Source organism: Sciurus carolinensis, chromosome 9 (assembly GCF_902686445.1).
Source record: "Sciurus carolinensis chromosome 9, mSciCar1.2, whole genome shotgun sequence".
Taxonomy (NCBI): Eukaryota; Metazoa; Chordata; class Mammalia; order Rodentia; family Sciuridae; genus Sciurus; species Sciurus carolinensis.
Genome location: NC_062221.1, coordinates 117,813,005 through 117,885,093, shown reverse-complemented (window position 1 = coordinate 117,885,093; position 72,089 = coordinate 117,813,005).

The following is a 72,089-nucleotide window of genomic DNA, read 5'->3' as shown; positions in this document are numbered from 1 at the left end:
CAATTGGAAAAAAATAGAATAATTTTTTCAAACAACTGTGAAACCACATTCTAATATTAATTTATAATGCTTCTATATTTTCTTCAAATATCAGTAATCTTAAATAAAATTTATTCTCATTTTACTTTAATCTCTCAAATTATTATATTCTGCTTAATTATTTTAATTTCTATTAATAATTGTGTACCGCAATGAGTCTTTATTTTTATATTGAAGAAAGAAACCAACAAAACAATGTACCCCATTTGCGTACAATGAATCAAAAAGCAGTCTGTAAAAAATTTTTTAAAAATAAACAAATAATTAAAAAAAGAAGAAAATGACTAGAAGTAGACTTAAAAAAAGAAAATATGGTATATGATAAAATGATTGTAAAAAGGAGAAAAATAGAACTCATTAAATCCCATGGGAACAATGATCTTACTATCTGGATAGCAATGAATTACATTCATTAATTGGAATTTTATTATGATCAAGAAAAAAAACTTAAAATTTCATAAAGTATAAAATTACAGTAAACAATATGATTATTTTTTCTGTGTAATTAGAATTTATTAGCTTATTCAAGGAAAGCAAAATTCTTAATCCAAAAATTAATAAAAACTATCACACAAAATTTAAAACTCAATGCAGCTTTTCCCTTTAGTTTTACAAAACGACAAAATTTCAAATGCATTAAAAAGAAATGATGGGAAAGGAAGTCTGACAAAACACTGAAGCTTGAATATTTAATATTGTTTTTACATAGAATAAAGCTTCTTTTTTTTCATCACGTAGTAGAAAGCCCTGTGGGACTGGTGAAGTGTTTTAAACTTTCTGATGTCTAGCTTCCTCTCTTACATAGTAAGTCTAATAATGTCATCGCTCTGATTCTTGTGAAGGTTAAGTGAGAGGACATGTGTAAAGTGTTTCATGTACCTTAGTTCTCTCCTTCTGAGAGGAGGAAAGCACAGTAAAGAGATGTTGTAACTTCTGTTTCTAGGTTTCTTGAAACATGGATATACATTTGCTACTCATTTAGGTTCATGTCTACTCTTGAGGTGTCCTGACTTCTAGTAAAAACCCATGTGTGATTTTTTTTCCAGTGTGAAATTGCTTCTAGGTGAAAGCTTCACCTAGCACATTGTAATCTCTAGAGAGAGGTTCAGTCAAGGACTAGGCCCCTGGCAAGCCATGCTTTTATAAGTGTCTACATTCTCAGTCCAGTTCCCTTCATCCCTCTGTCTCCTTATCTGAGGTCAAGGGCGGTCCTCTGCTGGTACCTCCCTGAGACTTCCTTATGGGGCAAGACAGGTGGGAAGAGGGTCCGGGGGGGATGGGAGAAATTCTCAATTACACTTTTCTTTATTGATTCAGTACACAGTGCTTTTTCAATGCTAGTCCTCTCCCCTTAGCTTCCAACGCCCCAAGATCCACAAACTTAGAGGACTTTGGACCTAGTCTCCATGTCTGTGCTGACTTGGTTGATGCTGACTTTCTCCTGGCGCTTCCACTGAAAAGGAGAAATAGGTGCTTTCTCTGCTTTAGATTCTGGCTTATCCCATCATGGAAAAAAATTAAAGGCTTACTCCAGAGTTTTCTCTGTCCTTGTTACTTTTTGGCTCTTGCCTTAGGATTCATAAAGTCATTAAAAGGCTGTTTTACTCTGTTTGTGCACTATACCAAATAATTAAAATGTGCAATTTCCAAACAACATAAATGTACTTAGAGTTCTAAAGGTTTCGAACTCCATATGGTCTGTAATTCCAGTTATTTGTGAAATTGAGGCAGGTGGATCTCAAGTTTGAGGCCAGTCTGGGCAACATAGTGAGACCGTGTCTAAATAAATAAGTTAATTAATTAATATAATGAGGTCTGGTAAATCCAAGATTAAGTGTTTTTAAAAGTTTATCATCTGGTAAGAGGTGCTTTATCTCTTCTTCCAATATAGTACATTGAATAATGCATATTCTTGGGAGATGAAGACATCTGCCCTACCTGACACAAGAGAGGAAAGGGAAAACTAAGTCCCATCAAGCTCTTAAGAAGGCACTAAGCCTCTGACCACCTGGAACTTATCACTACCTCCTGTCCTACCTCTTAGCACTGTTGCATTGGGGATTAAGTATCTACAATTTTGGAGGAGATATAAACATTTTAACCATAGTACACACCCTCCAATTCATCTTTCTGTTATACATCTTAGAATCACATTGTCAAACAGATATGAAAATATACAATATAAATATAATAATAGTAGAAAAGACATCATCCAGGATCAAAAGGAAATTGCTTATCTAACTAACCATTTATCCTCTATGTGTCTATCATCCAACTTTATCTACAAATACTTAATTACACAATTAATTCCTCTAACTTATAAACTTCTCTATACTTTGGGATTTTCTACATTTCAGTTATACTAGTAATCATCTTAAACCTTAAGATTGTTTATAACACTAAAACACAAATATATACCACAAACATTTTATCTGGTTGGAAAAATATCTGTATAACATTTGGAATCACAAAACTTTGGTGTGAATCAAGCTTTATCTGTACCTATAGTTTCCTACTTTCCATAATATTCCATAGCCACTGCTCTTCATCCAAAAAGTTGGGAAAATCATATTTCCTGTCTAATTTAAGAATTAAATGAAAAAAAAAATGCACATAAAGTGCCTCACCATGGAGTTGCAGAGGGTTATTTCCATGTTAGACATAAATCCACACATTTATATACTATGAAGAAAAGAATTACATGTAGTGTCAAGAACATTTTCTCTAACATTTTATTTAGTACACATTATGAACTCCAGATGCTCAGCTGACTAGAACCATGGTGGACCTAATCCTGTGTAAGACTGGAACTTCAGAGAGATGGTGCTACAAGAGTTCAAGAAAAGAAGATATTGGATTGTTCCAAACTGTGGATAATTTATAGATATCTGTAATCACTGGTTTGGAATATTAATTCCAATGAATGAAACAGGGAAACAAACATGGACATGTGATTACTGGATCAGTTAACTGTACATATGTTTCTCAAAATGTGTGCCAAGGCATCATGGAGCTTCAGAGAAAACTCAGAGTGCTACCCTAAGGCAATGAAAATGTGTGAAAGAATCACTACATTTTCCAGAAACCATTCACATTTCTGTGCTTAAATTGTTTGAAACTAATGTATTTATTATAGTTCTAAATTCCTTTTTGCCTAGGGGAAATGTGAAAAAATTTTACCAATATCCTAAGAGTGTTCTGAATCAAGAGCATTTGATGCCAAATGTGTCATAAGAAACCATATTCTTCTAGGAAGACAGTGTTTTGGGGTAGCTGGGCAACGTTAATGTTTCATTCATAGTTCAAATTGTGATTTTCTTTTATTCTCACCTCTTTTTGACTCATATTGTAACTTCCTCAGCTCTTCAAATTTTTCTCCAAGTTAGAACTAAACAGATCACATATCACTTCACTTGTAATAGAGGTCACGCTACTTGTCTGTCGTTTTTCAGATGAAAATGCCAACCTCATGAAGTTTAAGGATATTGCTATAAATTTGTTATAGAATTAAACACTGCTTGGTCAAATTTATCCTGTGATAGTGGCTTTGTTTACTGTCAGTATATTTAAAGTCACAAATCCATTCTATGAAAGTGCTTATTTTCTCTTTTCTCTTTTTGGACTTTTAAAGTCTAACTCTCATCGAAATCTGTATGTTACATTTAATTTCTTTTGAATGCGTTAACTTTTTGCCTGATTCTCTTCTCCTGTATCAGATTCATCTTTCTTCAATTCCAACTCTTATCAATATTTCCTAATAAATTTTTTCACACATTAAAATGTTTTTAAAATTTTGAATATGTAATATGTATTTTCTTAGAGGATGCATATGAAATTAGTTATTTTGTAATAATCCAATCTTTTTTATTGTATTTGTTTCCTCCATATATTATTCACTACTACAGTATGATCATAAAAATAATGAAACCCTTTATAATATTTCTTCATAAATGATTTTCTGAAATTAAAATGATATGATCATTTCTGTATTTTTTTTGTTTTCATTAGTGTATCATACTTGTACATAATATTTGGGTTTATTTTCTCATAATGATAATGCATGAAATATAATTACTTCACTTCAGTCCTCATCACTTCTCTTTGCCTCCCTTTCTCCATCCCTCAGTTCCTTCCTCTATTCTGCTTTTTAGTCAGGCTAAATTGCTGCAAAAAGACATATCAACTTCTGCATATATATTTATCTATTAAAATTATTTCTGTTAACATATTGTCTAGCTATTTCCTTGCCTTGGAAATTTTCTTTCTTCTAGTAGTTATTAGCAATGATTCTATAGTTTCCTAGATGTTAAATCCCAATATTTCCTCTATAAGATAATATTTTACTTATAAATGGATAAGCAGGATTTAGTCATCTGATTCTTGTTTTATATAACTATTATGGTATAAATATTAGGTATTCCCCAAAAGTACATGTAAAAGACATTGCAAACAATGTTCAGAGGTTAAATAATTAGATGATGAGAGTTGCAACATTAGCAGTGAATTATTCTGTTTGAATGGATTGACTGGGTGGGAACTACAGGGAGCTAGGGTATGACTGAAAGAAGTAGGTGACTGGGGTCATGCCTTTGGGTAGTATATTTTGTCCAGGCTGAGAAGAGCTCTCTCTGCTTTTTGGCTTTCATGAACTGAGCAGTTTTACTCAACCACACACTTCTGCCATGTTCTGCTTCACCTTAGATTCAGCTATGGAATTGGCTAAGCATAGACTGACTCTCAGAAACTGTGAACCAAAATAAAGTGTTCATCCTCTAAGTTGCTCTTGTCACCTATGGTGCTCACAGTGATGCAGACCTGACTAAAACAATGACACACTAAAAAAGGGAGAGGTCTAAATTGATTTTGGGTGATTTCAATGCCTTCCTTGAGTCACCACAAATTTACTGTCTGGGGCCATTCTTAGAACTTGTAAGAAAAGAATTGATAGCTCATTTCTTGTCCTCAAACATGACAGCTCACAGTCATTATCTTTTATCAATTTCTCATATCTAGCTATCATCTTGGTTCATCCCTGACTGCTTTTATTTCTCTATCCATCAGTGTTTAATCCTAAGCAATCCAGTAGTAGGCTTATATGTTCACAATAGTTTTCTTGTGAGTTTTATAAAAATGCATCACTAAAATTACTTATTCAGAAAGTGTATTATGGGGCCCAGGAACTCACCCCAAGCTATTTTGGATATATTTGAAAGACAAGCAAATATTCAAAATGTCAAGTTTTGTCAGTAATAAGATTCACAATGTGTTCTATGCTAAATAGTAGTCCAGTTTACTATGTTAATAGGTTGCTTTGTTAGTCCACTGATAAAGAATAAACCAATTACCAAAAGAAGGAAAATCACCCACAACTCTATAAGTGAATATGGTAAAGGTTGGAAACAATTGCTCTTGACTTTAATCCTGCTGCTCCCTATGTATGCTGATATTAATTTCTTGCCCATTAATTCAAGGAGATATATAAAGATAGTTTAATTCCAATTATTGATAAAACTAGCACTGCTTAGTTTTGTAATATAATTCTCAATCACTTTATGATAAAAAAATGTATTAACTAAAACTGAAGGTGGTAGGATTTTTTTGTGGTGTTCTAAAAATATTATAAATATTAGTGTTCTTTGGACATCCATATTACTTTTAATTGTTGTTTCCTTCAGCGAGTTGATCATAAAACAAACATGAATTGCATTTTAATCTTATTTATTTACTAAAATTTTAAACAAATTATATATTGCGATAAAAGTCATTTATTTATTTATTTTTGTTTGTTTGTTTTTGTTTTTGTTTTTTGGTACTGGGAATTGAATTCAGACGCACTCAACCACTGAGCCACATCCCCAGCCCTATTTTGTATTTTATTTAGAGATAAGGTCTCACTAAGTTGCTTAGTACCTAGTTTTTGCTGAGATTGGCTTTGAACTCCTGATCCTTCTGTCTCAGTGTTCCCAACCACTGGGATTACAGGTGTGTGCCACTGCGCCCAGCTCTACTTTGTTTTGACTATATAGTTAAAACTTTATAGTAATTGAGATTCACTCTTAGCTCTGCAAGCTGATATTAACAATATTACAATTAAAGGAAATAATGTAGACTTATAGACATGAACAATATCACTAAAATTATCTAATATTTAAAACCAACCACTAATTGTTGATATCAGAGACAGAGTCCCACTGAGAGTGAGTGACGAACAATGTCAGAGACCAGGCTCTGAAAGCACAGATCTAATTTTACTTAGGATTGTACAAGACACATATAGGCACATTATCTAATCAGGTTAACACGCTTGTTAAAACATAAAAGAACCAAACTATAGGTAAGCTATACATTGAGCTAATGTAAACAAACCAAGCATGCCTAAGCAATTCTGCCCAGCAACAGGTCTGAGACAAAGGACTAGGGGAAGGGCAGACTCCAGCACACAGCATGAGGGAGGCAGCATGGGCGAGCTCACATCATGGCTTGCTGGGATGCTTGATGAGTGAGGCCTTCCCTCAGTTTGTAGCTCAGACTCAGCAACTGCAAAGACCTTCATTCCATGGCAAGTCTTTACCATTACCTCAGTTTTTCTGTCCAGACTGTTTGGCTTATTTAGACCATGGTGTCAGTGACTGCTGTCAGGTAAGCTTGTTCCCTACAACTAATGATCGATGAAATGAGGGTAAAAGAGTGTCATGTCTATATCAAAGAACAAGATAAGTATATCCTTCAGTTTTCTACCACTCCAATGGAAATCCACCAATATTTAAGAGTTGGGCTATGTACTTTTTATACAAATTGATTGAAAACATTTCTAATGGCTAATATAGTTTTAAATTATTCTAATGAAAATTCTAGAAAATATTCTATCTTCAATAAGAATTGATAATGAAGATAACTGTTTTATTATACGGTAGTTTCTTATAACATTCCTCACCCATTTACACAAGAAAATGAGGAGAAAAGGGCAATTATAGTAGTGTTTTTTCTTAAATCTAATAAATTTTTATTACATTTATATGTGAAAAATATGATAGATTGTTTTCTTTGAGGGAAAACAAGGAAACTAAAGTTTGCTTAAGAGAACAAAGTCAACTAAGAGTTTTTGAATAGTAATACACACAACAATCCTTTTGTTGTCTATGAAAATGATTTTTCATGAATCTTACAAATTTTCAAGTCCTGATTTGCTTTAGAAGATATATTCAAATATATTTTCACAGAAAACACATTTTCACCATGGATAATATGAAGACATAATCATTTCACACAAATCACATGCTAAGTCCAGGAGTTTAAAATCAAGTAGTAGTTTTGTCTGAACCTGTGAAAATTTTGAGGATTTCTATGTTTCCTTTATTTTTCAGCAGGGGTGGTAATGAATTCTAGCAGGTTAAAGGAGGACCAGAATCAAATCCCTGGCAGGGTCTTTCAGGTGGTGTGCACTACTTGAAAATTCTTTTCTCTGGACCCCACCAAGTACTCAGAAGAACAATGGGGCAGAAGAACTGAGAGTTGGTTTATGGCAAGGTAGACACTGCAAGCCCAGGTCTGAGAAAGAATATGTGAATTTTAAAACAGCTCTCTCAAATACAAACCCTGCATAAATACCTGGGTTGGAACTTCCCTGCACATTTTCTTAAAAATAGCAGTGAGCTATTCTTTATTTAATAGGATAAAACATGTATGGCATTTCCACTGAGAAAGGATTAGATTTCCCATCCTTAAAGAGAATTTATTAATTTTTTTTCTAGAATTCTTATAAGATAGTGACCTGGACAATCTGATAAATAGTTCTCCAGAGACTATTAATTATCCTAAAAAGGAAGATGAAGGAGAGTGGTATTGAGAAAAAGGAAAAAAAAAAAAAAAAAAAAAAAAACACCTCACTTTCAATTCCAAGCTTATCTTTTAAAAGTAACAAATTTTAACACAAGAAAGGGAAATTTATATCCCTTAACTTATCAATTTTGCTCTCCAGCTATAACTTTTAATCTCACATCTAACAAAAGGAAAAAAGGATACCTTATAAACTCTCTGATGTCACAAGATGATCAGACTTGGGAAACTGCTAAACTTCTATAAGAATTGAATCCTCACAAGTGCAATACAGGTAATGTTGCTTTGGTCCAAGGAACATTAAATATAAATACATGTGTTTCTCAGAGTATAGATTGTGACCTACAGCTGTTACATTTCTTTATGACTGAATGCCCATCACAATTGTCTGCTGGAAATGATTTTCTCAGTTCCAGAAGCCCCACTATTCTTTATTCTGAAATGCTTATTCACTCTTATCTTTATTTCTTCATAAAATTTACCATATGATGGAAGCATTTTGCTCTACATTTAAGAGACCAAGCAACTAAATTACCCATACAGTTTTTGGTAAACTAGATTGTCAAATGACTAGTGAGAAATACACAAAATTAGAAGCCATGGTAGTCATTTTTATGACATGTATTCTAACGAGAGTGTTTTGTTCTGTGGAACCACCCCATGGGGTTGCCCTAAAAGCAGGAGATGAGAAATTCCCACAAGGAGATAGGGCCAATCGAGATTCCAGAGTAAGAAGCACCAATGCCAGGGTAATCAATCTGAAGTACTTACTAGAGGAACTTAGCTCCAGAGTGCTGCAAATTATTCTTAAGAAGAATATTGAGAGAGAAGGGATGCTCTAGTGGGTGTGTCTGGAACAAGAGGCTCAGAGTGTGGAGTTTAAGGACCAGAGCCAGTCTCTTTTGTCTCCTCTCTCAGTTCCTAAGAATATTCAAGACCTTGGCTGAGACTCTCAAGCCAGGGCATCTACTTGGGTCACAAAAGTCCAGGCATTCTATGATTTTTCTGTCACAACCCAGAATAAATGTGGGAGAAACAAGAGGGTCCTATAGAGAGAATCTGATGAAGCTACAAACTTCTCAATAAAAAAAAAAATCTACTTTCTCACACTTATGAATAATTGCCATGTCCTGTATAGCCAAACTTGTGGTTCCAGCCAGGGGTGATGGGGGAATTAGAAAAATAAAGACTCACATGCACAGAATTTGTAGATAAATAGCTGTGATCAGGTGGAATGCTTCTCTCTGAAGGAGAAGCAGATCTAAAGAGTTAGGCCAGCAAACTTTATTTACATATGTCTCATTATCAGGTTAAAGACTATGCAAGCATTATTTTCTATACTCAGAAAGTTATAAACACTTAGAAACATCTGTGCAGCTTTTCTTTGGTTCCAATCCACAGTTGCAAAGTTTTGCGCAACTCTAAAGAAAGTCCATTTTCTAAAGTTACTGTTAAGTAGGTTTAGGATTAGCAGAGTTGGTCAAACATTGTGGTTGTCTAACTTGAGAATTCCTCTATTTACAGGAGCTATGTGCCTGAGATCAAGGTCAGAACTGATAGAACTCTTGCACAGAGCTTCCTCATGCAGGGTATTGCCACAACAGTTAGGCATCCTGTGCCCTTGCACCTACACACTCCCAGGCACCAGGCAGCCACAACCACGAGGTAATCAGAGACCCCACTCTCAGTCACTGCTCTCCCATTCTCTGTCACTTCTCTCCATGGATAATTTATCTTAAAATTCCAATTTCAATATCCCTTCAAAATCCTCCAATAGAAAATATTAGCAAATAATCCTACCACAAAATTGTAGTATACACATATTCTCAAATCTATTATAAGTTCCAATATTAGAATGGAAACCAAGATTAATCTTTCTCCAATTCTTTTAATTGGTCACTTTGAAAGGAGATCCAGTTAATCATGTGCTATGCTCATAGGAGCACCATGAATGTTAATGACCATAAAATGCTTAAAGAACAGGAGGAAATATAATTCTAACCTTTCATAACTAATTAGACTGCAACTTCTCTAGAGTCCACTATGATTCTACATTTGCTCTGATTGAATTATAATTTGGAAACAAACAAAAAATTCCCAAAGCCTATAGTGTATTGATTCAACATAATTTAATAAGGGAATATGCACTTTTGAAATAGAAGTACTCAATTTCACTGCCTATTTTCTTTAATTTCACTTAAATAAGTTTTTAAACACTAGGATAAACTAATCCAACCACTTCCAACTTTCATTTTCTCATATTCTCAATATATCATATTTCTGCTCTTGCTTTCTCAATTGGGAAAATTTTAAAAAATCAAAAGAGACAACAAATTTGAATCCACAGGAAGCACTATTAAGAAGAGTGTATGCAACTAGGAAAACTAAGAACATATTCAAATTATTTTTTCAAAAAAAATTTTTAAAACTCTTCAATCTATGTCTCAAAGAAAAAATATATTTTTGTTAAGAGTTAATTAATTACATTTCTAAATCTCAAAACTGTGCTTTCATGTCTTGGGCTTTAAAAACCCTCTCTGTTTCTTTGTCTTAGGATGGGGAAAGATGGAAATACTAATGTTACTTAATTACTAGAATATAAATAAAAGAAGTAGAAATAAAAAGTTGTGTGTGTGCGTGTAAAGTTATTGCTTAATGACTGATAACTGTTCTTATTGTAAAGATTCACAAAATAGGAAAATTATTATGAAATTTTTAATGACTATTTTGTGCTTCATCATACCCCTGATGCAAACTTACATACTCATAAAACTAAAAGAAACATGATCCAACATATTTAAAACCAATTGGCATTAGATGTGCACATCTTGGATCTGGGAGTAGTGCTTGGTGGGAAATTAATCATGCATGTAGCTGCGAATTTGATCCCAGCATTGGGGAGTAAGGAAGGAGGACATGCACATATTTAGTGGAAAATACAGTTTATTTGAAATGAATAAAATTGAGTGTGTGAATTTTACTCAATAGTATAATTATTACTTATTTTCCTTTACTCCATAGACAGCTGAAAGCTACTGTGTGCTATAGTCTGTTCTAGGTACAGATATTGCACAGTGCAAAGTACTGTCCTTGCTTTCCTGAATTTAGGTAACATGTCACATGTGGCAAAGGTTGTGAGGAAAAATAAGAAGAAAAGTGAGATGGGCTGGTGTGCAGGGCAGTGTTGTTTCATATGGGGAATTCAGAAAAGACACTTTAGTCTGGTATAGACTTGAAGAAACTGGAGGAGGAATAATTTTGTAGAGTATTGCTTGCAGGGAAACAGAATTCAAAAGTCCTGAGCAGGAAGAATTGTGAGGAATGCCAAGAGAACTGTAAGTACAACAAAAAGTGACTAAGGTTCTTCATAGGTACAAAAATATTTTATGGTTTAAAATATTTAGAAGCATATTAACTACAAAAACCCAAAATCTCAAAAGTTCTTGATCAAGGCTGATATTTATACTGGATTTGATTTGGCCCCTTCAATTTTATTGTCAAGTTATTATATAAAGACGAAAAAATTTTTGTTGCTGATACTTTTCATTAAATCTCATGTCTTCTTTCAATATCCTTGAATATGTGAATTCTAACTTATTAGTTTGCAAGTAGTATAAATATATTCAATATTTCAAAGTTCTTAACATCTACTTATATCATCACAAATTCTAATGATAAGGTTCTAATTGATTTTTTCTAAGAAACAATCTTCTCATTCTTTAGTCTATTTGTAGTAAGAGAATTCCATCCAGATAAGCAGAGAATATAAGACAGTTGTAGACATTTAGAATGTTGAATTTTAACATAAAGATTTAGTTAATGATATAATTATGAAATAGCTTGTGCTGCCCAGACTTTTTTTGGAATATTTGCAAGAATAAAATTTTGTACTTTAAATTTCACTAATAGTGGTTATTATGAGGTATTTTTTATTTCCTATGCATCTATTACATTTTTATAAAATTAGTATAAATTAATCTCTAATTGATAAAATCACTCCAAGGATGAAATGAATTGATTTATGTAAATTATGAAGAATAGGTCCTGGCACATTACAAGTACTCAAAGTTTGACTATTACCCTAATTGTACTTTGGAGCATTTAAGCCAAAAGAAGTTGACAACCGCTCTAATACCACTTAAAACTTGATAATGAATCCAGAGTAGAATAGAATTGGAGAAGAATTTGTCTTGGGAGAACTATTTGAATCTCATATTTTATTTTTACTTGAACCTTATGGATTTTGAGTTATGTATACCAATAAACTCTTTTTCAAAGCAATTTTGGTTTAGATTTCTTATCATTTGCAAATTATAAAAATCACTCTATGGTACAAGGTAAAAATAACCACATTTACAATTGAGATTAAACTGGGTAAAGACAAGCTGAATAAAGAACGGTCCCTTTCACAATGGACTGGAACATTGGAAACATGATAGTAATTCTACTGTATAATTGCTCTGACATGTATCTTGAATTTATATTATTATGTACCTTTACTGCGTGGCTAATAACTGCAAAATATGAATGCCTTACAATAGCACTTATATTTTATTTCCATTATAGATTGATAGCTCTTGTGGTTTGGAATGTCCTCCAATGGCTCATGTGATGAAGGCTGTTCCCTACTGCAGCAACGTCCTGAAGTGGGACCATTGAAAAGTGATTGAATCTTGAGGGTTCTTACCCCACCAGAGAATTGGCTCTTTGATGGATTGAAAATGTGAGAATGTTAGTGGGAGGTGGTAGAAAACTATAAGTGTTGGAGCCTTTTTGGAATAAACAGGTTTCTAGGGTTACCTGACCCTTGTTCTTTTCTTTCTCTCTCTTCTGCTTCCTGGCTGCCAGGTGAACAGCTTTGCCCTATCACAACATTCTGTTATGCTGTTCAGACTAACCTTAGGCCCAAAACGATGAGTGGTTCCTGAGCTGAAACTAATGAAACTGTGAGCCAAGGTAGATCTTTTCTCCTCTTAGTCATTTTTCTCAGATATTTGTCATAGTGATGAAAAGCTGACTAACACAGTTGGCTGAAAAGATACATCTCAGTTTATTTCAGATTGTCTCTATTATCACATCTCAGGCTGGAGGAATTCCCTATGAGGAATATGCCTTTGAAGGGGAACAAGGAATGAGAAAAGAATCTGGAACAATCCAATACAACAATGCAATTTCAAATAGTTTCTGTTGTGACCCATACCATAATTTGATATATTTCATAGTGTCTCAAATCTCATGGGCTAAACCAAATCACAGTACAGAGACACTGTCAACGGGCTAGGCAAGTATAATTGTTAATCAAAAGCACAGACAAGACATTGACAATGTTTGTATGCAGCAGGATCTAAAGGATGATAGAGATTGAATAATAACAATAATACAATCTACCTGGACCATCGAGGAACTTGTTAAAAAATAAATACAATTTCAAGGTATATTTGTTTTCTTTCAGTTTTAATGACGTTATTTTTAAATGTTATGTTAGACTTAACATATCTTATTTAATATAATATTGGTTAGACTGAAAACCTTTTAGACCCACTACCTACAATCTAAAATGGATAAAACAATGATTTTCTAGACTGAAATTATTTTGAACTATAGTTGAGAAGTGCCAAGTTGGAGACAAATAAGACCTAGAATTCCCTTGGCGATTCTTTTCCCTTTGTTTCATTTGAGAATTTTGATTGTTTTTTAAACAATTGATTTGCTTTTAATGTAGTTCCTAAGTTGTAAAGGGAACATTTTTCTCTGTTTGGAAGAGGGAACTATGGGTCAAGGCATTGTTATTACATTATATGAATGAAATAATTTACTCAGTATTGTAACCTCATTAAGAAGGCACTACTAGCATCCTTCTTGTGTGAATACAGAAAATCAGTACAAATAGCTTCAGTGACTTGCAGTTACTGTGCACAGCTAGTAAATTCTTGAGCTGGTCATCAAGTCTAGTGGACTGGATTTTAACCTAAGTGATCTAAATTCTTAACTTCTGAACATACTCTGCCTTTTACCATGAACGGAGTAATAGCAACTTGTTAAGATATTTCTGAAATTCTCAGGTGTATTCTAAATTGAAATACCTTTTCTTTATAAGACATTTTGGAATGGCAATGGCAAAAGTTAAGGATGCAAGGACATGCTTTACAAATTCACAAAAGGTTAAATGCATTTTTGGCATATGATGTTTTCAATTTGTAATGGATTTATTGAATTTTCGCTCCTTGAAAATTTAGGGAGAATCTGTACTGTCAATGTAGAATTCAAGTGCAAATATGCTATCATTCAAAAGTGAAGATGAAATAAAAAGACACTCATTAGAAAAAATCATAAAAGTATGAGAAGTAACAGATACTTCCTGAAGGAACTAGAACTTATTTTTCAGAAAAAGAAAAAGAAGACCAAGGAATATTAACCCCCAAAACAAAGGAAATACAGCGCTGTAATACCAAAAAAAGACATTACTTCACATAATTATTCATATGAAGAAGGGTTAAGCATTGAAATCATATATACAAATTTATCTATGTAAACCAACTTAAAGCCATGTAAGACAAAATTGTTAATTTCCCTTGTTTAGAGATGGAAGCATGGCAGAGCTATGAATAAAATCTATTTAAATTGGGTATTTATTTTGACATGGAAATTTGTTTCTTATAAATTGTGTTCAATCTTTTAAGGTTTCAATACAAAATAGAGAAATAAAAATTGAATTATTCACACAGAAAAAAATCACAAACTCATTCACTCTAAAGAAATACAGAAAATGTTAAAAATAAGAAGTAAAGGAAATAATCCCCACATAATTAAAACCTTCAGAACACCCAGAATTAGAGCAGTAAGTTTGCATAAATTGACATAAAATGACCACTAACTGTAACTGTGTAAATACTTACTTTAGTATTTTTTAATTCAGCAAAAATAATTCTTCTAAAACAAAATGATTTTGAAAGTATCAAAGAAGAGAACATGATGTCAAGTAGAAATATCAAACAAAATAAATTGTAAAATGAAAATGTATTACAGCATCTAAATAGTGATATTATTTAATCATAGAAGAAAAAATTGAATAATACCATAGATATTTATATAGTTTATGAAACCTCTACACTATTGTATTAAGAAGGATATGGGGGGAGGAGAAAGAGGGAGAATATGTATCATTTAAACAATAGAATACTGTGCATGCTTTTCCAAAACCCATAACTTGCAAATTAAAAAATGATAATAATGATTTATGAGTATGGTTCTCTTAACATATTAAAATAACACTAGAAAACAAAGACAAAATGATTTAAATAAATCTATATGCTTTCAAGAATTAGAAAACAGAATTCTAACTAATCTATGGTCAGAGGTAATAATATTGTAAAATATAGCTGAATAGCATATAGTGGAGGGAGATTTATAACTTCAACATACAATCTTTAGTTACATATTTTATAAAACACAGAAAATCCACTCCTGTTTAAAATAAGTAGAAAAGCACAAAAAAAAAAAAACATAAAAACATTAAATAGCATGAGAGGGGGTAGTAAAGATAAGAGTAAGAAATAGTGGTAATGATGGAAAAATTTTAAAAATAACTTTTGCAAAAATTAATTCCAAGCAAAAACCTGGTCAAAACAATTTTGAGTAAAATGTGCAAAGTTGGAAACATTTTATTACCTGAGTTCAAAAGAAAATACATAGTTAAGATGATCAACACAGTAGAGGACACAGAACAATGGAAATCAAAACAGACACATTGGCCAATCAAGAGAACAGAAAGAGCAAAAATTATCCCACATATTTGCAGCCAACTGATTTCTTACAGAGGCACCAGGAACATAAAGTAGTAAAAGTGCAGTTTCTTCAAAAAATAGCAATGGGAAAACTGGATGTATGTACACAGAAAAGTGAAAAGAAATTCATATCACTCACCATATATAAAAATCAACTAGAAATGAAATAAAGACTTCAGTCTTTGACCTGAAATTATGAAAGCACTGGAAGACAACTTAGAACTCTTCAAAACATTGATCTGGGAAAAATTTTGGGTATGACTTTAAAAGCTTGAATGAATAGGCAATGAATAAGCAAAAATTGATGATTGAGAAGCATTTCAAACTGAGATGTTTCTGCACAGCAAAGAAAACAATCGTCAGAGTGAAGAGACAACCCACAAAGTGGGAGAACAATTACAAATTATTCCTGTGACTAGTTGACTAGGTGTAAATGTCCAGAATACATAAGAAACTCAAAAAAATGAATACCCTACAAAAATCTAATTAAAAAGGGACAAATGACATTTCTCAAAAGAAGATATACAAGTAGCCAATGAGTTCATGACAAAAATCATCAGGGTGAAGCAAAACAAAATCACAAAGTGACAGTATCATTTCTGCTGTTAGAGTAGCTATTCTTTGCTTTCAAGGTCCCCAGTCAGCTACCCTCAGGTTTCAGTTATAAATAAAGAGTGCAAATCAGTTGGGCTTTACTTTCCCTATCTAACCTCTCTCTTATCCAAGGGATTTTGAAAAGCTCATTCCTACTTTTCAGATGTCTATTTCTGATGTTTATTCATTTTAACTTCTGGAAACAGGAAATGATATCTTTGCTATTTCTGAGAAAGATGGGGCATTAACTTTTATTTATTCTAGTTTAATATAAAACTGTTTATGTGTTCCCTTAGATAAATAGGGTTTACCAACTGTTGACTTTGAATTTTTAAAAATAATGGAACCTGCACAATCTCTATGGTGAAGCTGTTAAAATAACTTGGAGCAGTCAGTAGAGCTATCATCAGTTTTTAGGATCAATGAGATTTAATGGTTAAAAAAAGGAAACTATCAGTGATTTATCAAATGTTAGGGAAACAGACAAGAATGAATTTGGATGAATCAGCAAGTTTCTCACAAACTATTCATGCCCAAACTAAAAATGACCAAAATCAAATAAAAGTAGCCAGGAACACAGTTCAGGGAATTTGACTATAACATCTGACATGATGATTTAGTGAGCAGGTTTTATGCATTTGGGAGAAAAAATGTCAGAATGCCCTAAACCTCATTCCATAAATAATACACAGAGAAAAGGCAAATGTTATATTGCTAAAATAATTTTATTCTCCATTGTTTCTGAAAGCAGCCAAGTTAGAAATTATCTTGTACACATCAGTGTGAGAAATGTGTGAGAGACATGAAGGTATTTGGATAAGTACATTTTAAAACTTGATTTTTCAGGTGATAAAATTTGCATACCCTAAAGTTTGTCACTTTAGCCATATTTAATTACATAGCTCAATGGTGTTAAGTACATTAATTGTGATGTACAATCATCACCATCATTCCTGATAACTTCTCATGTTATGAGAAGTTCTACCCTCATTAAACACTACTCCAATTTCTCTACACCCTCTCTCATTAATTTCTATTTCTATGGTTTTGCCTGTTCTAAGTTCTGCACATAAGTGAAATCACGTATCAGAATTTTCTTCCTTTTTAAGGGTGAATAATAACCCACTATGTGTATATCTAAGGAGATTCTCTTGTAAAAGTAAATGGTTGAACACTATGTTTTTATCCACTCTGGCAAGTTTTGTATTTTGATTGAAGAATTGAGGTCATTTATATTTACATTTACATTTAGAATAATTATTGGTAAGGAGTGCATTAATTTTGTCAGTTTTCTATTTGTTTTCTATATGCCTTGCAGCTTTTTTGTTTGTTTGTTTGGTTGGTTGGTTGACTGGTTTTGGTCTATCATTCCCTGCATTGCTGTTTTCTCTTTTATGTTTAGTTGTGATTTGAAAGGAAATTTTAAGCACCTTTCTAATTTCTTTTGGGGCATATATTGTAACTAATTTCTCTGTGGTAGGCATAGAGATTACATTTAACCTCCTAAGTTATCTTAAAAGCTAACTGTAAAGTTAAAACCTTAAAGTTAACATCCTAAGTACTAATTGCATTTATATTACATTAACTTCAATAACACACAAAAACCCTTCTCCCTCATGTTGACACACTCTCTTTCAGTTATTGATGTCACAAATTCACATTTTTATACCTTGTGTGCTCAAAACCTTATACTAAGACTGTTTTATTGCATTATTTTTGTCACAATAAAGTCAAGCCATAAAATTCATAATCTGAAATTTAAAAGGAAAATTGTTGCTCAAGAATTGTGTATGTGTATGAGCAGACAGACATGTACATACTCTTACTGAAACTAGAAATTACCAATGCAATGGTTCTGTTTTTGCTAATACCTCATACTTTTGAAACTGCATTCAAAATATCTGTTTAATTAAATTTCACTTAACAAAAGTCTACTAATTTTTAAACATTAATATAAATAGGATGTAATATTGGGAGTGTCAGTATATATATAACTATCAAAACTCAAACATTATTTATTCTGGGAATGAACAACTGCTTAAAATAATTTTAAGTCAAGTAATATTTGGGAATATTAAAGTTAATAAATTGGAATCTGTTTTCAACATGAAGAGTACCATTTCTCTTCACTATCTTATGTTGATAAATTTACTGTGAAAAAACTACAATTGGTGCTCTGGCCTACAAGCAGCTTCAGGGACCAGGACAGGGCAGTCAGAGACCTCCCCAAGCAGCCTGGACCCCTGCGGTGGGAGGCACCTTTCAGGGCTAGCTTCTCGGAACAGACCGCCCAGTGAGAGCATTTCTACATAGAGACAGCCACAAGTCCCCGAACCAACGGAGAGCTTCGATACGCCAGCAGCCTCTGGGATCAGGACAGGGCAGCCAGAGACTTCCCCAGGCGGCTCTGCCCACTCCGGCCGCCGGCTCTTACCATGGGGCGATCCAAGATGGTGGCCTAGAGGGTGATTGCATCTCCAGTCGCTTCAGAACCCAGAAATCAAGAAGGGGAGGCATTGAGAGACTTGGACAAAAATAGAGTCACGGGGTGAGTCTCCCCCACTGGGCGAAACTTGGCCTGGGCGGCAGGCACAGATAGGGGTGGCTTATCAGAGCAGGGCAGGGCAGCTAGAGTCTGCCCCAGTAGCCTTTCACACTCTGGCGGTGGGCTCCCCCCACATGGCCAGCTGCACGGTGCAGGCCCCCAGTGAGAGTCTTTCCACACAGAGCCAGCTCCAAGCCCTGGAACCAGTAGGGGGCTAGGGGCAGCTTTCTTCGGAAGCACTGTATTATCAAGTTCCTCCAAGACCTCAGGCTACTGAAGGCTGGGAGGTGATACACTGGAAATCTACCAGGACACTATAAGCCAATAGAGGAAATCTGCAATATCTCAGAGTCCCACTGACATCTGACCAATATGAGAAAACATGGGAAGAAAATGTCCCAAACAAACCTAGATACTACATTAATAAAACCCAATGACAGCACAGCAGAAGGAATGTCAGAAAGGGAGTTCAGAATGTACATAATTAAAACGATCAGAGAAGCAAATGAGGAGATGAAAGAGCAAATGCAGGCATTGAAGGAGGAGATGAAAGAGCAAATGCAGGCATTAAATGATCGCACCAATCAACAGTTAAAAGACCAAATACGGGAAGCAAGAGATCATTTCAATAAAGAGTTAGAGATACTGAAAAAAAAATAAACTGAAATCCTTGAAATGAAGGAAACAATAAACCAAGTTAAAAACTCCATAGAAAGCATAACCAATAGGATAGAACACCTGAAAGACAGAACCTCAGACATTGAAGACAAAATATTTAATCTTGAAAACAAAGTTGGCCAAACAGAGAAGATGGTAAGAAATCATGAACAGAATCTACAAGAATTATGGGATATCATGAAAAGGCCAAATTTAAGAATTATTGGGATTGAGGAAGGCTTAGAGAAACAAACCAAAGGAATGAACAATCTATTCAATGAAATAATATCAGAAAATTTCCCAAATCTGAAGAATGAAATGGAAAACCAAGTACAAGAGGCTTATAGAACTCCAAACATACAAAATTACAACAGACCCACACCAAGGCACATTATTATGAAAATACCTAACATACAAAACAAAGACAGAATTTTAAAGGCTGTGAGAGAAAAGAATCAAATTACATTCAGAGGGAAACCAATAAGAATATCAGCAGATTTTTCAATCCAGACCCTAAAAGCTAGAAGGGCCTGGAACAACATTCACCAAGCCCTGAAAGAAAACGGATGCCAACCAAGAATCTTATACCCAGCAAAACTTACCTTCAGATTTGATGATGAAATAAGATCCTTCCATGATAATCAAAAGCTAAAGGAATTTACAAAAAGAAAGCCAGCATTACAGAACATTCTCAGCAAAATATTCCATGAGGAAGAGATGAAAAACAACGATGCAAATCAGCAACAGGAGGTGCTAGCCTAAAGGAATAGCCAAATAAAGGAGAAAGCAAATCATGTCAAAAAACAAATATGAGTCAAATGACTGGGAATACAAATCATATCACAATAATAACCCTGAATGTTAATGGCCTGAACTCATCAATCAAAAGACATAGACTGGCAGATTGGATTAAAAAGAAAAATCCAACAATATGCTGCCTGCAAGAGACTCATCTCATAGAAAGAGATACCCATAGACTAAAGGTGAAAGGATGGGAAAAACATACCATGCACACAGACACAGCAAAAAAGCAGGAGGATCCATCCTCATTTCAGATAATGTGGACTTCAAGCCAAAACTAGTCAGAAGGGATAAAGAAGGACATTACATGCTGTTTAAGGGAAGCATAAATCAGCAAGACATAACAATCATAAATATCTATGCCCCGAACATTGGCTCATCCACGTACGTCAAACAAATCCTTCTCAATTCCAGAAATCAAATAGACCACAACACAATAATACTAGACATTTTTAACACACCTCTCTCACCACTGGATAGATTGTCCAAACAAAAATTGAATAAAGAAACCATAGATCTCAATAACATAATCAACAATTTAGACTTAATGGACATATATAGAATATACCATCCAACAAAGAACGAATAAACTTTCTTCTCAGCAGCACATGGATCCTTCTCTAAAATAGACCATATTTTATGCCACAAAGATACTGTTAGCAAATAGAAGAAGATAGAGATACTACTTTGTACTCTATCAATTCATAATGGATTGAAATTAGAAATAAATGACAGAATAAAAAACAGAAACTTCTCCAATACCTGGAGATTAAATAATACACTATTATATGATGAATGGATAACAGAACATCAGGAGGGAAATAAAAAAAATTCTTAGAAGTAAACGAGAACAAAGACACATCATATCAAAATCTCTGGGACACTATGAAAGCAGTACTTAGAGGAAGATTTATTTCATGGGACGCATTCAAAAAAAGAAGTAGAAATCAATAAATAAACGACTTAACACTATAGCTCAAAGCGCTAGAAAAAGAAGAGCAGACCAATACAAAAAGTAGTATAAGACAGGAAATAGTTAAAATCAGAGCCGAAATCAACGAAATCGAAACAAAAGAAACAATTGGAAAAATTAACAAAATAAAGAGTTGGTTCTTTGAAAAACTAAACAAAATTGATAAACCCTTAGCCACACTAACAAAGAGAAAGAGGGAGAAAACTCAAATTACTAAAATTCGGAATGTACAAGGAAATATCTCAACAGACACGACTGAAATACAAAACATAATTAGAAGCTATTTTGAAAATCTATACTCCAACAAAACAGAAAACCTCGAAGAAATCAAAAAATTTCTAGAGACCTATGAATTACCTAAACTGAACGAGGAGGACATACACAACTTAAATAAACCAATTTCAAGCAATGAAATAGAAGAGGTCATCAAAAGCCTACCAACAAAGAAAAGTCCAGGACCATATGGGTTCTCAGCCGAGTTCTACAAAACCTTTAAAGAAGAACTCATCCAATAGTCCTCAAAGTATTCCATGAAATAGAAGAGGAGGGAACCCACCCAAACTCGTTCTATGAAACCAATATCACCCTGATAGATAAACTAGACAGAGACACATCGAGGAAAGAAAATTTCAGACCAATATCCTTAATGAACATCGACGCAAAAATTCTCAACAAAATTTTAGCAAATCGCATACAAATATATATTAAAAAGATAGTGCACCACGATCAAGTGGGTTTTATCCCAGGGATGCAAGGTTGGTTCAACATTCGGAAATCAATAAATGTCATTCACCATATCAACAGACTTAAAGTTAAGAATCACATGATTTTTTCAATAGATGCAGAAAAAGCATTCGATAAAATACAGCATCCCTTCATGCTCAAAACACTAGAAAAAATTGGGGTAGTGGGAACATTCCTTAACATTATAAAGGCCATCTATGCTAAGCCCATGGCTAATATCATTCTAAATGGTGAAAAACTGAAAGTGTTCCCCCTAAAAACTGGAACAAGGCAGGGATGCCCTCTTTCACCACTTCTATTCAACATCGTCCTTGAGACTCTAGACAGAGCAATCAGACAAACCAAAGAAATTAAAGGGATACGAATAGGAAAAGAAGAACTCAAACTATCCCTGTTCGCTGATGACATGATTATATATTTAGAGGAACCTGGAAATTCCACCAGAAAACTTTTAGAACTCATAAGTGAATTCAGTAAAGTAGCAGGTTACAAGATCAATGCTCATAAATCCAATGCATTTTTATACATAAGTGATGAATCTTCAGAAAGAGAAATTAGGAAAACTACCCCATTCACAATAGCATCGAAAAAAATAAAATACTTGGGAATCAATCTCACAAAAGAGGTGAAAGACCTCTACAATGAGAACTACAGAACACTAAAGAAAGAAATTCAAGAAAACCTTAGAAGATGGAAAGATCTCCCATGTTCCTGGATAGGCAGAATTAATATTGTCAAAATGGCCATAGTACCTAAAGTGCTATACAGATTCAATGCAATTCCAATTAAAATCCCAATGATGTACCTTGCAGAAATAGAGCAAGCAATTATGAAATTCATCTGGAAGAATAAAAAACCTAGAATAGCTAAAGCAATCCTCAGTAGCAAGAGCGAAGCAGGGGGTATTGCAATACCAGATCTTCAACTCTACTACAAAGCAATAGTAACAAAAACGGCATGGTATTGGTACCAAAATAGACAGGTAGATCAATGGTACAGAATAGAGGACATGGACACAAACCCAAATAAATACAATTTTCTCATACTAGACAAAGGTGCCAAAAATATGCAATGGAGAAAAGATAGCCTCTTCAACAAATGGTGCTGGGAAAACTGGAAAACCATATTCAACAGAATGAAATTAAACCCCTATCTCTCACCCTACACAAAACTCAACTCAAAATGGATCAAGGACCTCGGAATCAGACCAGAGACCCTGCATCTTATAGAAGAAAAAGTAGGTCCAAACCTTCAACTTGTTGGCTTAGGATCAGACTTCCTTAACAGGACTCCCATAGCACAAGAAATAAAAGCAAGAATCAACAACTGGGATAGATTCAAACTAAAAAGCTTTCTCTCAGCAAAGGAAACTATGAGAAATGTGAAGAGAGAGCCTACAGAGTGGGAGAATATCTTTGCCAACCATACTTCAGATAGAGCGCTAATTTCCAGAATCTATAAAGAACTCAAAAAACTCTACACGAAGAATACAAATAATCCAATCAACAAATGGGCTAAGGAAATGAACAGACACTTCACAGAAGAAGATGTACAAGCAATCAACAGAAATATGAAAAAATGTTCAACATCCCTAGTAATAAGGAAAATGCAAATCAAAACTACCCTAAGATTTCATCTCACCCCAATTAGAATGGCGATTATCAAGAACACAAGCAACAATAGGTGTTGGCGAGGATGTGGTGAAAAAGGAACACTCATACATTGCTGGTGGGGTTGCAAATTAGTGCAGCCACTCTGGAAAGCAGTATGCAGATTCCTCAGAAAGCTTGGAATGGAACCACCTTTGACCCAGCTATCCCACTCCTTGGCCTATACTCAAAGGACTTAAAATCAGCATACTACAGAGATACAGCCACATCAATGTTCATTGCTGCTCAATTCACCATAGCCAGATTTTGGAACCAACCTAGATGCCCTTCAGTTGATGAATGGATAAAGAAACTGTGGCATATATATACAATGGAATATTACTCCACAATTAAGAATGATAAAATTATGGCATTTGCAGGCAAATGGATGAAATTGGAGAATATCATGCTAAGTGAGATAAGCCAATCTCAAAAAACTAAAGGACGAATGATCTCGCTGATAATCGGATGAGGACATATAATGGGGGGTGGGAGGGGTCAGCATCAGTTTAGTGTTAGGTTTAGGGTTAGGGATAAGGAGTGTGATAAGAATGAAGGAACGAAGGACTGTATAGAGGGAAAAAAGGGATGGGAGGGGTGGGGGGAAGGGAAAAAATAGTGAATCAAATATCATAGCCCTATGTAAACGTATGATTACACAAATTGTATGCCTTGACTCCATGTACAAATAGAGAAACAACATGTATCCCATTTGTATACAATAATAAAAAAAACAAAACTACAATTGTATCATAACTTCTACTATTTTTATTCTTTATTAGATAGTTATCAATATTTTCTGTGATTGTTATTTACTTTAAACATCAAAACTCATGAAAGGAAATGTCTGCAAATATTCTACACTCTTGACAAAATGGTGCTGCATTTCTCATAACCTCCAGTGCCTAGAGGCATGGAGAAGAACAATTTCACTGACATTTTTCATGAAAAACAACATCTTAAATCAAAAGAAGAAGAAGGAAGGAAAATCTGGCAAAGTTCCTTACAATTGCAGAATTAAAGTGAAAATCTCAGTGCACTTCTTCAATATGAGCATTTAATTTGAACATCATGTGAAAGAAGCTACAGAGTATGTTTGCTATTTCAATTCCATTTGCAATCTTGACAAGTTTTAGACTGACAGATATGTAGAATTAGCAAGAGGCACCTAGCAACAAAGACCAAGGTATTTACTGTTGTATAGGTTTTCTAAATAACATACAGGAGCCAAATACTTTTCTTTGCAACACATGTCTTATAATACTTTAAAAAAAGAAAAGAAACTAGAGCACTTACTACTCATTTAATGGAGATAAAAGATTCTCAACATATCTAACTTAATAATTCTTGAAACATTTTTAATTTCCTGGGCCTACCTATTAATATATAGTATAAAATAATTGGTGACCATTAACTTCAGAAATAAATGTCTCCAGTAGAAATAATTATTACTTTTCTTCCACTCAATCACCAAACAAATGGCTGCTATGGATCATGAAGAAAGATAATTTCCTGTTTGAAAAGAGTCTTAGAATTTCTTTCACTTTGTATCACTGTCCATAATGCTACTAGGACCTTTTTCTTTCATGTCCACAATTGAATTATCAGATTTTGGTACTATTTTAAATATATTATCTTGATGTGATACTCCTCCTGGGGCAACTGACAGAGATAAAATTCAGCCTACAAGTGATATCTTTTTAAAATGTTGCACAATTTTTTTAACAGATATGAACACATACTGTTGCTAAGAACATTAATATTGCTATTGCTGGTCCTGTTCCTCCTTCTCTGCCACCATTACTGCTATTATGACTATTGTTAATGTTATTTAATTTCTTGAGTGAAGGCTGGTGATTGATGGAACAAACATTATTTTGTTTGCTTTGCCTTTGATTTTGTGTTTGTCTCTTTTTTCTTTTGTTTTTACTGTTTTATAGGTAACAATGTAAATGTATCTAGCAACATTTATTTTTAATTTCCTCCTTCTCCCTCAGAATAACCAGTGGTTGGGAAACAGTGTATGTCTTTGTTAGTATGTTTCAGCAAATATCTAAAGCAAATGAAATCTCTCTGCCATGAACAAATAATGACAAAAGAAAAAAAATATTAAGAGAAACAATGCATTCCCTTCTCACATATTTGCCTTTTGCAAAATCTTCCAACATCCTCAATCCTCCCCTGACCTTATCTCCCTCCCTTCTTCTATCTTTCTGTCTCTGACTCACTCAGTGGCTAGATAAATATTTTTTCAAAACCAACTGAAAGTTACATGCACGTGTCTTATAAACTGATTTAATTAATGCCCTAACTTAAATAAACACTCTGGAGGCTATATGGATATTAACTATCTACCAGTTAGTGCCTCCCTTAATATAGTTAATTGAAAACTTTTCCACATCTAGGGTCTGTCTTGAAATATCTGTGAGATAATGTGTGTTATTTTCCTCAATCCCTCCCTCTCGCTCCTTCTCTCTTCCTCTTTCCCTGTCTCTTAGTTTACAATCTCTATGTCACTTCCAGTAGCTAGGTTTCCCAGAACTTTATACTGTTCTCTTCTGTGCCACATATATACCAATTACACTTAGGAGACTTCTGTAAAATTCACTCATGTCAAAGAATGAAAAATAAATGCAAAATAATATGGTACCTCCCCAAAGAGAGAATTACCATTTCAATTGGGATACAATTCTCAAGTTATACATGTCTCTGGTTTTTATATTTCAGAAACATAGCCCCTTAAAATATGTATAAGCTCTTCAGAGAATTATTAAGCCCCTTTCTTGTTATTTCATTTCTTTTATTTTTTGACAGGATTTATCAAACTAAGCAAATAATAAATATTGGATAAAGATTAAATCATGCATGAAAAACAATGAAGTTCTATGTTTTTACTGCACATTTTTTATAATCGACAACAAGATCAATAAAATTATATTTGCTGAATGTTGTCCTGAGGAAGGGTCCACTATGTCATAGAGGCACAAATGAGATGCAGGTGACAAAATTTTGATTTGCAAAAAATATTTTAGGATATTATATCTAGGAAAAGTTATGAAAAGCATAAGACTAGTTGTCAGCAATTATAAATGTAAAGGGATTTTTTAAGACAAAGGAAGCAGAATGCTTCCTTGGAAGTCTTGGAGTCAATGATGGAGGAGAAAAGTCTGAGGCATTCTGAGTTTATTATGAATAATGGAGAGATACACATGCCCTGCATATACCAGACCAGCCCAATCATTAGTATTCAAAATATTGATTTTAAATTGTAATGTTACAGAAAGTACAGTTGAATGCAAAATAAATATAGCAAAGTTTTGCCCCAATTAACTAAGAAAGAAAAATCATAGGCCAAAATAAAGGATTTTGATATGGTTCTTTGATAGAGGATGATTAAAATTATTGTATATTGAATGGGGCAATAGCTTAGTGGTAGAGTGTTTTCCTAGCACACACAACATCCTGGGTTTAATCCTTGCTACTACTACTATACAAACACACAGACTCACACAATTGTCAGGTATTCCCTATATTCCCCAGTGCAGATAGTTTGAGGTAAAAGTTCAAGTGCAACCACTGAATGAGGGTACAATATTATGGGGTGCTTCGATTTCACAATGGAGTTTTTTATTTTCTCTGGCATCATGTCAAAATGGATTTGCTTAAGCACACATCAAAATGGACAGCTCTAGTCATACAACCACTTGGTGTGCCCTGGCCAGGGACATTTTCATTACTATAACCTTGCAACTCTCATCAATGCCGTCCTTATTGCTCTATTGAAGGAAATACTATCTAGGCTATTCTGGGATGATATACTTGTGGTGCATTTTTTTGTCATCAAGTATTAAATTCATTTTACCTCCTCATACTCTCTGAATCATCTGATTTTATCCTCACTACTATGTCAAGAAACAAGAGTCTTTATTTCTAATTAATTGTGATTAAGTGTGAGATTCAAATAAATATTTATGTTATCAATATATTTTAGGAATCCTTATCATATATCCAAGTGTCCAAAAGTAATTTATTGTATTATTAAGCCATATTTTCTACCTCTTAGATAAATATAATGTTGTTTTCTCTTAACCATGGTGAATGTTTCCCAAGACCGTAACAGGTGCCTGAAACAACTATTTATATTGAATCTTTAATACTATGCTTGTTCCTACACATAAATGCATATATACATGTAATAATCATGTTTAAATTAGTCATAGTAAGAGATTACAACTGTTCTGGATTGGATATAAGTTGTACCCAGAAAGCTCATGTTAGACAATATACAAATGCTCAGAGAAAAAATGATTACATTATGAATGCTTCAACCTAATTAGTGGATTAATCTGTTTGATTGATTAGTAATTTGAAAGGATCACTGTCCTGGATGGAAACTAGACTGGTGGTGTATGGCTAGCGGAAGGAAGTCACTAGGGTCACGGCCTTTGGGATTATACATATTGTCACTGACTCTCCTTGTTCTCTCTCTCCTTTTCTTCTTCCTGGAGACCATGAATGGAGCTCCTCTGCTATGCCCTTCCATTATGTTGTGCTTGGGTCTAAAGCAATAGAGTAGGCTGATTATGAACTGAGACCTCTGAAACCAGGGGACCAAAATAAACTTTTCCTCCTACAAGTTGTTGTTGTCGGGTATTTTGGTCACAGTAATGAAAAGCTTAATAACACAACTAATGATAAAAAAATAATTAATCTCTGGGCAAATGGTACATGCCTGTAATTCCAGTAACTCTGGAGGTTAAGGAAGGAAGTTCACAAGAGCAAGGCTAGTCTCTGATATTTAGAGAGACCATAAGCATCTTAGCAAGATGCTATCTCAAAACAAAAATAAATAAATAAATAAATAAATAAATAAATAAATAAATAGGACTGGGAATGTGACTCAGTGGTAAAGTACTCCCAGATTCAATCCCTCTAATCAGTAAATAAAATAAAATAAAATAATTAGAGAATAATCTGTAATAAAAATTACATGAATGGGATCTGTCAAAATTCTCTAATTGTACTTTCAGCTTTTCACTTTAAGCAAAGAGTTAATGACTTCATTTTTGCATATTAGAGTTGCTAATGTCACTTGTAAGTTTTACACATTTATAAGAAGGGCAGGCTCTGAGATTATGGTCTCTGAAAAATTTTTTATCAGCTACTCATGAGAGACTGAGATGACCTTTGATCCACAGGTATGGGAGAAAGTGACTGATCTGTTTATTGTCCTAGCCCTGCTCCTCTTAATACCACAACTATGGTATTGAACCTGTACTTAATACAAATCAACATCAATAGTTTTGGTGAGATTTTGTGCCATGAATTTTAATTTCATTCTACCTTCAGTGTTGGGATCTCTGTTACAGTCAGAACTATAATTCAGCTCCATGAATTTATCACTTGGATTGGCTTGTCAAGGTCATACAGAAAATCAATTATCTAAGCACAAATTCCTCAGAAACCAGTGTCTAAGTAAAGAAATGTGTGCTAGCACTTTTCAGCATAATGCAATCCTGGCATGATTGAAGAAAACGTCAGAAGATAAGAAAGAAAAAAAATGTCCAATATATTCGTACTGTGTTTTTAACTGGCCATGCATGGTATGAAATCAAATAGATTAATTTTAGGATTATTTTACAAGAAGTTGTATGAATAATTGTTGCTGAAAAAATCTACTCAAGGAAGGAAGACAGGAAATTTATTTGTCTACCCATTTTCCCTTTAGCCAAAGATTTGCCTCATAGTGAATTAATTCCTTGGTCCTGTTCAGTTGTGAATGCATGGTGCTTAGTGTTTCCCATAATGTGTAACACTCTAGTCTCATCAGGGACATCCCACAGAGGATGGCAAGGAACCTGTACAGTATGAGCTGGAAAAATGATATGCTTTCAAACTAAACCTATAAAACAGGAAAGAAAGTCCATCTCTGACTACTAGCTGCAGTATTGTGTGGGGTTGGAGACATGCTCAAAGGCTCCCAAAACAGGGCATTCTAAGAGGATAAAGATACATAAGATGTGTGTGATACATTCCCCCAAAACTCTCTAATAACTAATTTTCTTTAGCAACTAAATCTATTTTTCTTATAATCAAATAATTTGAACTCAAATACAAATGTAGGCATATATAATGAAAGAGATCAATAGATTATATTTTGTTATAAGATATATATGTGTCTGTATATATATGTGTATACATAGATGAGCTATATTGTTAAAATATAAAACAAAGTAAAATTAAAGTAAGTTGAGATATCTCTTGATATTTCTGCCTTTATTATAGGTAATTTTTTAAATAAAATATCAAGAAAAAAAGATTTTGTTGGTTAATTCTATTTAATAATAGCACTAGCTGTGTTTTACCAACACCAAATGTTTGCCTTGTGTTGTCCATAAATACTCTCAGATTATACTATCCTAGGTATAAACATAGACCTCCTTCCCCCAGCCTCCAGCTTCAAATTCTACCATTGGTCTTTGCTGAAGTTCTTGTATTCTGTATCATTTTTTATTTATGTTTGTCAGATAGTAAAAATTAAATATGATATCAAGAGAGAGCAAGTGATTTGTTTATCTTCTACTGAAAATTCTTGAAGTAGAATAAGATCCCAAATGTCCTAAATTTTTTTCACATGCTGTGTGATAATATTATCAAGAAAAAATCATATAATTGTGAAGGACATCAACTATGAATGTCTTTTTGAAACACAGATATAATAGATATCCCATCAGAAATTTTATTAGCAAGCTTCAGGTTCATTCTCTGGGTAGAGACTTCATTCCACCTGGGAAGATTTCCTGAACCTCTTAGTACTGACTCATACTGAAACCTGGGTTTCTACTGTCCCTTGCTGTCCATGTGTAAATAAAAACCAATTTTCTGTAACTTCTTTGAATATTCTATCTCACTATTCTTGGTCAAGTATAAAATTGTAGTCCAAGATGAGTGGACTGAAGTGGTAACCTTCAGTGAAACTTCTTTGAACAAATAAATGTCTGTCTTTCTTCAGAATGAAAATGCAGGCTCTAAAATGAGAAAATTTCTGTGCATATATACATATATACATGTTGGCTTACACATGTATTTTATGTACTATTTATACGTTTTTAAATTACTACCAGTTATCTATTATTAATTTGATAAAATTAATTATTAAATTTTAATACACATATTGTTAGTTTACTGGCCTTTATGGCTATAAAAAAAGCAAAATACAAATTTTCTCAATTTTAAATTACTGACTCAAACAGAAGGTGACAACATCTTCAGGAAAAATATAAGAAAAAGACTAAAAAAAAATATTTTTGCTTGACGTCTTTTTCTAGTTATTTCCCTGACATTTAAATGAAAGTTCAGGTATTTAACAAAAAATAAGTAGATTTTAGTGTCCAAAACTACTTTTTTGTCTTGGTATTTGATTAGAATACCAACTAAATAAAAATATTATTAGCATGTTTTATTAACATATTATAATAGTATAAACTAATATCTTACATATGTGTCCTCCTACTTTTTCTTCTAGATATTTCATTTCATAAACCAACTTGTCTAAACATTTTCATTTGTTTCATTCTGAAACTGTTATATAGAATGAATAATGTATACTACAAAACTTTCTAGCAGTCATAATATAAATCTTAAAAATTATTTATGAGAAAAAAATGTTATTTATAATCTTAAAGATAATGCTAATGTTTATTGTGAATTATGTCAACTTAAATGTTATATGTTTAGACATTAAATGTCTATTGAATTGAAGACCCATTATTCTTCAATTTCAAACCTCTTGTAACTATGTTTTTTCTACATAAACCAAATAGTCTTCCTTAGTTTAATACTTTGATTTGTGTATTTCTTGGTTCTTATTTGGATTCCTATTACTCTTCTGGTTGGGCCAAGAGGGTTCTAGGGAATATTAGTTACTTTAAAATAATATTGTTTAGGGAGAAGCACAAATTTATAAAATAGATTCCAGTAATTCCCTTTAGGTGCTTTCATGTATAATCCAAGAATAATTTCTCACAAAGTTGCAAAATTTGACCACTTATGGGTTTGATTCTGTTTTTATTAATAACTTACCAAATAGATAAATTCACTGAATTCCTGGTTTGTAATAAAAATAAAGATGCCTAGTACTACCTATGCAAATCAGCATCTCTGTACACATAGCTGCTTCCTTTACTCTGGGTCTGATCAGGTAAATATAGCACTCCCATGAAAATCCACTGTAGACTGGTAAAATTCCACTGAGGAAATTTTTATTCAAAAGAAACTAAGACAGTTTATACATTGTGGAAGTCAAGAACACTGCTGGGGATTGAATTGTTTGGCTAGGACTTTACCTGGGCTGCTCTTATTGATCTTTAGTGCCGGAGTTATCCAAGAAGACTATGACTATTGATAAAATCAGCTGACTAAATACGGTTTCACTTCAGTTTTTACAATACATGCTATATAGGGCATGAAGAGTAGTAGTATGATTTATTTGCATTGATATTGTGATTCTGCATAGTTATTCAATCATATTAGAATATCTATGCTTCAAATTCATTTGTGTATGTATATGTATGTATGTATGAAACTATTGCTATAGTGGTTGCATTAAAGCAGTATTCATTATTCATTTGTATAATTTTGAGTAATTTGAAAATACCATCAGAAAAAGAATTAGGGAGTCATTTAAGAAAATAAACATTTTTCACGGTTTTATCTAAATTTTGGTTTAATTTTACAGGCTGATAAATGCTTCAAAATTAAATATTTAGAGTAGAAACTAAACATTTTTTGATAACCAACTTGCTGTAAGTAAAAGAACCTCAATTTTTTTCCTTTGTAATGAAAAATTGCTGTTGCTTTTCTGTTTGTTTCAAATTATTTCTAGTAATAATGATATTAAGTGTGAATAATTGAATGAAAAAAAAAGAGAGAAAAAAACATTTTACCATACTGTAGATAGCAACCATGGCCTTCTACATGCTACGGAAGTTCTCTACCACTCAGCTAAACCCTTAATCCTAGAAATATTTTTAATGGTACATTTAAGTGTACTAAAAGCAAAGCTCATATCATTTTATTTGATGAAAAGATTCTTCACAATTGTTCAACAGTCATTTTCTACCTACAATGGCATTTTCCACATAGGCAGACTCTCCTCCCACTTGTACCACCAGGCCATGGTATTAGGGAGTCAGTAGGAACACAAAGGCGACTGGAGACAAATGCTTCTAATGCTCTTGTCATTATGTCCAGTCATTGTGTCGGTGCAAACTTTTGTTCATTAATGCAATTCTATTTTCTCCCACAATTGAGAGAATGGAATTTATGGGGACTTTGGAACTGATTTTCTAAATTAGAAAGGAGATATCAAGTTGAGTCATAGATATCACAATATGATTGACTAACTATACATAATCACAATATCAATGAAAAATATGCCGGTAGAAAAAATAACAACTAAGGCTTCTAATATAATTTTAAAAGACTTCAAGGGAATAGTTTTAATAAGATAAAGCATTTTCAGTATTAAGATGCTATGTTTTTATGTTAATTAAATCTCAAAATGTTGAATTTCTAAAGGTTGAGAGACTAAGATCAGAAGAAATTTTAAAATATAGCTGACATAATTAAAATATTCCTTTTTTTGGCATTTTTTTTTTTTTAGATTTGAATTCTTGGTTCTCAGAGGCTTTTCAAAAAATAATATGGACATAACACACTCATTGAAAAAGGCTGATGTTTTAAAGGTGAAAGAATAAACAGTGAACAAAACCTAATATATGCTGTACCCTTTTGAATTAGAGTAACTATTTGTGAATTTCAAGTATTCTCAAAGTTTTTATGTTGTTTACCTTGACAGAAAATTGTTATAATCAGCATTCTCAATAGTATTTGGTATTATTTCAAAGCTAAAAGATGAACTCAAGGTTTTTGTTTATAAAATATAAACCACTAGACAGTTTGGGTTGGAAACCTTAAGTTTATGGTAAACATACAACAATTGATTTTTAAAATATATGACACATAAGTATTACTAGAAGGAAATTGTGTATTATTCTATTTTATTAATAAAATAAACTTCTTGAATTATTATATCGAAATACAGATGAGTAATTTGAACATTATCTGTAAAGAAAATGAGTATCTATTTAAAAAAAAAACAGGTACAAATAATTATTTTATAAGGGCAAATAATGGCAGACAAAGATGAAGGAAATTTAGTTCAATTTTGATCCCAATTTAGCAGTAAACATGACAAACCAACTTTGCTTAATGTGATATATATCTAATCTTATGTTTTATATGTAAAATATGATTAGTAATATAACTCAAAGACACTAATTAGAGAAATAGATCTCAAACATGGATACTATGGGAAACTTTTAAAGGGTATACTTTCTAAAAATTCCTTAAATGTAACTTCAGTTTCTCTAGGTACACACAGATTCTAATTTGTAAATACCATTGTAACAAAATGAAGTCCTGTTTAATGTAATTGTTCTATAAATGAAAATTGTAGCAAAAATTGTGGAGTTTAAAGTTTATAATTGATCAAATAACAACAGCCCAAAAAGTATACTGCCTTAAGAAGCAAAATGTATGTGACTCATAGACAGGACTCACCTGACAACAAGATCATTCTTGAGAATGATCCAGAGAGTCTGCATTTCCTACTTTTATCATTGCACACGTATACCTGGTAATAAGACATTAAGTGTTCTTTCCCCTTACATGAAACACATTTTTCATGATACAGGTGGTAAGTGTGTTTGTGTGTGTTGGCTGATCCCTTCACAATGTTCTGTTTTGCATGGTGACAGTCAACATGATGCTCAATGACCACATGGGTCACCTTGGTGGCATTTGCCATTTATTATTTTGGAAAACTTCCTGTAGAGTGGTATATGGTAGTCAGAAAGGAGGAAGAACAAAGGAGATGAAAAGATGTAGAAAATGATAGAAATCAAAGAAGAAAGTCCTCATGTTGTGTGAAAGCAACAAATCTGTGAAATAGGCATGATCATTATTTTACAGAAAAGAAAGCAAATTAGTGATTAAATCATTCATCCAGAGTTGTGCTATAATATCAGAGGCAGAATTTTAACTTTACCTATCTGATTCTACCAATAAAAGTTTAAAAGCAAATAAGTAACAACACCTTCCTTAATATAGGCATTTCTTCTTTATACTGAACACATTTTCTATTTTTCTTTATAGCTGCCAACAATAGGTTTTATTTCTGATTTTTGTTGTCATTCTAGTCTCCTCCATATAGTGTTCAAAATTTAAAACTATACAATGTATTAGCAGCTTAAAATATACCAGAATTTGGAGTTGTAGAACAAAATGAATTATAGTTTGGTAACAATGACAATCTTTTCAAAAGTAGCCTAGAAGAGAAACAAGTCCTTAGATGCTTCAATAAATGTCTCTTGATGATCAATATGAATAAACATTCAGGGAACAGAAAAAGAAATACAGATATTTTAAAATTATTATTAAAAATCTCCATTCTCTCAACTTAGGTTCCTCTGTGTATTCTCATAAAGAAGTTTCATAAACTCTAACCATTACCAAATATAATCTTTGATATCTCTGCTAAAAACAAACAATTATGAAAAAAATATAATACAGTCAGCAAAATCTTTTCTTGATAGTAATAATGTATGCATTTTAGCACATTTACTAAGAGCTTGTTCCATTGCCACTTCAAGCTACAGTGTGCAATTACAAGAAGGATCTGGAAGCTTGCCACATGAAACAGGTTTCAAGCCCATAAATTACTCTTAATTATCAAAAAGAGAATGCATAAAGTGACTTTCACACTCTTGGGTATAAAACACATCAATAATTACCGTTAGACATCCTGTTACAGCTATAATTCACTCACTTGATAATATCACTGCCCAATTTCCATGGCCTACCTGTTTCTTCTGCTGTGTTACTCATTATCCCCATTATTCCTTTCCCACTGACTCCTCAATTGGCTCATTTCCATACTCCCCATTATGCTTACCAATAATCTCATTAAAAGAGTTCAGCTCACCAAAGAGTACTTGTTATATCAAGCATAGAACTGACATTAGACTCACTGCCCCATGGGCTATATTCAAGTGTTTCGATAGAAATAAATTCATTCTGGTTGCTGTTCTATGACTAAGTATGTGGCTATGTTATTGAGATCAATTACTGAGCTCTTGAGCTACACAACAGTTTACAGCATGATAAGAGGGTAAAAAGAATACTGCTCTGTGAACTGGTCATTGACTGAAATATCAAGTACCTCTTCTAACAAAGTGCTAGCAACTTAAATCTAATGTAAATAGTGTTTGAACTTCATATGTTGAATACCTGGGGCTACTGTTTTGCATAATTAAACACCAGTGCAGCCTTTGAGACTAAAAGGACCACCAAGGCCCAGTTAGTAACATAACCAAGAAATTAAATGATGGCCAATGTATCGTGACTAAATTCCCTTTTTCCCAATCTTAATTTTCTTTACTATTTTATTTTGATCCATTTTTTTTCTCTCACAGTTAACTCTCAAGGGAAATTGAATATGCTCTTTAGATGACAGTTTTAGTTTGAAATGGAAACACACTCACCAAAAATCTTGGTCCAACATCAACTAACTCTCGATCAAGGAAATTAAAGCTCAGGTTTCCTCTCTCAAGTACTCTGCCTGGTGGGAAGATCAACACCTCCTGCCTGTATAGGTAACAGGCTGGCAGGACTTCCACGTGCATTTGTGAAGGATGGCTAGTGGTGAAGGGCGATTAGCAAAGGGAGGTGGAAAGTATTCCTGAAGGAAGGGGAATTGTACAAGAAGGTAAACGGAAAGGTTGACATTGAGTTTCCCCCACAGAACCTGAGTTAGTGGCAAGGTAGAATGTAAGTTCTATCAAACTATTTTCATGGTTAATACATTTTTATAATTACATGAAAGTACCTTTTTGTTTTGTATTGTGCCTGCTGCCTAATAATGAATATAGTTTCTATCTTCAAAAACAGAGTTGACCCCTTCATTTAACCCTAACTTTCAAAGCTAAGTAACGTTTTTCATATTCTGCTTCTTGATCTTTAAAAATATAATGATTTTCTTTCAGGAAGTAAAGGTAGCATAGTGATTAAAATTATTTCTGCACTTAAATATGTTACAATAACCCACGTACCAAATTCTAGTAATCCCTTTCTCAATAATATAAGACAGTTATTATTCCTTTTCAAAAACACAAGTGCTTATATTGAGGCAGTCTTAAAATCATACCATTACCTTAGATAACACTGAACATCATCCCTATGTTTCATCACTCAACTAATAAATAGCTAGTATATAGCTATCTTCTTATAAAAAAAAAGAAAAAAGAAAAACAAAGTCAGACAATGGGTTAAATATTTTCAAAGGAAAATTTGGGATGGATGATTCTAAGTATCATTCGCTTCTAAAAATGTTTTAAAAAAGATCCATTAACTGAATATAGGTAAGTCTTAAGAGAAAATTAAACTCTTTAATTTCTGTAATCCATGAATAATTTTCAAGTTAATATTTCTTACCAGGTTCAAATAATAAATAATGCATTAAGGTTCAAAATGCCACACAATTTCCAAACTCGGTGAAAAAAATTACATTTTGAAAAGATAGAATGAAGTTTTTCTTTTCTCCCACTAGAGTTTCTAATCTTCAATGAAGGATTTTTTTTTTTTTTTTTTTGCAGGAACAACATAACTTTCAGTGTATTAATTAATTAACGATTCTGACAATGCTATCTGTATAGTTGTTTACCATTTCTCCAAATGTTTTTAGAACTTCCTCTAATGCTTTTATAGAAAAATATAATCCTTCTGAGCACATTTCTGTTCAGAAGACAATTTGCAAATTTTATCCTTTGAGAAAACTCAGAGTGACAGGAAACCTCTGGTATAATTAGAAAAATACACTAGTGCAAATCCTAATGGGCATGGACATTTATTGTAAGCAATGTTCTTCAACATTCTGATTAAAAACATTCTAAAAAAAGGTAAAGTGTCATGAATGAGAGAGTTTTCTTTAAAAAATTATTATTAATGAACTTGAAGGTTTTTTGGTTGCTTCTAAGTCAAATACTATAGTTAATATCATTGCTGAATTATGTGATTGCATCTGTATTATTCCTATAATTGCTACAAAGTAAAGTCACACTTTAATTGGCATGAAGTAAATAATTTCACATAATGTTAGAATCAGGACAGCAGTAGACCCGAGGTACAAAGCAGTACCCATCATGGACACAATGAAGAACCAGGAAGAAAGCATATGTTCCAGCAGGGGCACAAGAGTGTGCCCATGAAAGGCATTAAGCATTGGCCTGCATGGCTTGTGTCCTGTTGCACTGAGCCAGCAAGGGTGGGCTACTCAAGCTTGAAAGACATCATATGTCATGGCCCAGTGTGGAATGGTGTCCTTTTTTTTTTTTTTTTTTTTTTTTTTTCAGATTAGGTGCTGAAAGCTTATAACATTCCTTGAAGAACTATAATGAACTATCCTATTGTGTAAACATGAGAGATGTCTGTGATTAAGACATGGAACAACCATCACATACCAAAATATGTGTTTGTGTGTGTTTAAGATGCTTTTACATAGAAATGTTGTGTTATATCTTACCAGACTATAATTTCATTGAGTTCAGGAACTCTACTCAATTTATATTGATAGGCTTTATAATTTTAAGTCCAGACTAATATGTGTATGGTAATATGTTTACATATCCATAACCTTATTTTAATGCTATGTATGAAATACATTTGTCAAAATCACTCTTCAATCTCTGAAAATTTTTATCTATAATCTCAAAGTCAAATCCTTGAAATAATAGTAATTTATTTTACTTTATGTGTACTTTTCCTATCTGTGCAATATGAACAAATAGGACTAGCCTGCATTTCTTATGGCTTTCTTAAGGGTTTGATTGCTATACAGGACGTAACACTGTGTCAGTGTTGATCATGTTAAAATCATGTAAATGACCATAAATAAGAGAAGTATCAAATATAATGTTAGCTTGAGAGGACATTATGAACAAATACAATTATAATACATTTTCTCAATGCACTTAATTTTTATCATGTTGTTTATATTATAAGGGCAAGAGTGTTTTTGTATTGAACTTCAAAATGTTAAATTCACCTTATCACATCTATATCAATATACTCTAGCAGCATCTTGGGTTTAATTTCTTTCAAGATATTTTTCAGTATGGATTGAGAATCAAAAGCCACGGTTAACCAGTGGGAGGGTAGGTTAGGAACAGGCTCAGGAGCAAAGTGTAAGCTAGTAAAATACTCGTGCAAAATTGTAAGTGATCTTTGTACTTATTTGTTTCTTGAATCTTTGTCTCAAAAGTAACATTTTTACAGTGATGTGTTACTTACAATTTTACATTGCATTATCAAAATTATTCTTTTGTGGAAGCTCAAATATGAACACACATATTGTTTCTTTACAATTGATTAATTGCTGCTTGTGAAAACTTTAGGTTAAAAGACACATGCTTGTTTAGATTATTGACACAAAAAGTTAACTTTCTTTTAGAAGAGGTCAGGGATATTTTCTGTTTTGGACAAATACATGCCTCTTACTGCACCCATGCAACTTCCACTTTCAATTCACTCAGTCAGGATTCCATTATCAGTGCCAAGTTATGTAACAACAACAACAAAAAGAATAAAAATTCAAAGAAGGAATTTCATTCATAAACCCTATAGATGCAGAATGGGTAAGTGCATAAAACAATTTATTTACAAAGAAAAGAAAAATAATTTTAGTATGTAGTTGATATTTGCAATAATTTTTTGCATATATTGTATTCCATAAAACCTTATACATTGGTGCTACTCTATCATTTCAATATTAAATGCAATTTCAGCATTTTGCTTCCTTTTTATATGTGAAAAATTTATTCTGAGCTGGATGTGGTGGCACATGCCTGTAATTCCAGTTGCTTGGGAGGCTGAAGGAGAAAATTGCAAACTGTGGGGCATCCTGCTCAACTTAGTGAGACCTGGTCTCAAAATTAAAAAAAGAAATAAATAAAAGTGCTGGGGATTTAGCTAAGTAGTAGAGTGGTAGCCTAGCATGCCCAAAGCCCTGGGCTCAAGTCCCGTCCCACAAAACAAAGAAAAACTAAACCTACATGTCTAAGAAAAGCTCACATTTTAAGCTCACCTTTTCTAAGAAAAGATATGAGCTAAAGATTGTCATTACTGATAAATATATTTGTGGAATTTGCTAATACTATAAAACAGATTAACAACCAAATCATATTTATATTCACTGTATGAACTATACTTGTAGGTGCTGTTTAGTTCTGTTTTCTAATATTTTATTAGGAAGTTAATTAATTGTGTGGAGAACTATGCTAACATAATAATGTTCGATGTTAGAGTTTTACCTTATCAAAAATGAAATGGAATACTTAATTTTTTCCTGTGTTCTATATCAAATTATATTACGTAGATTTAGAATAGCTTGAAAGTTGGAAAGAAGGAAGCATTTAACATAGATCATCTTCCCTTGGAATTTCTGATGCTTCTTTTTAGTTTAGTACAGAGTTATTGGTGAGCTCTTATATTGAGTATGCTTTGACAGCAAACGCATGCCCCAGAAAATGATCCCTTTAGTAGCTATTTTAAGCGGTCTCAACAGAAACCTCAGGTCCTGCCTCACATGTTTGTTTCCTTAAAAGAATCTGATTCTATAATAAGACCTCTTTTTTTTTCTTTCAATATTCTTGCTGTTTAACAAAATCACTGCAGCTTTTCTAGACAAATGTGTTCACCTCATATTTTTTTCATATAGTAACTAAGTTATAATTTATCATTTGTGTATGGCACTTTCCTAGATAAGAAATGATCTTTAGGTGATTCTTCAAAAACTGGATTTCTATGTTAAACCAATTATATTTTATATAACATTATTATCCTTAGATTGGATTATTTTTGTTTTTTACATTTATTTTTTATTTGGTCTTTTTAGATATACATGACAGTAGAATGCATTTTGACATATTATACACACATGTAGTAAATTCACATTTTTGTGGTTGTACAGGACGTGGAGTTACACTGATTGTATATTCATATATGAACAAAAGAAAGTTATGTCCAATTCATTCTCTGTCTTTCCTATTCCCCTCCCCTCTCCCTTCCCTTCATTCCCCTTTGTCTAATCCAATGAACTTCTATTCTCTACCTCTACCACTTATCAGAGAGAGCATTTAAATTTTGGGGATTGACTTATTTTGCTTAGTATGATAGTCTCTAGTTTCATCAAATTACTGGCAACTGCTATAATTTCATTTTTCTTTATGACTGAGTGATATTCCACTGAGTACATACACCACACTTTCTTTACCCATTCATCATCTGGAGGGCAGCTACGTTGGTTCCATAGCTTAGCTATTGTGAATTGGGCTGCTATAAACATTGATGTGGCCATGTAACTTTAGTATGCTGATTTTAGTCCTTTGGGTATATTCTAACAAATGGAATAACTGAATAAAATGGAGGTTCCATTCCAAGTTTTGTGAGGAATCACCATACTGCTTTCCAGAGTGGTTGCACTTATTTGCCATCCCACCAACAATATATGAGTGTACCTTTCCCCTCACATCCTCACCAACATTTATTGAAACTTGTATTCTTCATAAGTACTATTCTGACTGGAGTGAGATGAAATCTCAAGGTAGTTTTAATTTGCATTTCTCTAATTGCTAGAGATGTTGAACATTTTTCATACATTGGTTGACTGATCGTATTTCTTCTTCTGTGAGGTGTATTGATTGGGTTATTTGTTTTTTTGGTGTGAACGTTTTTTGAGTTCTTTGTGTATCCTGGAGACTAATGTTCTATCTGAGGTGCATGTGCTAAAGATTTTCTTCTGTTCTACAGGCTCTCTCTTCATGTTCTTGATTGTTTCCTTTGCTTTAAAGACTCTTTTTAGTTTTATACTATTCCATTTATTTGGATTGTTATTTTCTATAGTCCATGACCATTATATTTATTTTCCATTTTTTAAGACTTTAAATTGCGTTTTGTATTATGAGACTTGTTTCTCCTAAGTGAGCTTGTCTTATAGACCACTCATTCAGTTTCTCAATATAATTTTGCTGTTTAGTAACATGATTTTACTATAAATAGTTCTTTTTAAGAAATGCTTATTTTAACATATTTTTTCATTTTCCTTCCATTCTTGTATTTTCACTTCAACAGGTTTACAGGGCATACTTTATAAAATGTAATAAGTGCTAATACTTTTTAATAATGTTATATATTACATATGATTTTTGTACTTCTTAGAATCATTTTTCTGTGGCTTGTTAGCATTATCATAGCCAGTTAGCATTTTAAAGTATTTGATATGCCAATCATCAGATTGATGAATGATTTATCTAAACTTTTGTATATTTGCAAATTACCTTTCAAACCTAAAACTACAGCAGTCTACCTTGATTTATAGAGTTATAACTAAGTAATCATTTTAAATTGTGTAAAAATAACAATTCCATTGTCCTTTTTGAAAAAAAATATGGTATATACATGCTATTTCAAAATTGTGTCTATTTATATTCTTTGGAAAATGTATTATCCTGTATAAAATGTAAATAAACAATAGATATATTGATATTTATTTAAAATCTACATATCTATTTATATATACATATACAAACATATTTAATAAATACTAACATATATCAAGTAAATGACATTTATGTCACAGGCTTATAACTGATGTTTATTGAGGACTGTGCTAACATCTCTGTCTCAAGCAATGTCATCTTGGACAAGTTACTTAACCATGTCTCCTCATGTGTAGAAATAATAATGGTACATCATGTAAATTTGCTTTGAGAAGTACAATATTTAATATAGGAAATATTTTTATGTGGATACTTAAACTAAAAACATAACATCATTTATATTCACTGAAAAACATAAAATACTTAGATATATACATTTTAAAATGTTCTTGTTTTTATTAATGCATTATGTTTATACATAATAGTGGAGTTGATTGTGACATTTTCATAAATGTACATAGCACCATTTGGTCCATTTCATTTGCATTATCTCTCCTATTCTTTCACTCATTCTTTCCCTTCAATTCTTTTCCTCTATTCTACTGTGCTCCTGTCATTTTTCATGAGGTTCCCATTTTAAAATTCTTTACTTCTCTCTGGATTTCATATATGAAAGAAGATTCATCCACTGATTTTCTGAGTCTGGATTTTTATAGAACAACTTGTTTTTTTAATTAATTTTATTTTTATGTTATACTACCTATGCTGTAATTACTTCAGCATAATATTTAGCTAAATTAATTCATTAATATATCATAATTATAGCCTAGAAAAATTTAGCTCAATTAAATTATTTTGCAGTCTTTTCAAACATATATTTACATAGTATTGAAATTATATAAATTATCAATTTACAACTTTGTAATGATATTAATGATTAAAAGCAAAATGAAATGATATCCATTTTGCTTACTTATTATGATGAAAAATGATGGCTTATTTTATACAGAATTTGGAAAGATAATCAGGGTAATTCATGGTAATTTTTAAGTGAAAAACTGATATATACTTGTCCACTGAGTACTATGGAAAAACAGTGGTACTTATTGGGTTTTATATTTTAAAAAATATTCACAATAAAGAAATAAGAATTGTTCTCAGTTTTATTAGGGTTCATTTTGACATAATTATACAAACATGTAATATAATTCTCTCTAATTTAGTCCCTAGTACCTCCCTTTTCCTTTCCTCCTTCATCCCCTTTTCCTGAAATATGAATATTTTTGGCAGTCATGTTTCTTTAAAAATATTTTGATTTTTCAAATTGTGAATCAATTTCAGAGCTATGCATTAAAATTATTATCATTTAGAAATAAGAATTTCATTGTTCTATAATCTGAGATTGATTACGTGATAATGCATCATCTTAAATTACATTTTTCTGGCAAAGAACCTCCATACACTCATAATTTTGATCTTATTAATTTAAACAACAAAGAAAATTATTTAATGACATATTTAAACCTTATAAATCCTAGAGGAGCATGTTACATTTCAACCTCACACTTTATTCTTTTCATTCAAATTTCTAAAAAAAAAAATACATTTTATTATCTTATTCCAGGAAACTAGGATTTCCTTCATATTGTTTTATACTGGAAACTGATTTTAAATGTTTACTTCAGTGTATCCTGCCAGATTATCTGACTTTATTTTTATTTACATAGTCAAATATTGAAGAATATACACTTTTGTAATAATCAAAATCATATATTTTTTCTTAATAATAAATAAATTATACTGAGCAACAAGCAGAACAACACAAAGAACATAGTTGTAGGGGACTATCAACATAGAAAACTTAATTAAAGGGTCGGATCACAGATCTAGATGTTGTTAGAAATAAAGCAGACATGTCACAGAGTACTTCTTTACTTAAGTTAGTATGCAAAGTGACTCTTGTCCTTTGGAGTCCTGGTAAAGCAATCTCATGGTAAGGAACATATGCTTCATGCCTTTCTCTAAAATAAATTGATTACAAGAATTTGAATTTCCTTAGTGTGGTAGTCAACTTTTTATTGAAGTGACCAAAATACCTGAGAGGAACAACTTCAAAGAGGAAAAGTTTATTTGAGTTCATAGTTGTAGACTTTCAGTGAAAGGTCAGCCAACTCTATTGTTCTGGATCCATGTTGAGATAAAATATCACAGCAGAAGAACATGAGAAAGGTAAGTCGCTCAAGTCACAGAAACTAGGAAGCAGAGAGGGAAGGAGGAAAGAGGAACAAAACATAATACCCACAGCCATACCCCAAGTGACCTATGTCGCCCAGTCATTCTCCACTCAGCAATCAATTAAAATTATAAATTTATAAAAGGAATCTTTCCACTGATTAGGTTACAGCTCTCATAACCTAAGCATTTCAGCTCTGAACATTCCTGCATTTCCCCATGAGTTCTTCAGGGGAAATTTCATATACAAACACTTAGAAATAACACTTCTCCTTTTTTGTTTACATTTTCTTTTGAAACTTTGATGTATGAACATATTCTCTGTAAGCCAAAGAAGGCAAAAAAATAGGCTAAATTTATAAGGAAGTACTGTGTTTGTGTATACATAAAACAGATATTTAAGAGCCCATCAGTTAAATAAATACTATAACAAAGAGACATGTTTGCTTTCTCTGCAGGTTGAATGAAAGTCTGATATTTCTATATATTTTTTCAAAGTGGATAATTTAAATGTTTTCTGTACAAATGTATGTTGTCTCAGCATAAAATTTGACTCTTTGTATCAATAAAACAGAACAAATGAATTTAAATGTACCTGCTTTGGAATCTTTATTTTCTTAGTAACTGACTCTCTTTTCTGTAAACAACACATTAGATATTGAAGCAACTGCATCTAAAATTATTTCCATTTGAAACATTCTTGATCAGAAAATTGATGACAGTTTTGAAAATCAATTATTTTATCAGTATTACTTTTATATAGCTCATGTTATAGTTTTAGAGAAATATTATTAATATGGAATTTGCCAAAAGTGGTAAAATTTTTTACCTAAAGTATTTGATGATGGTTCTAAGAAATTGAATGATTCTATGTAATTGAATGATGATGGTTGTAAGTAATTGAATAAAGGGAACTTTGTGGAGGTAGGTAAGAGAATCCCTGACTGGCAGAACATCCAGTTTGTAAACTCTGTGAGAATTGAGCATTGTAGTCACAAATACACAACTAGCTTATCCAAATGTCCCAGCAAATTATATCCATTTACTCATGTATTCATTCAGTTATTGTTTAATATATTAATTATTTCAATAAATGTCATGGATGCTCTTCAATTTTAAGTGTGCTGCTCTTGTCCAGTGATTAGTGATGAAGAAGTTAGATAAGGTCCTGCTCCTCTGGAGTTCTAATTCTTAGAAGATACAAATGGAAAACATTTACCAAATAAATATGTATGATAATTTTAGGTAGTTATAAATTTATTTCAAATATAAATAGGATAAAATAATGATCTCATGAGTTGTGACTATTAGACAAATTGGGTCAAGACTGAAATGGTTGAGGAAATATCATTTGAAGGGAAAATAAATAAAAGCACTTGACTTGTAAAATTCTTGTAGAAAAAGGTCCCAGGCAGAAGGAACTACATGTACAAAGTTCTAGTTAGGAAGACGCTGGAGTATTTGTGGAGGAGAAAGAAAACACGTGTGACAGGTTAGTTTTGGATATAATTAGTATAAAAATTTCTTGATGAGGCATTTAGAAAGAAATAAACTGGAGGGCAAATTTCTAAAAAGACTCACATAACTCAATTTTACTAATCTCAGATCACTTAAATGAACAGTTTCAAGTGCTTGACCCATATTCAAGAACTTTCCCAAAATATCAATTGACAGATAATAGTAGTATTTCTAAATATGGAAACAGAAGTTTTGAAAGAAAAACAATTCCCAAAGTTCCACCTCTAGTAAATGACAGAGTCAAAATATGAACCACACAGTCTGAATCCATATCTTGCTAGTATATTCACAGTATTACGTTGCCTTCTTTTAAAAAGATAAAGTCAAACAGGAAAAGAGTTAATTATGGGGATATAAAAGTAGAAGCAGTAGTACCAGTCTGACATAATAATTGCTTGACTTCAAGTAATGTATTTTGAAAAAGAAAGTACTGTGGTACTGGTAAACCATTTTAGTAACAGTTTGCTTTATAAGATGAAGATTATGCAAAGATATTTCTGTGTTTGGGAGTTGAGCAAGTAATCTGTGGAGCTTCTGTAATTCAGTAAATGAATACTGGGGCACATTTAGAACCATGATCAATTTAAATTCAGACATACTAAATTTCAGGTGCTTTTTAGATATCTAAGTCATGATGTCCGCTCATCAGAGGAGATGGGAGTCTGTTTGTCAAAAATATGTCAATAGGGACAGAACCCATGGCAGTAGAGGCACTCACCTAAGGAGGGAATAGAAGACGCAGATTGAAGCATCAATACAGAAATAAATTAGGCAGAGAGGGAAGATGCACAAAATGAGAGGGAAAGGTTTAGGGTTCCAGTGGAAACAAACCAATAGTGTAGGGCATTAAGGAACATAAAACCAGAAAGTATTTAAAAGGAGTGATATTCCAAGAGAGAAGCAGTCTGAAAGTAGATTAAGATATACAGAAAGACAGAAAATAATTTTTGTTTAATTGACAGAAGACATTTCACAGACTAGGAAGAAGAATGGACAGTAATGAACAAAACATGGTCAGAGTGGGTAATGGGAAGCAAAGACAGGAATATAATATATAAATGCTGTTATTACAAACACCTTGAACTTTGTGTCTGGATGGATATACTTTAGAGGAAACATGAAGTTGAGACAAGGTAATTATTTTCTTTTATTAGCTCATCATAGTTATACATAGCAGTTGGGTTCATTTTGACATTCATAGAATTTGATTTATGCCATTTCAGTCCCTGGTCCCTCACCCCACAATGTTCCATCCCTTTCTCTTACCCCATATTTTGCCTCCTCTACTCTACTGGTCTTCCATTTGTTCATTTACTTATTTATTTTTGATTTTGCTTCTTAAATATATATAAATGTGAAACTCACTGTGATGTACTTATGCATGCGCATAGTATAATTTTGTTATATTAGTTTTGTTATTTGCTTAGATTTATATTTTGATCTAAACTCTGTTCTAGTTTGGAATATGTTACATAAGCTCCTGAGAAGAAAGTACATTCAGCTGTTTTGGGGTTAAATATTTTTAGATGTCTATTAGATCTCTTTGACTTGTAGCATTTTTTAGATCAGAAATATCTTTATATTGATTTAATGTTTGGATGACCTGTGTATTGGTGATAAAGATGTGTTGAAACCACTCAGTATAACTGTATTTGTGTACCTCTGAAATTTACTGTCAAGATAAACTTTCTTAGTGTAAGTAGTTATTCTGACATTCAAGTTATATATATATATATGTATATATATATAACTTGCATATATATATGTGTATATATACATAATATATATAACTTGCATATATGTATGTGTGTGTGTGTGTATATATATATACACACACACATATATATATATATAAATATATATATATATGTATATATATACACATATATATATATATATATAAAATCATTATGTCATTATATCTCCTGGTTATATTGTTTCCCTTTTCCAGTGTGTAGTGACCTCCTTTGTTTTCTGATTAATTTTTTTCATGAAATATGCTTTGTCAGATATAAAAAGAGTTACTCCTGTTTGTTTTCAGACTCTATTTGCAAGGAGTATTTTTTCCATTCTTTCACGTTCAGCCTGTGTGTACTATTGACTAGATAAATCTCTTGCAAACAACATTAAGTTGGATCTTGTTTTTTAATCCTTTCTGCTAATGTTTTTTTAATTGGGGAGCTGAGACCAGTCAGTGTTATTTTGGATCTGTGTTTGTTGTTTCCTACTATTTTGGTTTGTTATCTATGTTTAATTCTGTCTTGATATTCATTTAGTTTATTGCTCTTCTAGTGATCTTCCTTCCTGAGGGCTTTGGGTTTGATTTTGAGTTCCTCTATGTGTAGTATATCTTTGAGCGTTTTTTGTGGTACTGGCTTAATGATCATGAATTCTTTCAGTTTACTCTTGTCATGGAAAGTTTTCATTTTTACATTGATTTTAAGATAGCTTTGGTATCTATATCAATTTTGATGGCAATTGTTTGCTTTTAGAACTTGGGATTTTATTCCAGGTCCTCCTTTTTTAGGATATGAGTTGAACAATCAGAAGTCAGTTTTACTAATTTGCCTCTAGTTTTGATCTGAAGTTTTTCTGTTTCAGCATTAATATTAGAGAAAATTCTTGTCATTTTTTTATCTCATCCATTTTTTTTTTTTTTTTTTTTTGGAATTTTAACTTGTCTGTTTTATCTAGTCTATATTCCCCCTATATGTAGATGTGAATGTCAATCTCATTTATAATGTGTAGAAATTTTTCTGCTTCTATCTTACTGAAGAGATTCTTATTGCCTTTAACCCATGTCTCCATGTTCTTTTCTATCCCAATGACTCACAGGTTTGTTGTCTTCATTTGTCCTAGAATTCTTGTATATTCTGATGACGGTCTTCCCCACAACACCCAAACATACCTTTATTGAATACTAAGTTTTTAGTTTTATATATCCAATCTTCAAGGCCAGAAGTTGTTTTCAAGGTCTAATATCCTATTTTCTATGCAATCTAATCTGTTGATTTGCTTTATTTGAATTTTCAGTGAGACTTATTTAGTCTTTTATTTCCAAGGGTTCTGATTGATTTCTCTTCAACATCTCTATCTCTTTATTAAAATAGCCATTCATCTCCTGCATTGACTCTCTTAATTTCTTAGATATTGTTCTACTTCATTTAAAACTTCAGTGATCAGTGTTAATAATCTTTCTCTGAAATTTTAACCATTTCAATATCTATGAGATCCCTTTTGGGGACGTTGTGAATTGTGGTGAAAATTTGTTGACCTTTTTCTTCATGTTTTCAAGGACCTTGGACTTATGAATCAATTGAGATGAATTCCCTTCATTACACATATTGTGTGTGTGTGTGTGTGTGTGTGTGTGTGTGGTGTTGCTATTTTTCTTATTCTTTGAATTCTTTCTGTTTTGTTCTCACTGAATTGCTTAGTGCATCACTATTGCTGAGGCTGGCTTTGAACTCACAACCCTCCTGACTCAGTCTTCCAAGTCATTGGGATTACAGGCATGTGCCACCTCCCCTGGTGGAATTACCCTTCTTAAGTGAAGAGAAAATTAGGTAAAAGGCAAGAGAAGTTTTGAAATATTTAAAAAGTGAACAGAGAAGAGGAACAAAATAGGTGGTAGATGACAGCTGCAATAAAAAATGAAAATAACCAAAAGTAATAAAATGATGAAAGAAAGGAGGAGTGAGCATGAAAAATTGTCTATTAGAGGGGAAAGAGAGTAAAGAAGGGGAACAAATAACAAAGTACAAACATACAAACAAATAAATGTAAGATCAAAATAAGTCATGCCAGTTATAACTTTACCCCACCAAAGTCAAAGGCCAAATTATAAACAGATGAAAGAGAAAGCAATTAAAGTGAAAGAAAATAGTGTGTGTGTGTGTGTGTGTGTGTGTGTGCATGTAACTTATCCACAGAGAACACATCCACACACTGACACACATGATCTTGAAGAATGGGAAAATACTAAATATTAAAATAAAATTCTGAAAAATTTAAATTTAAATTTTAAAAAAGAGTAAAAAGTGAGGGCGAATAAGATAAAAATGATTAAGAATTTTTAAAGAAAAGTGAAGGACTTGTTTCCACTGAGTTGGTCAAAACTTCTAGAAAGGATGTACTTCCAGTCTTTCTGCTTATTTTTGGAATTGCAGCCCTTGCTTCAAGGCCTGAATTAAGGTTTGTTTGGTTCAATGTCTTTTTGTTCCTCACCTAGCTGCCAGGCATTGTGACTAGGACCTAGGGCTTTTTGCAATAGCTCTCGTCTTCCTGTCTTCCCATTTAGGTTTAGATATACTGGGCAGTACTGACAAGTAGTGCATTTCCATAGCAGAACTAGAGCGCAGTTCTAAATTGAAAATTGCATAGTTGGAATTTAGTCTTGACTGACGTTTAGAACTCTGTCATTTGGTAGTTCAGATCTGACCCACGTTTCCTGCTGCTATGCTGATCTCTGCTGGATGTCTTTGTTCAAGTACTTTTCATAAATTTCACTTTTAGGGTATAAGCGTAAGCCTCCACAGGGTTCATATTCACTGCTCGGGATGTGAATTACCTACGATCAGATGCTCTGGAGTGAGATGCTTCTATCTGACTGTTATTGGTGTCTTCCCAAAAGCTCTTGAGGGTGAGAGCAAAAGAGGAAGTTCTCTCCTTCATATCCCAAGGCTGGATCCTCTTAGGCACAATTCCCTTTGTGGATGGATGTACTCGGGGTCCACAATAGGTGACTTCTGGGTTTGGATGGCAACTTTTTTATGAATTCCTGATCTTCTGCCTCTGTTTGCTGCTGTGGGCTTATAAATATGGTTCTTGTGCCCCACTTCCCATTTCCCAGTAGACTATCAACTGACTGGCCAACCGGTTTTGGTCACTTTTGCTTCACTTAACAACTTTCCCCACTGACTCTGGCTCTAATAAGATCTGCCTCACCCTCATTTCCATGGGTTCCCCAAGTCAATGTTTTTCCCAAGGTATCCTCTCCCTTTGCCTGTGCTTCCCTCCCATCAGCAGATCCTGCAGTAGCCACAACCACAACACTACAGTGCCACCAGCCAGGGTCTTTAACATTTTTTTTTTATGATGTTCAAAGAGTCCAGCTTCCTGTGTCTCTATGGTTTCTTTAGTGTCTGGTATTGAATTTCAGTGACTTCCGTTAGTTCCCTCCTCACTGAGGAGCAGTTATCCAGCTCTTTCTATGGTGAGCTGAAGAACTGCTGAGGAATACACCCTTCCTCTAATCACCACCTTCTTCTCTGTGAGAAAAGATGATTTTAATGGAACTATTGAACACCTGTTGGACTGATTCATTGAAAGTAGAAGTTGTTACTTAAAAAGATAAAGGGGACATGCCAGAAAGTTCTGGAATAATCAAGCTGATTTTTTTTCCCCAAAAGAATAGCTGACATTTCAAAAATTGAAAAGGCAGGGATATAATTATGTAGGGAAAAAAATGATCAAAAAGCTTGCTACAGGAGGTGCTTAAACTCACACATAAAAAAAAAATGTAAAGGTTTTACATTTTGTTTTAATTATCTTAGTAGAAAAGCTTAAATTTGATAAGAGTGTTAACACAAGTGAAACAAGCAGTTGTATGCATATACTGGCCAAGATTCAAACAGTGCAGCTTTGTTGGATGACCAATCACCAGTAGCCTAAATTAAAACTCTACTACCACTTTCTTCAGAATGTCCACTTTAAGAAACTTCAGATTCAGAGGAAGATTATTTTTATTGCTTAACATATTTGAAATATTTTGGCAACACTGGTGTATTACTTTTGTGAATTTAAAAAAAAAATCACTTTAAAATTTACATAGTCCTTCTAGAGAAAAACAAATGCAAAAAGAAAGTCAACATGATTATCCAGAAAGAAATGTGACATGTTGTTAATTCTTCTACTTTGATGACAGATAGATGGATGGGCAAATTGATGAATAAAATATGTGACTCTCAATGGACAGAGAAAAACAGATGTTACAACAACTCTTTCAGTAAACTTTATATGTAATGACAACTTTCCCATGTCAATCTAATATTATTGAGAAGAAAATATTTGTGACTAAATTATATTATAGCTAATAGATGTAACATCAATAATTTCATAATCTTTGAGGTGAAAAATAAACTTTTCCATATTATCATCCCAGATGTATGAATCAAAGCTGAAATCTGAAATGCCAAATGACTTTATAAGATAGTATGTATATTTTTCATGAGAAATATTATAATGACAACACAGTACATATATGGCAAAAATTAACCAACCTATCCAAAAATTGAAAGATAAAATGATGTTTTCTTTTGATTTATGAAGGTTGAGAGAAATGACAGAGAAAAAGAGATGGAGAAATAAAGGGGAAGGGGTAGCAATTCTCACTACAAAAGTAAGTGGAGTCAAGTATGAATTAACACTGTGCCATTTGAAATGTAAGAACTGAAGTGAATTGAAAATATTCCCAAGAGTCAATGAAATGAAATCAGAACACAAGCAATTTGGTGTAGTCCCATAATGTCTGGACATGCTCCAGGGGAGGTTTAAACACTTCTTCAAATTCTCATTTGTCTGGCAGTATTGACTGGTTTCATTGCCATTTTAATAAGGCAATTGGAGCTCCTTTTTTCATTGACCTTCCCTAAATGTGCAGGAGGGATTATTGCATCTCAGCATTGACAGGACATTCTAGATGGGATTGGATCTTGTCTTTGCAAGATATGTAAATATGCTATGATTTCTAACTGCTATGCAAGCATTATTCTCAAGTACATGTGATTTTGAATTGAGTTTTTCTGCAGTTAATCTAATGTATTTACATTGACTATAAACACACTCTGTTTTCATGAGAGTCTACTGTTTAATTGAAAAGGAAGAAAAAGTATTACACTGTGTCAGTCCAACATAATTTCTAGCATTTTAAATTTATGTAGTTATGTAGAAATATTTACTTTATTCTATAATAATTATTAAACATATCTGTTGATGAGAAACAAAAATCTCGATAATACAAAATAATTTGCTTTATTTTGAATGCTGAAATATAAGAGTCAACAAATGATATCCGTATTCTCTGGCATTTAATCTAATGTTTTTAAATATTTTATTTCCTTATTGTATCATGCTTAAACCTTTTTTTATAATAACAATGGTCATTATTAATAAAAACATAATAATATTATGAAATGACATCTAACAGACTGAATTTTCATCACGATGTATGAAGTTTTTTGTGAAATGCCTTCTAATCAACTCTTCGTTTTTATAGTTTATTATTTCTGTCCTTTTCCCAGTCATACTCTGTTCTCCAGCAGTATAGAGCAACTGAAGACACTGTTTCCTAACTCTTTAGGCTTATATAAACTGCTACTTCTTTCAGATCCCTCTCTCTCTCTCTTCAAACCTCTGTGAACATATTTTCAAACATATTTTCATATGTTAATGACATTTATTAACTAAATGAAATATGACCTGCATTGGTCTTTCCTAACAAAGCCCAAATTTGGATCACTACCCTTTTATTCATAGCACTTTTTGAAATCTATTGATATTTAGAGAGCATTAGGATATTTATTAAAATCTTTATTTTAATCACAGCTGAGTTTATTGCTAAGCTAATAAATCTTTAAACTTCATGACTTCTGCTTTACAGTGGAACTTTTCAGGGAACTGGGATGAATACTAGATGTGTTCATGCAGTATTTCTAAATAAGATCCAACAGAGAAGAAAGCCCCATTAAACTAAGCCCAGTATTCTGCATGCTGCTTTTCCTCTTGGAGAATTTGTTAACTCTGGTTTTATAAACCAAGGAGGAGACAGGTTCTAATATAAAGGGTGCCCTTAGGAGTAACCACAGTCATTTGGAATAAAAAATGGCACTCCAGACTTCCTAGGGAGCTGGGACATAAAGATCTAAGATCTCATATGGAAGGAAGAAGCAGAGAAGGCTACCAGGTGTTTAGCTTTTCCTTGGAGACATTTGCTGCTACTTAAACTTGCAGATCATGAGGCAAAGAAGCCAAGTAAATAGTGCAAACAAAAATAAGTAAAGTAGAATTTTCAGTAGTCGTATGTTGCTAAGGAGACAAATATTGGAGTTCAGAATTCTGGAAGGAGATGGTCCTGAATAAAAACAAACAAATGAATAAATATATAAAACAGAAAAAAAATAGTATGGACCTCTTTGAGCAATACAGAGTGCAAAATGAACTAGAGATGGGCTTAACTACAAAGTCTGCAGTCAAGAGAAGGCTGCTGTGACCTGCTCCTCTGCTACTTGCCAGAAGATACATTTGGGGGAATACTTCAATTGAAGTTTTGCTTTTCTTTTTCTCATGACTATGTTTACATTCACTCCTTTTCATGCATAAAGATTAATGAATCATGCATGAAAAAGACACAGATATGAAACAGACAATAAAATCTGAACCCAAATTGTTAATATTATTGAAATTACAAAAAAGCAGACTTATAAAACAATAATGATTATTTAAAACAGTGGTAAAGTGCAGAATTTCACCATGCAACAGAATAAATAGAAAAAAAAAATGAAATGGGAATTCTAGAGCTGAGACCATACCAAGAAATAAGATAAATATAACAAGAAAATGGTCGTATTAGATAATTTCATCCTGTTGTTAATTTCATCAACAGAAAATAACCATAGAAAAGTGTGAAAAGAAAAATGAATGAATATACACAGAAAAGGATCTGATACCAAGTTTACAATTAGAACATAATTTCACTTGGTTACTCAGCAACAACAAGCAAAACAAATTCTTTAGAGCTACTCCACTCAAGCAAAGATTTTCAGGGGTGTTGGATAATCCTAATTAATTTCTTCTTATTTCCTGACAGGCATGTGCCTTTGTTTCTCTGGTGAAATCTGGTCAGTTGGTGAGTTCACATAATGAATCTATTCCAGAATTCTCACTTCTTTTGACTTCTTATCCAATATTCAGCAAAGATGTGCAGAAGAGTGGTTAGAACAAAATTCAATTAAATAAGACTTCCTGTTTTCATACTCTTACTGGGAAGTTACCAGTTCCATAATCTCATAAAGTTTACTTAATGATGGGTGTGAACCTCTTTCCTTATCTCTAAAATGACGAAATAAAAATAATACAAAAACGGTAAAAAGAGAGAGATAATGATATAACCCACATCATAGAGCAGGGAGAAAATAAGTTACTACCTAAATTGTGGTTAGAACAATGATTCACACAGGCTAAGCTCTGAATATATTTATATTAGTATTTTTTATTTCTACTACTAAACCCAAAGTTTGGAATATAAATATTTTAATAATTGAAAAGTCATATAGAGCATTGGTGACTCTGAAATTTTTTTCTAAATACTTCATTACAAGATGCACCATCCAAAAATCTCTATCCATAACCCATGGCAGTGAGCATTATGGTGAATAAAGGAATTGGAAACTGTAAGGAACAGTGCTCATTATGTGTGTATACATATGAAGAGCTTTCACCTTCCTTATTAGTTAGCTTGAATCTGATTAAACATAAAAAAGAGCACAGAAAGATTTGGAAGGACAAATGCACTGGTAGCAATATTGAATGGGTGAAAAATTGTGGATTGATTCATTTAAATTCGCTAATGTTGCTGGAAAGTCATGTCTTGTTACATGCAACTTTGGCAATTTGTACAGCACCATAATTTCCCAAGAAGACAGATTGTTATGTATAAATGCAATGAAGGTGTGTTAGAGGTAATGGACATATGTATGGAGATGATTAATAAATGTTGACATAGGAGTTTCAAAAATTAAAAGACTGGGGAAAGAAACAATGCAAATCCTTTCTCTACCCTTTAACATCACCACAGAACATTGCAATGCATTTGCATTGAAAACTGAATCAAGAACTGGGTCAGAGCTGACTTTTCTCATTTTAGAAAAGCCATTTAGTGTACATCTTTTTATTTTGGGTGGCTCTACCAAAATCCTAGTATCATGAACTTGGTATTGGAGGAGTGCTTGTATCAAATAAAACTGAAGTGATTAAATTCAAGAAGTGCTATACAAGAAAGCTACAGAACACTAACCAGCACACAGCTGGATGTGACTCTTCAATGATTTGGATAGATGTGCAAGCATACTCTCTGTCCTCTTTAGTAATGACACAAAGTAAAACAAAAAAAACCAGATGTACACTTAACACTTCTCTCACGGGGAGCACCATGAATTGTTTTCAAACTGTTTTACAAGTAAAATAGCCATGACAGATATTACCAAAGCTAAACACTGTTCATTATAAATCCAAAACTCACTAAGGATTTTCTTACAAGTACAATATAAAAGCTGAGAGAAATGTTCCTGACCTGGTTTTGACCATAGTTTCTTTGTAATTTTTAAAATATCTCTTTTATAACCCATTTGACACTTTATTTGGTTCATGGTATTCATCTCTATGTAAAATAGTCAACAAACACAGTTTGCAACTGAAATATTTAAAAATTAAATATTTGTGCTCAGAATCTTCTTTGACTTTTCAGAGCTTTACATTCTTCTTTGTGTCCTCACTAATTCTTGTAATAATCAAAAGAGAGGGGACAGATTTGCTCTAAAAGCATGCCCTCTTGGAGGTGTGAAAGTTACTCTCAGCCAAACTCATTGAGGATTCAAGTGTGAAGCACTGGTCTGTTGGTCTGGAAAAATTAAGATTTGTCTGGGGTTCAGGAAAATAGATCAATAAAGAGGCAATGTTTTAGTCTCAAGGAATAACCTGAGACCTGATGGGGCAGAGACAGAGGAAGATATTTGTTCCAAAGACAGAAACTTATAGAAGATTCACCGTTTGCTTATTTATCATCCTATTCCACCCAAATATTCCATGACAATCCTTGCATTAATATGGGCAACCAATATGAGGCTATAGAGAGCAAATGTTGCCCAAGTGACTTGAAAGTATTAATATCTTTCCAAAAGAATAAGTGCATGTCATCAGAGGTACATTGAACTTTTACTCAGGGAGTTCATTCCTGGAAGACTCTGATTGCTCAAAAGAATTATGGGGCCAAGTCCTGATGGTGTTGGAAAACAGCCTAGTCTGAAATCGATCATTCAAGAAGACCAGTAATACTATTTAAGATAATAGGGCAAGGGCTTATGTTAATATTACTGTATGCTAGTTATAAATATTATCCAAGAAAAGACCACTTGAAGCAATAATGTAGAGAAGCAGTTGATGGTAGAGCTAGAGTGATATTAGAACAACCAATATTAAAGGGAAGACTGTGTTCCTGTGTTCCAAAGAGAACTAGACAAATCTTGCAAAATTACACAGTATACAAATAATAGCATAATATTTATTAGGCATACCAGGTTAATGCCCTATAAAAATAAACCAAGTAACTTATGAATAACTATTTAGTTAAATATAAGCTAGAATATAAATTTTACTAATAATTTAGTTTAATAATGTAAAATACAACTTTATAAACTTGGGGTAGACTTACATCTTTAGTGAGTAAGGCACTTTCAGTTTTCCCAGGATTTTACTGCTATTCTAGGAGAGAATATAATATCCCTTCAATTTCATATGAGATACAGGTAGCAAATGATACCATAAGAATTAGAAATCAGTCTTTGATCAGATCAAGTACAAATGAGTATCTGAAAAACAATTTTCCGAGTGAAACCATATGAGAGTCCTATGGATTTTATTTTTTTAATGATCCCTAAGCTGGGCAGGCACAGTAGCACATGTCTATAGTTCCAGCATTTTGGGAGGTTGAGACAGGAAGATCCTAAGCTTTATGCCACCCTGAGAAATTTATTAATTTATCAACATTCTGTCTCAAAGTAAAAAAGATAAAAAAGGGCTAGAGGTGTTGTTCTGTGGTAGAGTGTGCCTAGGTTTAATCTTTAGTCATGAAAACAAAACAAAACAAAAAATAAAAGCTGCAAACAGGAGCTGTGTTGTTATAAATTTTCTTTCAACATTTCTCCTCATAGAAATATCATTTTTCCCAATTGTATTCACACCACACTAGGGTGTGGCTTTAAAGGTGAATTTTCTAGTTTATGATATATAATGTTTTCATTTTATTTTCCTAACATCTGTATAAGTTGCAAGTAACAGAGTAGTTCATCATCTTGCCCGAGTACCACAGATAAACAATCCTATTTACTTCAAGAGATCTAAGTTACAATATATCAGCATATATTGCATACAATACCATTAAATATATTTATAATCAATGGAAAAATTATATGATTGAATAAAACCATAAGTTGGGCAAAAAATAAAATCATTTACCCATGGGACACTTACCCAGGTCTTTCTTGCCTTAAAATCTTCTGACTAATTTAATAAATCTAGTTAATAGACTAAGATTAAAAATAAAATCCTCATGGACTGACGGAGGGTGGGAGCGCTTGCTCTCTTTTCCTATGGCAATGTAACTTTCTCTTTAAAACCATGGTTTTAAAATTTGACAAAGTATAAAGTAAGTATATGAATTCTGAAACCGATCAGCATTTCTTAGATGCTCATCAGAAGAATGGGTTGTGGTGTTGCTATTAAATAGTGCCAGTCCCCAGAGAATGGAAGTCTACTCCAGCAGTCAGCATAGAACATGAAACCAGAGGAGAAATGAATATTGAGAGCAGACCATCTCACAGGGCCCCTGGTGGATTCTTGAAACCCTCCTGTGTTAATGCATCATGTAGCTATTCTCCCAGTTGGTATATGATTTCAGCTCTTCGGCTGCTCACTAGAAGACAACTATAATGGCTTAAATGGCACTGAAGAAACCCCTAAATATGCATTTCCTTACACATGTAGTAAACCAGCAAACATAATAATTCTGGAGAAAGGCACAAATGATGGTTCCTAATAAAATTTCACTCAGCTTGTATGTTTAACCTGTGTAGAATATATATGAATCCTGAAGAAGAACACTGGAGTATCTATCATACACTTAACCACATGATGAACTCCACTGTAGCTGCTTTTACAGTGCAGCCTAATTACCAGAAACAATCAACATAGACTTTTGTCAATTGGCATGCAACTCTCAATTTGGAAAATTTTCTTTGTTTTATACTATCTGACAGTGACCACAAAGAATAATGTATTTCCAACTAGCAAGTGTATTATGTCTTACCTAATGCCCATATCCTACATAATGACTGCCTATCTAACTTCTAACATATACCTAAATAATCCCAATGTCCTAAAGGACAAAAGTCTTGCAGTCTGTATTTATGATATAATTTTGTTAAGAATAGGTAAGGAAAAGGTAAGCATACTCTAGATTTCTAAGAAAGACATATACTTGGCAGAAAATAAGAGGTAGATTGAAGAAATTTTCATGTACTACCATATAATAATGTTTCTTACTTTTTCTCATTTGAAGACTGTCAGGGTATACTGTCCGAGTTGAAAAGCAAATTGCTTTTGAGAAAGAGCTACATTAGTATACTGTAGATTTTAAAAGGCAAAACACATCTCATCTATTATATTGTTTACTACCCAGGTTTGTTAATCTGTTGCAAAGACTACCTGTCAGGGTTTAGCTGAGTTGGGAGAGAGAGAGGATTAAGTTGTCAGGTATTGGAGTAGCCAATTAAAGCAACAAGCCAAAAACTAAAAGATCTAATCCTTATATCAGTTCTAATAAATGGAAATAGTAAGAGTTCTAAAACCCCAGAAAGCAAAGACTTCCCTCTTTTATCTTGGCGCTGTTCAAAAGTGATTTAGGGGCTTCATACAGGCATATAAGTCTGGGAATGAATGGAGCTGGTAGTTTTAGAACCTCAAAGTGAAGGGAGGAAGGGGTTGGGGAGGGCTGGGTACCGAGAAGCACTGAGCCTTGGGTAAGAGCCTGAAAACACATCTCCAATGTCTCCACGGTTTGCCCTTTCCTCTTTCCTGAAGAGGCCGTAGCTTAGGGACAGATAAGGAGGCACCGGGTCCTGGAAGATATGTAACAGAAAAGCGTGGCCAACCAGGAGTGCTCATTCTTTGACTTCAAGTCCAGCTGCCCTGCATTGACTGCATCAAGCCTGATAAGGGGTGTCAGCCTTTCTCCATGGTTGTGAGGCCTGCCTGGAAATTCTTTCTCATTGCCTCTGTTAGGCCTGAAAAAATCACGTATACATTTTTAATCAGGAACCAGACTCCTTAGTATCTAAAAAAGAAGCACATGAACAATTCTTATCATTTCAAGACAAAAGTTAATTATTGTTATATACCTCATTACCAATAAAATTTCTCTTCTGTTACCTTAGTTTCAATAATAAAATACACAATCTTCTTATATTTCCTTACTTCTTTATATTTGAAAAATTCTCTTGTTTTCTTGTTCCTTGCATGGAATGAACTAAGTCGGGTTGTATCATAGAAAATGCCCTCCATCTAAATAGATTAAATGTTAGCCATTTTGGGGAGAAGTTTTTGACCTTACTAGAAAAGTTAAGCAGCTTATTGCTTATTTTCTTAAAATCTTTGCCATAATGCTTTTTCTGCTATATAGTGCTTTATTGTAGTTACTAAAAAATTTTCTTGAACTTTTACATGCAGGGATAAAATATTGTATAGAGCCTAAAAGTTGGAAGCAATATAATATCAAATATCAAATCATTTCTTGTGTGAAGCAAAAATACACACAAGAGGAATGCAATGATATAGTTTACCAAAAAAAAAAAAAAAAAAAAAAAATGGAAAAGAAAAGAAAAAGATTCCTTCTGCATTAGTTGACAATTTAGTTTACACAGCAATAAAATATAAACCCTGAAATCTCCATGGCATAATGCTATAAAGTTTTATTTCTTACTCATTGTAAGGGCATGTCTAAAAGTCTGTATTGCCTCAACATTATAGTTTCGGGTTTCTTCATAGCAGGAGAAAGTAAAGCTAGTGAATCACACAGTAGGTTTTAAAGCTTTTGTCTGGGAATAACATTTATTGTTAATGTCCACTGGTCAGAACTGATCACAATTCCAAATCTAAGGGGATGAAGGAATGGTTGGAGAAGAGCATGTGAATATTTCACAAAATATAAATGTCTCTCTAACTTATCCATATATGCTCCAAAATTTCTATAATATTAAGACACATAAAGGAGGGCATATTGAAAGCATACAAAGAAAATACATTGCAAGCTATAAAATTATTGGGAACCTCAGATCAAAAGCTGAAACCTTTTGTAACAGTTATTTTAAGAAACAATGCATTTTTGTTATATCTGTTATTTGAATTCTCAGAAAATGTTTCTCATACATAAGGTTTTCATTTGCCTCTCCACTGTAATGAAGTCTTCCTGTATATAGGAACAGGGTTAAATACAAAGTTGAATAAAGAGTTGAATACAGACTAACATTCACAAAAGTTATATTGGTAGTTCAGAGCATCCATCATTTGAGTCAGACTTTCCGGAAATTATGACAGGCTATGGTACCATGTATTTAGTAAGAGTTGTGAAAGTAAAATGGTTGTTTGAATTAACTACATTGTTACTTAAGAGGAGCATGACAATGGAATGGCTTGTCAGCTCCTCTGAGATGCATTTTGGCCATGCCACCTCCTCTATAACTGTATGGTATGTCACATTGTATCTAGTGTAAGAGGTGAATTTGCATAATGAATAATGTAATCCTTGTAACTTTAGCACGACATCTAATGCTAGCAGTTTTATTATTGAGCCACTCATTTAAGGATGAAAATTATTTAAAATTCTTTCACATTTTAAGTCAAACTAAAATGAAAATAGTGAAGGACCATATTTTACTGCATAATGATCACCACCACATTGACATATATATTCACGAGAATTCCAGGAATTCTAATCTTCTTGTACCAAAGTCAGTTTAGTAATAAAAGATTTTTAAGTAATATTGGCAACATTTTCTTTTTAAAAAGTTTCACATAATGCTTGCTCCCATTTTTTGAAGAAAAAATAAACTGAGAGTATAAAGTTGTGAAATATGGAAATTTATCATCAGCACATTGAAACATAATGAAGAGTTGTTACACATCATAATTCAATTAATGGTAAATATTTTGAAATTATATGGAAGAGGTGGGATGGTCAGTAATAAAACCTAAGCAGTAATGATTCATTCTTAATCAGTTTTGAAAAAATAGTGTAAATAGTGATTTGCGTGTGTGTGTGTGTGTGTGTGTGTGTGTGTGTGTGTGTGTGTTGGTATCAAACCCAGGTCCTTGAGCGTGCTATTGCCATGTTCTATCCCTGATCTATACTCCTAGCCTTTGTGAGATGATTTTAAACAAATTGTGATTTTAAAATTTGATGCAGTCATTTTTATATGGCTCAAGTAAAATAAAGGCATCATTTTGCATTTAAGGTTAAAACTGTCCAAATAATTTAATGAAACCATGTTCTTGAGATTGAAACAAGACATTAAGAGTATCATCTCACGCTGGCACACAACTATAATCCCAGCGACTCCAGAGACTGAGGCAGGAGAATCAAAAGTTCAAAGCCAGCCTTAGCAACTTAGCTTGGCACTTAGTAACTCAGCGAGACCCTGTCTCTAAATAAAATACAAAAAAAAAAAGGACTGGGGATGTGGTTTGGTGGGTAATCAACCCTAGGTTCAATCATCAGTACAAAAAAAAAAGAATACCATCTCAGTAGAATATTTTGGATTCTTTCTTTCAGAGGTTCTACTGATAGGTATGTAAGTTTCAAATGTTTACCTCTATGATTCAAGGATAAGACTTTTGCTTTTAATTTAATATACTTTTTACTATAAACTGTGAAAAATTAGGACATGTAATAGTGATAAGAATATCAGTTCATATTGAAAACATTTAAGTTAGAACATGAATACGAAAGAAACGAGAACAGGCAGGTCCAATAAATTGGAAGTTTGAGAACAGCTTGAGCTGAGGTGGTCATTATGTTGGGTTATGGAGTTCTAATATCAGGTCACTGTTTTGCATTCATACCAAAGCAGAATTTGTATCTTCCTCTCCAAATATTTCCAATATATTTTGGAAATAACATTTTATGTCTATTTAAGATTCACAGAGATTTGTAGCTAGGTAATTAAATAAGTATTCACTTTTCTTGTGCTGTGACCCAAATTTAAGGTTAACTTGGTGAGAACTGATAAGGAACTAAGTTCCATAGACTCAAGGAATATGTTCATGGGAATTTCATATATAAGATTCTAAAAGTTATAGGATCTTGGCAGATAAACCTCCCCTATCATTATGGTACCAGAATAAAGAATACATAAGATACCCCAAAATTGAGAAACCTTCATAATAATCTGTTTTGCCTACATAGTTAAGGAGTATGATGAGATAATTATTTCAGACAAAGTTTATGGGACTGAGATTCAGGCAACTGAAGAGAGGTCCAAAAGACCAAGGTTTCACTACCAACTGGGAAATGATTTTACAGCCGTTTTATATCTGGAGTGGAAATCTGGGTGTCAAAAATCCTAGTACACTTTATGTGGTTGTGTTATTTTACAAATGAGTCTTCTTCATATACTACCTGTGCATGTCATCAAATGGAAGACAGTTTTGGGAATCTTGTATTAGGATGGATGCAATTATGAATTCTTTTATCCAACCATTATAGTAAAAACAAGTGATTGTCTAATGATAGTTTGTTAAAATATATGTATTTCTATACATGTGTAAATATTTAATTGACAAAGGAGTTTTTCTGACACATAGAAGCATAAAAATTATTAAGTTTAATGGTAGAAATTTATGATATATATGAATAAATATTCATAGACCTATTATGAGGCATTATCACAATAAATAATTATGTAAAAAATGATTTCTCATTGCCAATCTAATTTTTATACATAAATGCAACTATATGATCTATCGGTTTCACTTAAAAGGAGAATTATTTAGCACTGCATATTTGAGAATTTTTAATCTACCATAGTTTTCCATCTGCCAAGACTAATTCACTTTTACATTTTAGCATTAAGCTTGGTTAAAATTCCAGTTAATAATGGTTAAAACCTCATTATCTTTTGAAATGATAAACCGTACTTATTGGGCATAGAAATATAATTCACTGATTAAAACACTAAAATAAATAGTTTATTTTTTAAAAAAAGCAGTAATCCTAAACCTTAAAACTGTTCCTCTTGGCAGAAGAGTAAAATCAAACATTGTGTCAAAACTAAAATAAAATAGAAATATTTAATATACTAAGCATTTATAGAGTATTCTATCATAATCTAATTCATTCAGCATCTGTGAAATTTTTCATATACAGTTAAAAATGTAACAGCCTTGATAAATTATCCTCTAGGTAGCCATACATTTATTGATTTTGTTAAAGGCGTATTGAAATGTTACTTTTCTGGGTCAAACAGTCAAGTTAATTTACAAGCTTAAGACTCACTTGTCCCAAAGTCGGAAATATTATTTGAGAATAATTTCATTATAGAATGGAAGCAAAAAAAAAAAAGTCCAGAATGCACAGCAGAGTTATTAACAAGTTATTTAGAAAGAAACATCAAAGATAGTTATTTCAATAAAAAAAAAAAATCAGTGAATTTTTCCCCAGGCATTACATTTTAAATATATCTCATAATTTCTTATTTTTATTTATATTGAAACCATGGCCTTTTTAAAAGAAGTAGAAAAATATGCCATCAGACTAGTTTAACCTAAAGGAAAGTAGAATAAATAAAGGTAAAACAATTTTGTTTTCTAGATCTCAAGTCCAAATCCAAACAACTATAATTCTACAAGGTATTTAAATGTAATTTCTAACATATAAACTGGCACTACCTTGATTGTCATGACCATATGTCCTAACACATGAGTTTTTATTATGCCATAAATTAAAAATAGATTATCTTCTTTTCATACATGGATTCTTGAAACAGCCCCCATCCCTATCTGATGGCTAGAGGACAGGAGAGTGAAGCAAATAGATATCCTGGTAATAAAGGACCATTGTGAGATTTTTAATGCTAAATCTCTTCATGTTTTAGTAATATAAACAGAAAGTACCACACTAGAGTGAGGTCATACAAGATATTCCAACAACAGGAAATGTTCTACTCAAAATGGGATAATAGAGGGGTTCAGAAAAGAGGAAATTCCAAGAGAAGTAAATAGTTAATGGGAAATGGCTTGTAACAATTCTACAAATATATTACAGATTATTATAAATATCAAAATGTTGGCCAAATTAAGTATTCATGGATAAAACAAGTACACCAAAAAGAACTTTAGAAGTGGCAATGGTATTTATTTGTATCTATTTCCAGATTTGATATGTAAAAACAAATATTCACAATATTTGTAAAAATAAACTTTCAATTTACTGAGATCTCAAAAATGGTAAAATACATCTCTCACAGATGTATTCCTTTAAATGACACACAATGAATATCAAACCTGGTATTTTTAATTTAAATATTATTTCTTCTATTTTAATATTTAATAAATAAATATTACATATTTTTTTACTTACCACACTAAAAATGATGCTTTGTCATTTTAAGTCACCTATATATTAATAATAAAATAATAAACAGCATTAGTATAAATTAAAACCCTATGGAACCAGATAAAATCTCTTTCATCTATAATTGAAAGTTTCTAAGCTAAAATATAAGGAAAAAATTCAGCTTTATATTAAAAAAACACAAAATAGAACATGAGATTATTCTTTCTGTAAGAATAAGAAGTTGACAGGATTTGTTTATAGCTTTTCAAAATGCTATTGATTTTTAATTTATTGTAACATGTGAATTATATTTGAAAGCAGTCTTCCAAAGTCAGATCTTAACTGTAACTTCAGAGAAAACACCTAAATATTTAATTAAGAAGACTCCTAAAACAATAGGGAAATTAATTGTACTTATTCAATTATTATAAAAATAAGATTAACTTTCCCTTGTAATAGTCATGGGTTGTTTAAAAAAGCGTGCTTGACAAATTAAATTGTATTTCCATTTTGCTTTCCTCATGCACTGGTAATTCTGAATATTCACAAAGGCTCTATATTTATAAACAGATTATGGCTTCCCTAGACAATGGAAATAAGGAGGTGGGAAACATAAGACTATTATAATTCCTAACAGCAAACATTTGCTGAGGTTGAAAGTAAAGCTCTAGAATATGAAAACATGGGTGTATATTAGATATCTTTTTAAAAGCTTAACAAACGGATGAACCAGCATGCCCACTGTATTAAGCAGGCAAGCATTCAAACCAGGTTTGTAATGTGAGAACATTCAATATGTTTACCAACACTAAAGTTCAAAAACATAAACTGAAAATATATTTTCTGTCTGGATGCCTATATCACTTTATGCTATATAAACCCTTCTCATGTGAAAGGGAGAGAAGGCAAACTTCATTCCCAGTGTGATGGTGTTTGGAGTGGGGCCTTTGGAGGTGAAGCCTCAAGACTTTGATTAGTGCTGTAATAAAAGAGGACAAAGCCTCATTGCTTCTCCCTCCAAGAACACAGTGGCAAGCTGGCCATCTATGAACCAGAAACCAGATGTTACCAGATACTGAATTTATCAATGACTTTTCTCCTAGCTTCCAGAACTCTGAGAAATAAATTTCTTTCACTTATTGGCTACCTAGTTTATGATACTTTTGTTACAGCAGTCAAAATGGACAAAGACAATCTTTCCACCATAAACACACTTTAAAAAGTATACTTATTATTATTTTCATATTCTCTATAAAAGGAGTGATATGTAAGATATCAAAAATTGGTGGTACTTGGGTATAGTAGATAAGTCATTGTCAAATTATTCCTTCATTGTAATACAAGGCCTGTGAGAAAATTGGCAGTACCACTCAAAACTAACCCTATTCCTCTGAAAATAATAAAGTAAAACTGCAATGCAAGTTTTGCCTCAAAGCTGTGTAGTTTGTCTTAGGTTAAAAAAAAAAAAAAAAAAAAAACTCTTGGTTTTATTTCCAAAATTAATCAAAATATATTGGTGGGACATACATAGGGTGAATATTCCATTGTGAAAGGGAAACTAGGGATAAAGGAACAGTGTCAGGTCCGGAGCAAGTCCAAAACTGAACAAGACATACCTTTTAAGACTTTAGAATAAATCTCTCTGGCTCCACATTCTGGTCTCTGGCCAGCTGCAGAGAGGTCCAGTCTTGAACCTATTAATATAGTGATCCTGTCCTCACAGCTCTTCCAGGTGGGGGTTAAGATCTACCAGCTCCAGGTGGGTAACATGCCCATGGATTTGGAAAGATGTTCTTTGGCTTTTTGAAAGCAAGGCATTGCCACCCCTTCCCCTCTTGAAATGAAAGGGGCATCTCTGATTATCTCTGGTTCTACTGGAAGTCATTCCATTCTTATCTTGAAGAATAGAACACATTTGCTCTATGGACCCATCCTGTGAAATAGGAGTCTGACAACATCCCCTTTTGCCTTTCTGACTCCTTTTTCTTCTTTTCATACTGATTCAGTCTATGGTTCTTACATACTAGTATTCTAAACCATTGCTTTTTCACACTCATAGTGTTCTCTCATGTTTTGCATGATTTCTTTCTTTTATCTTTTGAAACATAGGTAGGTTGAGAATTTTCCAAACTTTTAACCTCTGGCTATTTTTATTTATTTATTTATTTTTGCTTAATAACTCCATCTTCAAGTCATTTCTCTCTCTCTTTTTTAAATTTTACTATAACAATAAATAGAACTGTTCTTCAACACTATAGTTGTAAATCTTCTCAGCTAAATACACAGCTTCATTGCTTATAAGTTCTACATTCCAGAAACAATAAAACTTGAACACAGAGCTGGGGTTGCAGCTCCTTGGTAGAGAGTTTGCTTAGTATATATAAGACCCTAGTTGGGATTGCCAGTCCTGTAAACAAACAAAACAAACACAAACAAACAAAATTCAGCAAGGTTTTTTTTTTCCATTTTTTAAGGGCCTTCCTTCCAAATACCACCACTGAGAATAGATTTAAATATATGAATTTTGGAAGAACACAAATATGTAGTCATTAATAATTTCATAAATTAAAATTCATGACAAAGTCTCAACTTTTTAAATTAAACATTCTTAGTCATTTGAATTTTCCTCAGGTGAATCACTTGACTTTATAACATGATCTATATGTTGATATCACATATAGACATAAATAGGTAATCTATAAAGAGAAATTTCATTTACTCCACAAAAGAAGATTCCTGATTTTGCACAGGATATGCATAGTTATAATCAATAAATTATTTGCTCATCATAGCTACATTTTCTGGTTTGGGGATATAAGGTTATAAAGATACTAATAAATAGGTACTTTTTAGTTATTTCCTAGTCTGTTTGTTAAACACTATTTCCACTGAATTCATTATGATCATCTTTCTGCCTCTGTTTAAATATCACTTATCTTAGGATTGGATTAACCATGCTCTAAATTTAGAGGGCATGTATACTACAGATTATCCATATAATTCTGATTTATGCCTGCTCTTTCAGCATAATTATTAACAATCCCTCCTCATTTCACTTTCTAAGGTTTACTGGTCCAGGTATTGGGTTATTCACCTAAATTACTCTAGAATCCATTCACTACCCACAAATGTCTCAAATTTCACAAATCAAAGAGAACAGGACCAATTGTTTCCACAGTACAATTTTGTATCACTGTGAGTTTCTATATAAGATCCAATTAAGAACTCTCACTTCTCTTTGTACACATAAACTTCACAGACTGCAGGGAAACTGTGTACTTCTCTCTACAAGGATCACATATTTCTTTCTATTAATTCTCTGTGGTAATAGCTCTTCTTGTTTGTTTATTTTTCCTTGAGCTCTGGGATGATTCTCCAACCCTTAGTGAACATAGTTATATAAATCATCACTTTTGTTGGTTTTCCTGGGAAGCAATTTGTAGCTGTCAGCCATACCTCTCTGTGAAAGTTTAGCTCCTTTGCCATTTGAAAATACTCACAGCCCCCTGATAGACATTGTGTTCCAGATTTATTGGTGGGTCATGTTGTAGAAATAAAATGCAACTTTACTACTCATCTAAAATATTTTATATAGATCTTTTAATGTCTTTATGGAGTACTAACAACTCTCCCACAGCACTCAAGGATAAATGAGAAAAATGCTTTTATTTTTTTTTTTCCACATTTCACAGCTTCTCCCCTGTACAACTCCTGAAAAGTATTCCAATTTGAGTCTTTGGTGGTGTGTTGGTCAGCTTTGTATCACCATGACTAAAACCTGAGCAGGGGGGAAAAGAAAAAAAAAAAAAAAAAACTTGGAAGAGGGAAAAATTATTGTGGCTAATAGTTTCAAAGATCGTGGTCCATCATTGACTGGCTCCATTAATTTGGACCTGAGGTGAGGCAGAACCTTATGGCCGAGGGATATGGTGGAGGAAAGATGCTCACCTCATAAGAGCAGGGAAGCAGAGGGAGGGGGAGAGAAAGGGGCCAGAATTAAATACCTTTCCAGGGAATGCCCCAGTGACATACTTCTTCAAATTAGGGCCACTACCTGAAGTTTCCACCACCTCCTATTAATATCCATCAGATTATTTATTCATCAATGGATTTATCCACTGATGAGGCAAGAGCCCTCATGATTCATTCACTTTCCAAAAGCCCATCTCTGAACACTGTTGCCATGGGAAGAAGATCTTCACCACATGAGTATTGGGGGATCATTCCAGAAAAAAAAAAAAAAAAAACAGCAGTATTCACATTACTACAGTATTCTAATATTACTAATATACCTTATATTACTCATCCTTTAGTAAAGTTCCTGTGAAATGATATAAATAATGCTATTGTTTCTGTTTAGTTTTGACTTTTGGTGTATTGAAAGTTTTTGAAGAATTGGTAGCCTCATAGCCAAACTTGGAATGACCTGTATTTTACAAACTCTGTTTTATTTTATTCAGCCTCCCCAAAGAAATGGTTATTTGTTATAAAATATTTCCACAGCCCTTTTTATCAATAATGGTATCCATGACATCTAGGAGAAGAAGTCTGTTATTAGAAGTTATGTTTTAAACAGAGTTTATTTTAATAAAGAAGTAAAAGTACAAAAAGAAAATGAATTTAACAGAATAAATTATTTATATAAAATTGAATCAAATATCTAGCAAAATTTATTTCTGTGAAAATATCTAGAAAGATAAGATGGTGGTTATGAATATTTAAAAAAGAAAAATTTTTTAAAAAGTGTGCAGAGCTTTTCTGGTGATTAAGAAAGGCTAAAAGCATGGCATAGATTCATTAGGACACGGAATCTAATGAGCACTTGATTCTCAAAGGGGTATTTCATCATTTTCATTTGAACTAACCACAGGTTAATTCTTTTATTCTATTACTCTACTGATGTTCTTTATAAAGTAGAAGTCTTTCTTTCATTGGAAAATCAAAAGTTAATGCCAAGGAAATTGATTATATGCTGGAAATCTCCCTGCTGGAATTCATACATGCTTTAATGGAAATATAAATGGGTAAATTGTGGGACCCACCTCTGACATCAAATGAAAAATTCAGAATAAGTTCTGTAATGTCATGAAGAACAGTTGTTCAGCATCTCACAATTGATTCTAAAATCAATTTCAAACATATTCAGGTCTTACTGCATTTTTTAGTTATTTTTCTTGGAGACACTTTGGTCATACAAATTCTAATATGACTGATTTATCATAAAATAATAGAGCAAAAAATATATTAACTGACGAAAATTCAAGGCCGTAAAGACAAAATGAATTCAGATTCCAAATGAAAGAAAGTAGGTAAAGTAAACTTAGGAAAACATCAAGAATGCAGAAATTCTCATTTGCAATATAATGAGTAAATTCATTTTAAAGTAATGTTGCCTTTATTGACCTGAGCAGGATAAGACCATTGATTAAAAAAAAAAAAAATTACTGAACAGAAAGACCTCTTGTGACTTCAACCACAAGCAAGTAATGCATCTATTGACTGTTAAAGTCTCTGTGATGAAAACAGAAACATAAGAAACATTTCAAAAAATGTGTTGTGTTTCATTTTTCCCTAACCTGACAATTTTTGTTCACTCTTTGAAATTGTAAGGGAAAGAAAATATCTAGTTAAAAGACAGATCATAGTATTTCCTTCCAACTTATCCCAATGAGATAATAATCACATATTAAAAGAAATATGATAAAATAGTTTAACACATCATGTGAATTAATCATCCTAATTATAATAAAGATACTTTGTTGAAATTCAATTAATTATTGATTTAGCACATGGAAATAAATATAACAAAAACTGTTTCATGTATAGTTATGATACCGATTAAAATGTTCTTTGAAATGTGTAGCAAGATTAAAAAAATATGACTTTCTACTAAATTAAAAAATGTACAGACCCAATAGAGTTTAGCTTTAAGTGAATTAACTGCACACTTATTAAGAACATATTGTATACCAGGTTCTTTGCTAACTGCTTTCAAAAAAATTGATCTTAAATATTCATAATTATTTGCATAGATAAGGTTTAGGTGTAAATATCAAGGTTCAGAGAAAAGGTGGCATTGAAAAGATTACATATATGTCAGATGAAGAAGCTGCATATGAAATAAAAAGCTTGTGATTCCAGGTTCATCACATTTCCCACTGGAAGTGTGATCCCTCACTTCATAACTATGCATCACAGTGACATTTAGGCATTTGATATATTTTAGGACCATGTTAAGTGTTATACCCAATGTTATTTTATGTAAATATAACTTTCTACCCTAACTATGTATATACTTCATTAAAAACATTCCATGAATTACTGAATCAAATTCACAATGTTAATATATAGAGAACAAAAAATATAAATTCTTATTTCAATCATTTTGTGTTCATCATTGAATATTGAGTGTAGTAAAAAATGCAATAAATATTAATTACCCCATACTATATACAATGTTAAAGCACATTTTAAGCATCCGTAAATTTTCTATACATCAGAAGATGTTACCTGTGCGATATTTTATAATTACTTCTGTAATTTTGTCTATGATTGTTGTCTCCATGATAAACGACAAACACATTTAAGTATTGCTAAATATATTTTTCTCATTCTTCATGTAATTCAATATGTCATACTATCTAGTGTCTGAGCTCATCAAGAATAGAATTCGGACCATTTTTCATACCCGTAGTCCCATACTTCATACTGAAATAAATCTGTGT